Genomic DNA, 69317 nt, shown 5'->3' on the forward strand with positions numbered 1-69317 from the left:
GACTCTTCAGCAGTAGAAATTAAATATTCTAAGTGCAAAAGTTTGGTTTTAGAATCTGATAAGGAAGGACAGCCCAATCTTTAAAAAGGTACAGCTTTCTCAACTTTGAACATCTGGGGGAACTCTTCATGGAAGTCTGAGTTTTAATATCTTTAATCCAATGGCTCTAAGTTAACAAACATTTAAAAATGGATTTTGTAGAATCAAATTATTAGGGGGAGCACTTTGCAAAGCCATATACTGGGGAATATATACTGGGTCAAGCACCACGTGTTAGTTTTGGAATGTGTATTTCCCAGCGAATAGAATTTACTGCTCCAAAAAGCTTTTTTGGCATAATTCACAATACTTAACAGAAATATAACTGTAATCATTGAGAAAAACAAAGCTCACCTTCCTAATGATACATTTCACAAACAGCACATTAGGGCAATTTCTTACTTATGGGGAGGTACAAAGAAATACTCTGTCAATATAGTATAACTGCTTGTTTCAAATTGTATCTAGGAATGAATAACTACTATTATTTAAAGTACTATTGAATTTTGAGGAACTGATCAAATAATTAGTATTATTAATAAAATTGTACTCTTTGCAATATATTTGCCTTGGCACAAATGCAGAGTTAAAAGCATAAAATTATTTAAAAATTACCAAATATTAGTGATTGGTTGTTACTACTTTAAAATCCTACTAATTTCTGTTAACACTAAATCAAACAGCAGTTATCTGTTGTACACAAGTAGAATTTTGGAAGACTCGGACACAAAATGAAAGCCTTTTAAAAAATGTCTTTTTGCCATAACAGGTTATATGACCTCTTGCTAATCATTATATTTCCTTAGGGGCACTTCGAAGCTCTTTCAAAGACATCTGCAGCAATTAGGTCTAAATTTAGAGTAGAATATTTTGCCACATATTTTACTATATCACAAAATGTCATACTACTGTATTTTATAATAAAGCCAAATTCTCAAGTATTCTAGTATGTTACCTATTAATACACCAAAACATCACTTTCTATAAGTCTATTATTATGTACATAATATTTTAAAAAATAATGGGTATTTTGGTCCTAGTGAAAAAGTATAATGCAATACATGACATTAATCTTTAGTCAAAACCCACTGAGGTGTCTGACAGGGAAACTAGCAATCATAATCTATAAGGTATATATTATTCTCAAGGACAAAATGGCAAATGATAATACAGAAAGACGTTGATCACTGGAGCAAGTTAGCTGGTGTGCAGACTGAGTGAGCAAGTGTGCAGACTAAGAAGGATCAACTTGCAAATGCTCATCAGAATTTAGCTTTTGTTATTGATTGTTTCTGGAGGGGATAGTACTAGTCAGTTGATATTGCTTCCTTTTCACGTGGGAGTTTGCTCACAGCCCACTGCATGGTATAGTGAAATCTCTTTATAAGCAAGATAGAGTCAGAAGCTTAGCGATGCACCTTATGGTTTTTACAACTGCTGCTACAATGTTCTAAACACTGTGATCTTTCCAAATGTGTTTTCTGTATTCGTTTTGTACTGTAGAAAATAATTCGCTATAAACTGGACTTTATAGTGTTTAAAGCAATGTTATTTATTGGCTTATTGCCCCTCCTTACAATACATTTATGTACAGTACACTTAATGTAAAACCTGTGATAATCCTTTGCCTTAAAATAAAATCTAATGCTAAATACTCAGTGTACTGATTAATAATTCTAAGCTACCAATTTTTTCTTTAAACCTAACCATGATGTCAAGTAAAACATTACACAAATACTCTGTGGAGTGTTGCTGCTGATTCTGTATTTGTGGCAGTGTATGTATCTTGGCCCAGGACATGGTGGCCTTCTGTGTTCTATAAATAGACATTAGTAATCCTTTTAGGGAAAGGGCCTGCTACCTCTCAGCTGCTGGCTGAATCTGTCCTTTAACTCATAAATGGATTTTCTCATGCCACATAAAAAACAGAAAAACAGCCCACCACATTCTCTCCCTGTACCTTTTTTTTGTTTTGATTCCTTTTGAATCTTGACATTCTATTTGTGTTTACATTATTTTCTTAAATAGAAAAATGCCAGAGATGTCTGAAGATTGAAATCCCCCAATTTCAACAAGGGAAGAGATCTTATAATTATTTAAGTCTCATCCCTTTATGGAACCTGAGTTTTAGAGAGATTTAGTGGCTTATCGAGGTCTGAGGGACGGGGGTGGGCTGAGTACATCCTGATATCAAGAAGATAGTGGAAAGTTCAATGGGCTAAAAGGAGTTTTGTTAGTCTTGGTGCTGGCACACCAATAAGCAGAGGTCTGCCTTGGAATAAAAAAACTGCTTCCTTATTAGGCCCTGATCTTTGCCCTGAATTACTTACAGTTATAGAGGAATACACTTTGTAGTCAGTTTTTCTGGGGGGTAAAGATTGGTTCTTAGGGACGATCTTTGACGCTTTTTCACCACTGGAAGCAATGCTTCAGACCACTGTATTTGGAAGACAAAGGGACATGCTCACATGGCACAGTGAAAAGTGAAATCTTTTCCCACTTGGTGGTGGATGCATGACAATATTCTTGCACTTTGAAAAGCCTATGTGTGGTCTGGTTATTTTTAAAAGACCGGAAACGCTGGCCCTTTGAAGAATCACGCGTTTCCTCGGCCAAGAAAATAGACTGGGCTAGAAAGGCGTCGGGACTCCAATTCTGGGCCTGGGTGGTCGCAGTTTTTCAAAGGGATGTGAACAGTTTCCCAAGATAGGACCCAAGGGACTCTAGGACCCAGAGGCTGCGCGCGACGCCCGCAGGGCCAACTATATCCTTTTGAGCTCCCGCGCCACTGCCTGAGCCGTCTCACGACGCGGGTTCGCGGCCCGCCAGGGGAAGGTCACCACAGAGACGCAGCCGGCACTGGCGAGCGAGCGAGCGGGCGGCGCACGGAGCGCGTGGGCGTGTCCCGGCGAGGCTGCGCCGCTCGCCCCACCCCACCCCACCCCAGCCAGGTCGGCCGCCCCCCCCAGGTCCAGCTCCAGAGCCCAGGCCGGTCGGCCGGGCCCGCGTGCCCTCGGCGGGCTGCGCAGAGCGCGGGAGCAGTTTGGGGCTGGGCATGCTGGGAGCCCCTCGAGCAACGGCCGCCGCCGCCGCCGCCACAGCCACAGCCACACAGCCACCGCCACTGCGTCCGTCCCCGGTGAGAGCCGCTGACGCGCGGAGATGAAATTCCCGGCCTCGGTGCTGGCGTCCGTGTTCCTGTTCGTGGCCGAGACAACGGCGGCTCTCAGCCTGAGCAGCACCTACCGCTCGGGCGGGGACCGCATGTGGCAGGCGCTGACGTTGCTTTTCTCGCTACTGCCTTGCGCGCTCGTGCAGCTCACGCTTCTCTTCGTACACCGCGACCTCAGCCGCGACCGCCCGCTCGTACTGCTGCTGCACCTGCTGCAACTTGGGCCCCTTTTCAGGTGCGTGCAGACACCCAGAGCCAGCCCCAGGCCGCAGCCCCGGTCCTGTGGCCTGATCCCTGGACCTGCTCGAGTGGAGGGAGGCGGTTTTCCTGTGTAGACAGGTGGCTGGGCCCCAAGCCGGTCCGCCATGCCCCTCAGCCCCATTATTCCAGTCAGGAATGGGACGAATCATGGTATAATGGTTATAAAGCTGGGGCACACTGAATTCCTGTTACATTCCATCAAATGAAATAGCCAACATTCAACTGAAATTGACCAACAAAAATGGCAGTTTCTTGTGCTTCAACCTCATTAAAGACATTGGTTTCTCTGGGGTCAAGTAGGCTCTGACAGGATTGGCTTTTGTGGTCACAAACCCTTGGGAAGTGTGTTCTAAGCTGTGGTTATGGGGACAGCATGTACAGGTGATTTAATTTTAATTTATCAAGCATGGAGCTTACTGTGTGCCAAGCACTGTTCTAAAAGCTTTAAAAATATTTAATTCTCACAGGGAAGTCAAGAAATCCATGCACCATTCTTTTCTCTTGGTGGCGTAATGAATATTATGGGATATGGAAACATATGGGGTTCTAGAAATGTCTTCCGGCCCTGGCGAACTTATAAACGTAGCCGTTAAAGCTGGTACACATGCACCATGAAGACAAAACTTGCTATGTGTTAAGTAAAGAAAAACTGTTAGTGACATTTCTGGAAATTCATTTTTATTAACACAAAGCAAGTAGAAATATATTGTAATAAAACAGACTGGCTTATCTAAGGAGTTTAAAATGTGTTGTTTTAGTACCTTTCATCTCTATTGGAAAAGTAAAACAAAGGCCGTCCATTTGGATTAGAAATAGGTTTATAATACTGAATTTTGGACATAGGCAACAGAGGAATTTGAAGAGATGGAAAGGCCAGAGAGACACCTCAGCTGCTAGAAAATTCAGCTAGCTAAGGACCTTTCCTACCAGGAAATCTCTCTCTCTCTCTCTCTCTCTCACACACACACACACACACGCACACACGCATACACACGTCGAGGAGCAAGATAAATTTTACAAAGTTATAATTTTTTTTTTTTTTGAGAAAAGGTCTTGCTTTATCAGTCAGGCTGGAGTGCAGTAGCAAGATCATAGCTCATTGCATCCTCCACCTCCTGGGCTCAAGTGATACTCCTGCCTCAGTCTCCAGAGGAGCTAGGACTGCAGGCAAGCGCCATCATGCCTGGCTAATTTTCTTTTCTTTTTCTTTTTCTTTTCTTTTCTTTTTCTTTTTTCTTTTCTTTTTTCTTTTTTTGTATTTTTTGTAGCGAAAGAGTCTCCCTATGTTGCCCAGGCTGGTCTCGAACTCCTGAGCTCCAGTGATCCTCCCGCCTGGGCCTCCTAAAGTTTTCCCTATGTTGCCCAGGATGATCTGGAACTCCTGAGCTCAAATGATCCTCCTGCCCAGGCCTCCCAAGGTGCTGGAATTACAGGCGTGAGCTACCACACCTGGCCATAACATTTTTGCACCTCATATTAAAGAAAACTGTTCCGGCTGACACACGAACTACTGACTTGTAGTTTACACACAGTCACAGCAAACTTGGTGAACAAGTTTCTCAGCCTCCAGAAGCTGCAGAATCCTAGAAAGGAAAATAAACAGGTACACTGGCAGGAGTGGGAGGTTGCTGCTGACTTCCTGATAGCTGGGGAAGAGTGTGGGGAAAAAGAGAGGGAGGGAGGGGAGTTTTAGAAGTCCTGGAACCTGGAGCCATTTAGTGAGGAGAGAGTTAGTCCTTTCTAGCCAGGTAAACCCTGTGATCCAGACTGTATTCCCGCTCAGTAAAATAAGTGTGATCTGACTTTGGGCAGGGCACTTATCATTTCTTAACATTATCTGTGAGAAGAAAACAGATAATGTTTAAGTGGAGTAACAGGAAAAAGGGGAACTGACATTTCTCAAAAGCTTCTTGTGCTAGATGGTTTGATATATACTTACATCCCTCAATTCACTGAATCCTCACCATGACATAGATGTAATTGTCCCCATCTTGTAGGTGAGGAAAGTGAGGCCTCACACTATGTTCTCAAGGCTCCTTAAAAAGAGCTAATTATGTTCCCTGTGCTCAGTGGAAGAAAGCAGAGGACTGTGTAGTACATTCTATTAGTAGTTCCATTTTAAATTAAGAAAAAGTTTGGTCATCTTGGCAATCCAAGTAAATGATAATACCCTATCACTACTGCTATTTAAAGTGTTTCTAAACACGAAGAGTAACCCAAGACAAAGCTAATAACATAATATATATAAAAACAAGATGACAAGTATAAACCTGAACTCAAGAAAACATACCAAGATGTTAAGAATAATAATTTCTGAATAGTGGGGTTATGAGTGATTTTAATATTCTGGAAAATATATAAAACCATATAATAAAACAATTATATATTTTTCTATATTTTTCAGTTTTTACAGTAAAAATATTTTAACTTTATTAAGGAAAGAAAACTTTTAGTGCTTTGAAGAGATAACGTCTCATCTATATATAAAGTTTCAACACTATAAAAATACCTATTTCCAGAAAGTTCTGAATGGGCCATTGTCTTGAAGCAAAAACAAAATAAAAGATAAAAAAACAAAACAACAGGCAAACCCCTTCCATCAACAAGGAGTCACTGATTCTAATGCAGCTGATTTATTTCAAGGAGATATTGGACCCATGACCTTACTGAGATACACAAAATGTGGTTCCAAGTCTCTTAGCTTCCAGATTAAAAGAAAAGCAGTTTGTTCTTGTGTATTAGCCTGACTTAATATCTTACTGGAATTTCTTCCTGCTGACTGTTTGATTCCATTTTAACTCTAAGACATCAACTTTACATAAAGATAAAAATTATTTCCCTCAAACAAAGGAGTGTCATGGTGATTCTTACCCCCTTCTTTATGGATTGGATTTAGTAATATTTCTAAATTGTTTTTTTGACAGTTTAATTCTTCTTGCCTTTGGATGAATACTAGCCAAACTTGTGTTTTTGCTAGGTAGATGCTGCGTTTGAGTTCATGCAGCACGATGGCCCAGTTAAACTGCAATACATTACACTAATGATTCTGGGCTAAATACTACTAACTAGGCTTTGCTCCTTCTTTCCTTTAGGGAGGCATAGGGAGAGCACCATATTTCATTTGTGTCAGTCTTGTATTTAAAATGGGAGTTACAGTTTTTATGATTGTTTTCACATTAAGCCTAAGTTTGAATGATACAAACTTTGGGTAATGCCTTGAATTTATTTATGATTTTGAGGAAAATCTTATTGTGTATTGTAATAGATACTCTAGCAAACCACAGCAGGGAAAAGATCTCTTACCTAAAACACAGAAACATTTTAAAAATTCTGTTTATGATTTTTTTACATTTATGCTAATTTTTATAAATTAATTGGGAGGAATAAATATAAATAAGTTACAAGTTCAAGGAATTCCCCTCATCTCTTTTTTATTACTGGTATAGTGAGGAAAAAAATGGTACATGAAAAATCTGCATTTACAAAATAAAGCCTAAGAAGTTCCCAAAACCTTTCCAGAATACTGCAAAATGATGCACCATAATATATCCTTCTACATTAAACTTTTTAAAGAATTTAAAATGTTAATAGTCTACATTTGAAGAGAATTTCTTTTTTCATTTGCAAGGTGCCTTTATATACAGTGTTTAATTTCATCCATGGTAAAGCCCTGTGAGTTAACTGTCATTATCTTATTTTTACAGTCCAGGAATTGAGGTTCAGTGAGATTAAGCAAGTGGCTTTTCAAAGGTTTTGCAGCATTTTCTATTTAACCAATTTGGGTTTTGTGTAGGCTTACAGAGCATGTGTGTCATGTGAAGATAATGTGGCTTATTGGAAATTATAGTATTTCTTCGGAAAAAGTGTTTTAATTAGGGTCTCTGGTACCACAGATTATTTATGCTGACATCCGCATGCATGATTTCAGCTAAGGAATAAGCTCCTTCTGCTATGATGCTTGAAAATGGGATAAAGTAAAAAATAAGGATCAACTTGCTGATTATCTACATTGGGGTTAGCAAACTGTACCCCACAGGCCTAATACCCCCATCACCTGTTTTTGTAGGTAAAGTTTTATTGGAACACAGCCTTGCTCATTGGTTTATGTATTGGCTACAACTGCTTTCACACTGCAGAGACAGAATCGAGCAGTTGCAACAGAGACCATGGCCTGCAAATAATAAAATATTTACTTTCTTATAAATACTTCACAGAAAATTTGCTTTCCCTTGGTGTAGATGCTACTGAAAAACTACCTTGAGTATTCAATTTTGATAAAAGTATCTGATTTCTGGCTTTATTTAGCCAACCTCTCAAGCAACAAACAAATAAAAAACCAAAAAATAAAAACAGATTTTGAGTAATTAGATGAGTCTTGCAGAATTGCAAGAATAGTAGTTTGTTTCTTATCAGTTTTCCTAACCTACAGTGGCAGGAGGTCTTGGGGCCTTTTACAAATGTATTAAACACCTATGACTACATGTAAAACTCTATGCTAATACAAATGTATCACCTGGGAAAAAACAGTGGCTTACAAGAGGTCTCACCTGAGCTTTAGGACCTTCTTTCATTTCCATCAAATGACCATGGAAGTTTTACTTTGTCTACAATTCTGCAGAATGCTTCCAGTTTCATCCAGCCCCTTCCTTGGCATCAGGAAAATTGCTTTCTCATCTGAACCCTCATTTCATTCATTCAGTTCTTAGCATGTGCTGGTATTTAATTTGTTTGTTTTAGTCTTTCAAAACTCTAAGCTTGATTTTATTATGCAAGTAAAACATTTTTTAAAATGACAGAAGGGCAGGAAACAGATTTGCACAATGAGGAAAATAAAAGCTCTCATTTGACTGCTCAGAGAGAACAATTCCTAATGCTTTTGTTGTATATCCTTACTAATATTTTTATAATGGCATGCTAGTAAACTGTCTCTTGGGGGAAACAAGCCCTGATTTTCAGTGTTTGCTGATTTCTCTAATGCGTATATTCCCATCATGATTGATCAAGCTACCAGTTGTTTAACAACTGGCTCACAAAATTCCTATTTAACAGTCTGCTCTCCTGAGTCAGTATGAGCCAGCTCAAACATTTCACTGTTTATATGTATGTGTGGGTATGTGTGTGTAATCTGTATATATTTCTTATATATGTGATTTTCTTTTTATAAAAAATGTAATTTAAAATATATGATTCTATTGTAATTTGCTTCTTCCACATACCAAATATGGTAAAAATAGGTAGCCTGGTCAACATAGTGAGACTGTTTCCTCACAAAAAATAAAATTAGCTGGGCACAGTAGCATGCGTCTGGAGTCCCAGCTACTTAGGAGGCTCAGGAGTGAGGGTCCCTTGAGGCCAGCAGTTGGAGGCTGCAGTTGGAGGCTGCAGTGAGCTATGATCACACCACTGCCCTCCAGTGTGGGTGAGAGAGTGAGACTGTCTTTTGAAAAAAATTTATATATTGGTATTTGTACTTCTATACCATTGATGTTAAGGACTGTATAATGTTTCATTGAATTGATATATTAGGATTTATTTAATTATTCTTTCATTTTTGGGACCTTTAGAGTATTCCCAGAATTTTGCTATTATACATAATGCTATGATTTAAATTGTTGCAATACATTTTCTTCTAAGTGAGATCATACGTGATAAAATGTCATAACTGAAAGTGCTATATAAATATTAATTTTCATTATTTATTATTCTTATTGTGCGTATGTCCCACTATCCCATTTAGATTGTGAGTGCCCCCGAATGAGGCAGGGGTATCCAGCTGTCTGCATTCCCCACAGCACTTAGTAAACTGCATCTGCATTCATCTCATATTTGAGAATAAAGATGATTATCAGTTTATTCTGTTTTTGTTTTGTTTTTGTTTTTGTTTTGTTTTACATTTTTGAGACAGAGTCTCGCTCTGTCACCCAGGCTGGAGTGCGGTAGTGCAATCTTGGCTCACTGTAATCTCTGCCTCCTGTGTTCAAGCAATTCTCCTGCCTCAGCCTCCCAAGTAGGTGAGACTACGGGGGTGCACCACCACGCCTGGCTAATTTTTGTATTTTTAATAGAGACGTGGTTTCACCATGTTGGCCAGATTGGTCTCAAACTCCTGACATCAGGTGATCTGCCTGCCTCAGCCTCCCAAAGTGCTGGGATTACAGGCGTGAGCCACCACACCCGGACAGTTCATTCTGTTTTCTAATCTTTGTTGTGGTCAGTGGTCCAACAGTGTGAAGTTGCTAGGCCTCATATAGCCCTCAGTGATTAATTTGAGTTTTCCTTCAGAGAAAATTCAGTTGGACATGCTTGGGATTGAACTTGTGGCCTGAACTTCACTGACATTATTTCCAACTGAAGAAACTGGTCTGTGTGGTTTTACATATTTTCATGTAATACATTAAAGTGTTCTTGACCCCACGGGACAAAATGTCGTACACAAATCAACACCCCCACACACCCACACACACCATGCACTTTCTTTATCCTAGCAACAAATGAAAAATGGTATTAATCACAAAATATGTCCACTTTGTACTCACCAGAAAGGTTCCTGCATTTCCTCTCTTACGTCAAGCTTTGTTTTATTATTTCAAACTATAAATACATTCCAGTTGCCGTAGTCGCCTCAGGGTGACAGTATAAAGTTAGCATTATAACATTAACATTCAATGAAATAGATGAAGCCATTAAAATCTTCTGGCAGCATCATAAGGTTGTTATAAAAGTGCATGTTAGAGGAGGGACAAAACGTCCTTTAACAAGTTATAAACCTACGGCCATGAGTATTTTTCTTACTCCTAGGGAAAACACATTTTTCACCAGAATTTTATTATGAAAATTTTCAAACACACAGAAGAAAAGTTGAAGGAATTCTATAGTGAATGCCCAAGTACTTACCACCTAGATTCTACAATTAACATTTTGTTTCACATATCTATCCATCTATCAATTCGTGTGTGTGTGTGTGTGTGTGTGTGTGTGTGTGTGTACTTCAAAGTTAATCACAGACCTCAGTATTCTTCCAGCTTCAGCATCCATATTTTTACCTAGAGAGGAAATTCAGATGTTAAAAGCCAGGTATTCTCTCAGTCTGGAAAGGTCACTGATTAAGTCTCCATCCCTAGGTGGGACTAACTTTAGTCCTGCCCTGTAAGGACAAATGAAAACAGAGAGATAGGTAACATGTCGTGGTCTCCCAGTGAAATGCTAGATGGTAAGCTGCCTTGTGCTGGAGGATTTCCAAGCCATAGCTTCTGCTTTAACTGGGGTGGTTTGGGGCATCTTTTGGATGTGGAACACACACGTATGTGCGTGCATGCATGCAGTCACACTGTATTATCATTTTTCACAGCAATATGACAAAGTGGGCATTATATCTGCTTTATAGTGGAGGGAATATACTGGGGTGGGGATAGTAAGTGACTTGGCTATGGCTGCACAGCTAGTATGTGTCAGGAAGGAAAACTGCACATTATTTCTGTGACCCTGGAGCTGGAACCACTTTCCATTCTCTAAGATATTTCCTTGCTTCAGTGGCCTTTGGTGTTACTTCTTCATTTGGTTCTCATACATTCCCATTGGCCTCTTGGAAAGCCTCAAGAGGACTGCATATGGAGAACTGGTCCTTGGAGTGGTTGATTTAGAAGAGTGACTACAGTTCAGAGTAGTCAAGTCAAGTCTTTGAGAATCAGGCTAAAGGTAAGTAGGATGAGCATGGAAAGTCAGAATCCTGTCTGTCTCTAATTATTATGACTTGCTGATTTGTTTTCAGGTGTTTTGAAGTCTTCTGCATCTACTTTCAGTCAGGCAACAATGAAGAGCCTTATGTCAGTATCACCAAGAAGAGGCAAATGCCAAAAAATGGCCTCTCAGAGGAGATTGAGAAAGAGGTGGGCCAGGCAGAAGGCAAGCTAATCACCCACCGATCAGCGTTCAGCCGGGCATCAGTGATCCAGGCTTTCTTGGGCTCAGCCCCTCAGCTGACCCTACAGCTGTACATAAGTATCATGCAGCAGGACGTCACTGTTGGAAGAAGTACGTATATTTTTAATTTCTGCCTGCATTTGGGGATCAAAATGAGAAGCAAAACATAGTTTATTTTGTTTCAAAGGAAATTTGTTCTTAAGTGCATTTAATTCTGAATCTATGTTCTAGTTACTATGTTCAAAACTCAGTTAAAATAACAACATTTATTTTGCTTATGACTCTGCATTCTAGGCAGGGCTCAAAAGGGTTACCTAATCTGTGATCCACTAAGGATCAGCTAGGGTGGCTCAAAGGTGGGGGGCTAGAATCTATTCATGGCCTCTTCATTCACATGTCTTGTTGCTCACATGTTTTGATATTGGCTGTTGCTGGGAGTCTCAGATCTTCTCCATTTGATTTCTCTGTGTGAGTGAGTTTGGGCTTCCTTAGAGCATGGTAGCTGCTTCCAAGGGTGAGTGTTCTAAGAATGAGGGAAGGCCAGATGGAAGCCGTATCAGCTTTTGTGATCCAGGCTTGGGAGTTGGGGCACATCACTTTTGCTTCCTTCTCATTGTTGAAGTACTCAAAAGTTCTGCCCAGATTCAAGGGAAGGGAGAGGGAAGCCAACTCTGACTCTTGTTGGGGAATGGTAGAGTTCTGGAAGATCATGTGGGACCAAAAATACCACTGTGGCCATTTTTAGAAAATATAGTTTACCAGAGGCTGAAAATACAGCTACTGGAGGCTGGTCCTCTTGGGATTTCACTCTGTCTTTCAGTGCTGGTTCTCAACAAGTTGAGACAGTTGGCTTAACAACTTTGTGGTGAATAATGGAACAAGGCTACTTTCCTGTCTTCTTAGATTTGTAATAGGTATATCAGTTTATAAGTCAAGACAATGTTCTACCTTTGGGCTATTCTCACATCATCAAAATAAGAGCAGATTTTGGTTAAGTTTAAAAAACAACACTATTTGCATCAGAGTCAAGATTTTATTGAAAAGCCTACAAATGAGAAGTGGATACCCTCCCAAGTATTAATATTATGGGTAAATGAAAACTATTATGGTAAGTTTTATTATGGGTATACAAAATGATTTAAAAGCCTTAAGTTGAAAAAATACATGTTTAAGAAAACATTGAATATAAGAAAGACTTATTTGTTTTACTTCACTCAGTTTTATCCTCTTTCTACCTATATTTCAGACTGGCTGGTAATAATTCTAGTCAGAGTCACAGGATACTTACATGTTGAGCCATCTCCCTTATCCAGGTTGCCTGATTGTGTTTCTTAAAGTATGAGTCAGGATCTCAAGTAGAGATCTTGAACCTTAGTGGATCAACATTTATATGGAAATACTTTCCACAACACCTGGTAGGGAGTAAAAGCTCAATAAATATAGCAGCATCCATGTTCCCTAAGGAATTATAACTGGAATGGGTCTTGACCAAACTGCATGCCACTATACTCTTTTTCCCAGTTTATTGTTTTTCCAAGTGGCAGGGATACAGCAATAAATCAGATGTGATGATAGCCTATTTGATTTTTAGAGGTAGATCCAATTTTTTTACTCAAGTTTTTTTAGTGACGATTGTCTCACAGTTGAGGGGTTGGCAAACTACATCCCATGGGCCTAATCTGGGCACTGCCTGTTTTTGTCAGTAAAGTTCTATTGGGACACAGCCCTGCTCTTTCATTTATGTATGGTCTGTGACTGTTTTGGGACTAAAACAACAGAGTTGAGTAGTTGCAATAAACATAATGTGGCCCACAAAGTCTAAAATATTTACTAACTTTTTACAAAGAAAGTTTGCCAACCCTTGTTACAATTTTTCAGACATAATTCTGTTCCGGAAAAATCAGATCTATCTTATAAAATGTCAGTGTCACAATGGATATCTGAAATGTCCCAAAAGAATTTGGAAAACCATAAGTCCTCTGAGAGTTAAATGATAAATCAAATAGCTATGGAAAAAGGAAGTGCGCATGGTCTTGTTAAAAAGATAGATGGCTGCCATTTATGCAGGTCTTGACTAACCCCAATCACTGCCTTAACATATATAAGGAAGGATTATCTCACTCGGAAAGGGTAAGACCCTTATGAATGGAGCATGGTCTAGGGTGTGTCACAGAGGCAAATGTTGGTAGTGTCTGTCATGTGGTTAGAAATGTATTTGGTGCAAGGAACAAACACCTAACTGTAAAGTTAACCTAGAGTTTATTTTTCTTATCTAACTAGATATTGGAAGTAGACAGTTGCTGACATTATTTCAGCTGCTCAATAGTGGCAAAGTTGATGTCCCTGCCAAGCCATTGGCCTTTTGCTTGGGTTGCTACTACAGTTCCAACCATCATAGCTACCTTCAAAACAGTAAGAAGGGCTGAAGAAGGAAGGGTAGATATCTTTCTCTTTTTATTAATGAATGTAGCTTTTCCATGAATCTCCCTAATAGACTTTGCTTTGTCTTCCTCCTTTTATTAAAAACTATAGCTTTTCCAGAAATCTCTCTGACAGAAATGACTTTAGGTCTCTAACCAGAACTGATCAGTCATTTAGCTTCAAGGGATGCTAGGAAAGCCAGGTCTAGGAATGTTTGCCACCAGTGGTTTAGACCAGTATTCCTCAAACTTCCCTGATGATGATTAGAGTTACCTGGGGGCTTGTTAAATATATAGATTGCCAGGATTCATCTCTGGAAACTGTGATTTGCTGTGTCTGGGATGGGAGCCAAAATTATGTCTTTTCTTTTTATTTCCCTTTTGTTCTTTAAACAAGGGCTCCAGGTGATTTTATTATCAATAAAGTTTGAGAACATTGGGTTAGACTAGTCATGGCCTGCATGTGGTTGGGCCCATGACCACCCAAAACAAAACCATGTTCTCTTAAGATAGTGAGAGGAATGGAAAATGAATAGGCAGCTGACAGTGTCTGCCACATCATCTAAATGCAGTCCAGACCAATAGAAATGTGTCCCTCTTGACAGAAGGACATAGAGTCCATCACAACCTGACCCTATTCAGCATTCCAATTCTGTAACTCTCTCCTCTCTCACTGATTCTGTGCTCATTGAGCAAACATTGATGGATTTGGCATTAGCAGAGTTTGCCGTGAGGGAGAGAAGGGAGAGCCAGCTACATGGTCACTGGAGAGTTATTGTTTTTCTTCAATTGCAATACAATTTATATAACATAAATTTCACCATTTTAAGTGTACGATTCAGTAGGTTTCAGTATATTGACAATGTTATACAATCATCACCACTGTCTAGTTTTAGACATTTTCATTGCACCGAAAAGTTTTGGACAATTTTAGACATTTTCATTACATCAAAAAGAAGTCCCCTATTCATTAACAGTCACTCTTCATTTCCCTTGCCCCTAGCCCCTGGCAACCTACTAATCTACTTCCTGTCTCTATAGATTTGACTATTATGAATCTTTCATATCAATGGAATCTTATGCTATGGGGAAGTTTTCTTTCTCATAGTCAGTGAATAATGGACACTGTGTCTGTGAGCTTCAGTCTTGGGTGAGTTTGGACATCCTGAGATTCCCTGAGTCTAGTCAGTTCTCAGCAAGGGCTTGCTCAAGTCTGAGGATCTTGGAGGATGGGTTGGGCTGAAGCCTAAGTGAGCACACCAACGTTACTGTGCTTTGTGAAGGCCCCTGCAGCCTGCCATTTGGCTTGCCTGTCCCTCACAGTACCCTTCTCTATTCCACTCAAGGTGGTAATGTTGGTAGTAAAAATGACTGTTTCATGAACCCTTGATTTGTGGCAGGTACTGTGATAGGCATTCTTCTGTTTCATTTACACAGTGTCCCTGAGGTAGATAATGTCTCCATCTTACTAAAGAGGGAAATTGGGCCAGGCACAGTGGCTCACACCTGTAATCCTAGCACTTTAGGAAGCCAAGGTGGGCAAATAGCTTGAACCCAGGAGTTTGAGACCACCCTGGGCAACATGATGAGACCCCATCTCTACAAAAAATACAAAAATTAGCCGGGAGTGGTGGTGCATGCCTGTGATCCCAGCTACTTGGGAGGATAAGGCGGGAGGATTGCTTGAGCCTGGGAGGACCTTGGCTCCAAAAAAAAAAAAAAAAAAAAATAGGAAAATTGTACTCATAGCCTGCCAGAGGAGCCAGAATTTGAGGTTAGATTTGTGTGACTTTATTTATGGACTCAATGAGTATTTCTTGGGTGTGTTCTGTGTTTTAGACCCTATACTGGTCTCTGAGGATAAAGTGGTGAATAAGGTAGACAGGCCCCAATCATCTCCGAATAGGATATATAAACATCAGACAAATTATTAATCAAATGCATAATTTATTTAAGGTAAATCCTGCAAAGTGAAAGATAAGTAGCCTCTCTGAGGGTATGTTGGGGGGTGTCTAACCGAGTCTGGGAAATGAGACAAAGGTTTCCAAAACTTAGGTTTAAACTGAAAACTGCTAGATGAAGAAAAGAAGCCAGATGAAGAAAAATCAGGAAAGAGCATCCTAGGATTTCAAGTTTTATTCCAGAGGCAATGGGAAGGCACTGATGAGTTTTAAGTAACAAGTCTCATGATCAAATTTAGTTTTAGAAACTGATTACTCTGCAAAATGGATTGGAGGAGAGTGAAGGAGGAAACAGAGAGGCTAGGAAGTGGGCTACTATAGTTGTCAAGGTGAGAATAATGGCCTGGACTGGAATAGTCAGAGTGGATTATTGGAGCAATATTAAGAATGCGTAAATGGAACAATGTGTTGATTGATTGGATATGAAGGTGAGGCAGTGAGAGATGTCAAGAATAATTCCCAGTTCCTGATATGGACTGTTGTAGCCATGGATCTCCATTTGTCTTGGTAGTGAAGTAGCAGGTTTGCAAGGTATATTTTACTTTCAGTTTCAGGCTTAAAGAAATGAACACATTTTAAAGATTCTATTTAACTCATGAGAGAACAAGCAGATGTTCGGACCAGCTTATAAGATAACCCAAAGGACAGATGTAGGAATATTGACTAGAGATATCAAAATGAGTATGTAAATGGAAGTAAAACTGGTTTTATTACAGCATGAGAAGGGTGACATTTGAACCTCTACTGTACAAGACATTGAGCATGTCTGTTAGTGACTTACAGCTTATAGAGGAATGTAAATGAGCTCACTGGCCATACAAAGCTAGAATCACAGAACCTGGATTGGCGTAGTGAAGACAGGACAAGGTTTTGACTGAAACACGTTTTTTGTTGTTGTTGCTAGAATGTTTAAGTCAAGTATAAAGTTAGACTTTCCTCAAAAAGATGGTCCAGTTATTAGGGTGAGCAGGTTCCTGTCAGAGACATTTCGAGGCCAGGCTTGATCAGGGCTCAGTGGACACCAATAATATCACAAAGTTGAGGTTGTCATGAAGGCAGCTCCCTGACCAAGGAGGGCCTGGAGCACAATGGGCGGGAATAAGCACTGGTACCTGGAGAGGCTCAGGCTAGTGGGAAAACCGACGAGGGCTGATCAAAACAAAACTCACCAAGACCATGTGAGGGCAAAAAGGAGCCTTAGAAAGGAGATTCTTCCCTGCTCCACAAAAGCCTAGCTGTAGCTTCCTGTTAGCCACATGGACGGCTTTCTGCAAGAAGGTCAGTATTCCCAGTGCCTGAGCTCATCCACACCTGTTCTCCTGGCTGTTATTCTCTAGTATCTGATGGCCAACATCCTGGAGCAGGCAGGCAAGGAGGCCCAAAACAGCTGCAGGGTGCATATCACCCCAGAACACATGGAGAGGGCCATGCACAAGGATGAGCAGCTCAGATGCCTCTTGGAGGATGTACCCACCATCAGGTTGATGAGGTGCCCCAGCCCGAGAAGGAGGGATGCTTGGGTCTCCGAACCTGGCAGGACTTCATCAACAATTTCATCCAGCCTCAAAAATTTCCATAGATGAGAGACTCCAGGCTGCTGCCATCAGCCCATGCTATTAAAGTCTTTAATGACAATGCCCCTGACTTCTCTCAGGTTCTCCCATTTTGGGTTGTAGGTGTCTCTGAGACATCTAGGAGAAGCTATCCCATAGAGAGCTGAATAGGTGGGGTGTTTGAATCAGTGATTATAGAAGGGGCAGTTTCCAGTGGTGTTGGTGAGAGCACTGGCCCTGGTGGGAGGAGCTGACTGGGGATAAAGATATAGAGACTTCCTCATTGGCTTTGAACTGCAAGGCCTTGTGAGGCCAGGGAGTTGCTGGGGGCCTCCTAGGCTTGATAAATTCCTGACCTGATGCTGGAACCTGGGGTGGAACTGCAGACTCTGACTGAGGTGCGGGAGGCTTTATTCAGAATAGCAAAGGTCTGAAGTCAGAGGGCAGTGGCCACAGGGGTGGGTGGAGAGGGGCACACTGCATACTGGCTGGCATGAACTTCATGGGACAGGCTTTACATGGAGATTGAGGAGTGATGGGGAAAACACAAGGAAAAATGCAAAAAAAAGAGAGTTTTGGTCATGTTATTTTATTTATTTATTTGTACCCTGCCTCATTCCAAAAAAGACTTGAGACAGGGATTAGTAACTGGTACTATGACACTTTGTTTGGAATATATTCTTCTATCCTCTTATGGACACTGTTAAATTAAGTAGTAACATTATATAAAAGCTCTCTGGCCTAGGACATGCAATCCAATCGTTCTTAATGGTTACAAAATATTACAAAACTTATTTGTTAATGTATTCCATTATAAACACAATTATCAATCGCATTCCCAGAAAAAATAATGTGTGTATGATCATGTATTTCATAGAACAGCATAGAGTTATCAATGGCCAAAAACAGGTTCAAAGGTATACAAATAACCTGTGTAATTCTGTCTCGAGTGATGGCCTCTAAAGCATGTACTGTACTTTTTTTTTTTTTTTTTTTTTGGATGAAGTGGGTGATGCTACTGCCATAGCTACCACCTTTATTCAGTTTCCATAGACCCTCCAAGTTATCTTTTCCAAAGATAACTAGCTTCCAAACCATGTTCAACTAGCTTCCAAACCATGTTCAAAACAGCCTTCATGAGCATGTACTATACTTTTAAAAACTTGTGCTCTGAACTGTTTAAAAAAGGTGTCACATCAAGTGTTGTAGCAATCTGTCCCCTTGCCTGTGAATGTCCTTATTTTAGATTTTCACCCGTTCTTTGGATCCTCTATGGCCGCATTCTGCTGCCTGCTGGCCAGGAGGCTGCTCAGCCAGATTCAATAACAGATCAGACAACCTGGGTTTGAGATCCTAGTTCACCACTTTCTGACCATGTGGTCTTGGACTTTCATTTACTCCTGCTGGGCAGGCTTGCTCATGTGTAAAACAGCGGTAATAAGAGTCCCTTATCTTTAGTTTTCCCAAAGATTGGGTCCACTTGGGATATGCACAGTGTGACCCCTAATAAACAGCTGCATCTGTCTCCTTCCCTAACCCCAGACATGCAGGCAGGCTTCCCCGGGGTACATCTGGGCCTGGTTCTCAGGTTACTGTTGGGCACTTGGTCCACTGGCTATGAGAGCCACATCCTGCTGAACCCTGTGGAGAGACAGGAGAGTGCCTGGCAGAGGAAGAGCCCTTCCTCTTTGTGTCCCCTTTGCTCCTCCTGCCTTGTGACTCGCCCTCTCTCTGCCTCTTTCTAAGCAGAAGGACCCAGCTTGCCCTTTGACTAATTCACAGGAGTGTCCCGAGAATGAAGTAAATAGCGGTCTCGTGTTTAAAAACTAGGCTGTGAGAAACCCATGTCCTGGACACAAAGATATTTCACTTCGGCCAGGGGAGGGGGCGCTGTCGCCATGAAGTGATGAGCTGAAGGAGACTCCCCACCTGGAGTTGCTAGAGAGAGGCCTGCTTGCAGCTCAAATGCACAGAAGAGGAAGCAAGGAGCTGGGCTAAGGCTGGGAGTGCTCCATGGCTCTCCATAAGGAATCATGCAGTGGTGGGGTGAGCAGCTTGACAATGAGGTGCCTCGAAATATGAGGTTCAGTGGACATGATATGGCAAGAAAGACTTCTGGGATTTAGACAAGCACATCTTCCACATGGCCCTAAGGACAACCCTGACACTGCTAATCTCTAATATATTATTTCCTAAAGCACAGTCTACAAAGTGGCATCTTACAACTCAAACTGGATGGCGGATAGGTTTGCTAGTTCTAAGCAGACATCTTAAAAGAAAATTAATAAGCTGGTAGCATTTGAAAATCAATAACATTTTACCTGGAAGTCTGGATTTCTGGCTCTCTTGAGAAGTAGAAATGAGGGTATACATGATTACAGTCACATAGAGATGACTAGCTACTGCTCCATGAAGACTGGACCTCTGGTTTGCCACATTCCTTCCACACTCTTCCCTATGAGGTCCTATATTTGATCCACTTCATTAATTTATAGTAGTTGTCTGATTAATGGAGATACTTGAGTTTGTTACTTTCACTATAAATTAATTACAAGTCCACAGTATTCAGAACAATCGATCTCATTTAATGAAGTAGTATATTGTGCAGTGCTTCTCAAAATATCATTGGGGTAGGACCAAGCAAACTTCCTTGTTTTTCTTGTTCCAGTACATTGTGAACTGATATGTGGTTGTATTACTAGTATGCCACTCATATTTGACTTGTCATTCGAGTTTAACAACTGCACTGGTATACACCTTGTTCAAAAAGTGAGCCCACTAATTTAAATGTGGCTAAATCAGATGTATACAGATTCCTTAATGCCAGCTCTCAATGTCCATACTTACCGTAACTGACTGGTAACAGACAGTTCATTGTACCAGTCCTCAAACTTCTTAGATTTAGATTTTAGATTTAGATTTAGATTTTAAATCTAACGAAAAGCAGTAAACAGGACTTGCAGTTGGTATTGTTTCTCCTTCAGAGTCTTCATGAAAACAGATTTATCCCTCTTATATTTAGGACTTTAGCATAATACTGGTGAAAATGTTGCTGAACTACTTCTGTTAAACCAAAAAATATTAAGGAAAACAGTTAGCATCAGTGGAGCATGTTAGATGTAAGATTGTTGAGTTCTGAAATGTAGGATAAAAAGAATTCACCAAGGCAACTGTGAAAGGGAGTCTTCGTGACAAGAAGGGACAACATACTGAAAGAAGAGGCAGAACTGGGTTCTGGTCTCCTACAGTGTAGTTTACTTGGGGGCCCATCACTTTCCAGTGAGGAAAATGGAAAAATTGTTTCAAAGATCAGCTAGAAATGTATAATTATGACTGTGCTCTTTTCCTAGCAAAATATTTCTATGGAAAATGGGTACATAGGGTTCAGAGGACATGATTCTTTTAGGGTCTCCATTATACAGCTGAGGCCACTGAGGCCCAGTGATGGTAATCAGTTCTTGTAAAGTCACATGGTGAGTGGGCAGCACAGTAGAATGATGGCCTGGGGCTCCTTCCTCTACTGTATCCTGAAAAAGGGGTCTCAAAAGAGAAAGTGTTTAATGTTCTCCTCTGAGAAAAATAAGCTAAAGTCTTCAATACCAAGGTGTTAGGATCTCTTGGATTTCTTGGGAAGCACTCAATAACTCAGTCCCAAGAATATTCATTTGTGCTTTATTTGGGGAAGGCCAGACAAATTAGGAGAAAAGTGCTGATTTTATAGTATAAGTCTTTGGACTTTGCAAACCTAGGTCTTGTTCCACTGGACATTGTGTTAAACTGTGTTATGAACACAAATATGTCTCAGTTAAGGTGTTCCAGTAATTCTGATCTGTCCACTAACCATTGTCTTAAATGTGGCAATGTGATGGCATGAGAAGCCTGTGTTCAAGAGCCTAGTCTTTGAAGTACTTGAGGTACTGACCTTTTTCATGGTGCTCTAAGACAATCCTTCTTTGCTGAAGACAAAAATCTCCCTCCTGTAGCTGATTGTAGGGCCTTTAGGGAAGCATCAGTGTAAATCAAAAACTATCTGAGAGCCAGGCATACTGGCTCATGCCTGTAATCCCAGCAACTTGGAAGGCTGAGGCAAGAGGAACCTTTGAGGCCAGGAGTTCAAGATCAGCCTGGGCAACATAGTGAGACCTCCGTCTCTACAAAAATATTTTAAAAATTAGCTGGATATGGTGGTATGTAACTGTAGTCCCAGCTACGTGGGAAGCTGAGTTGGGAGACTCTCTTGAACAAAGGAGTTCTGAGCTGCAGTGAGCTACAATTGCACCACTACACTGTAGCCTGGGCCACAAAGTGAGACTACAATTCTTAAAAAAAAAAAAGTATCGTCCGGGCATGGTGGCTCACTCCTGTAATCCCAGCACTTTGGGAGACCGAGGTGGGTGGATAGCCTGAGGTCAGGAGTTCGAGACCAGCCTGACCAACATGATGAAACCCTGTCTCTACTAAAAACACAAAATTAGCGGGGCGTGGTAGTACATGCCTGTAATCTCAGCTATTTGGGAGGCTGAGGCAGGAGAATTGCTTGAACCCGGGAGGTGGAGGTTGCAGTAGGCTGCAGTCGCACCATTGCACTCCAGCCTGGGCAACAAGAATTAAAAAAAAAAAAAAAAAAAAAGCATCTGGAGATGATAGAGACTTAAAGTGCCTATGGTTCACTTACGACTTGTGATAAAGTGAAAAGTCCAGTAGAAGTACATAACAAAAATAATACAACTGAAGAAGAAATTGTGACATACAAAATAAGATAATAAAGCCAATGTAAAAAAGTTTTGAACAAAATGTATGTCAGCATAATGATTAATCATATTTTGAAGTAAGTCTATGGTAGATTCTAGACATCTGTATTTTACTAAACCTCCATAAAAAGGTTTGATGTGCATCCTCAACTTAAAAAGCCGTGAGGGAAGATGCTTCATAAAACTTAAAAGGAAAGTTGTGACTAAATAGTTTTAGAAATCTACTGAAATGATGACTGTTAATACCATAATTTTGTTGCCTAATATCATGAAGGAAAGCACTAGCAGGACTCTGATAATTAGAAACATACTATGGACAGTGGGGGCACTGACAAATCTCTAGGAACTTCTCATACAATCTAGAACTTCTGAAATGTTTATACTAATAATATATTTCATATTCAGATTTTATCTAGGGAAGGCTGAGTACCTCTTTTCTTTTTTTTCTTTTTTCTTTTTTCTTTTTTTTTATACAGGGTCTCACTCTGTCACCCAGGATGGAGTGCAGTGGTACAATCATGGCTCACCATAGCCTCAAACTCCTGGGCTCAACCATCCTCCCCACTGAGCCTCCCAAGTAGGTGGGAATACAGGTACACACTACCATGCCTGGCTAATTTTTTTTTTTTTTTAAGAGACAGGATCTAACCTATGTTGCCCAGGCTGGAGACCACCTCTTTTGATTTTACTTTTTTCCATGCAACTCATCAATACTAACAGCAGCAAAACTAATTTTATCTAATATCTATCTTTTTATAAAGTGAAAGAACAAATCTTTCCTATTTTCTAGGTACTCTGTTGGACATCTCAAAGATAAGTCTAAGTGTAAAAGATTTATAGAGTTTCATTTTATTTCATTTAAACTTTTGAATTTTATTTTGAAAGGCAAAATTGCTAGGAGATTTGAGAATTAAGTTAGGATCATGGGTGGCTGAGTACATGAATGGTTGTAGCTTGGCTATCTGTTAATTAAAGTGACAGTACAATATTTGGATAAACATACAAAAGACCTTAATACATTCTTAATGGAGAACTTTTTTTTTTTTTTTTGAAGAGAATAATCAAGGGCAAGATAAAGTTATGGAAAAAAAGTGTTATTGTGGTAAGATGCAGAATCCCTACTTTTAGGGCAGGATTACATAGGTAATATTTTAGGCTAAATTATGACCCCAAAGATATTCACTTTCTACTCTCTGAAAGCTATATATGTCACTTTATATGGCAAACGGAACTTTGCAGATAAAGAGATTGAGGTTGGGAGATTATTGTATTGTAGGTCATGTAGGTGGGCCCGGGACAAATGTTCGTATAAGGGAGAGGCAGCAGCAGGTTTGATCACAGAGGAAGAAGACAATGTGAGGAGTGAAACAAGATGCTGCACTGCTGGCTTTGAAGATGGAGGAAAGAGGCAGGAACCAAGGAATGCAGTTGTAGAAGCTGGAAAAGGCAAGGAAATGGATTCTCTCCTTGATCCTCTGGAGGGAGCATGCCCCTGTTGACACCTTGACTTCAGCCCAGCCAAACTGATTTCAGACTTCTGATCTCTAGAACTTTAAGACAACAAACATTTGTTGTTTTAAGCCACTGTGTTTGTGGTAATGTGTTATGGCAGTTATAGGAAACAAATACACGCCAAAAGTAATCTTTTACAACCTTTTATTAAGAACAGACCAATACTCCAAGAAAACTCATTTTCACAGAAAAACTAATTATAGATTTGTTTCAATGAAATATTTGCTTTTAAATAACCCACTATTTACTTTGACAGTCTCACAAATAAACCCATCAAAACTGAGCCAGATTTGGCAAAATGTTAACACAAAACTGTGTTCCTTTTCAGACTCTTTCTGCAAACCTCCTACAACTTTCTTTATTCACTCAGGTTTTATCCTTCACCATTCTTCCTCATTCCCATCCTGGAACAAGTCATTTTTCTTTAGAACAGAAATATACATTTTTGCCCATAATAAAAATTTCATTATCTTGAGATTCCTAGTAATCTCATTCACTTGTATTAATAATAACTTTTAAGCAGCTACTTGTATTTCACAAAGAAAACCAGGGAGTAGATAATTGTGAATTTCTGTCATTTTAGCAGCCTAACCAATCTCATGAATATACTTCACTGAGCTTTATCCAGCCACATACTTCCCTTATTTAATTCCACAGTGTGGCAGAAATGAAAATGTTCATTTACAGACCCAAAGATAAAGCCTCTTTGTGGCATGTACGAATAACAAGCAATGGTGTATAAATGAAAACTGTGCTTACTGATCAATTTTTCAGAATTCTGTCTTACTTAGAAATGATCTGGAAAGCCAATGAATAGCCAAGATCTTCAGTTATCTAAAAATTTTGGAAATGCTCTTCAAGGTAACATACTATACAACCTCATTACTATGGAACTACAAATTTATCAGAACAGTGATTCAAGTTGCTTAAAAATAGATTTAAGTTTTTAAGTCATTTTAAATATTTGACAGGAATAATTCTAGCTCATTTGATCAAAAAGCTGTATAAGTTTAGGAAAAACATACCCAAGAGTATAAAAATATATGCTTGTATTAAATATGACACTGATAAATCAGAGATGTTTACATTAAACTCAAAGTCTTAAACTAGTCTTATTTGCCAAAGAGTTACATAAATTATATAAATCTGAATTCTTAAAATGGTTTTGAGTTGGTTTCTAGGATAATATATTTTTTAGACTAGCACATTTAAAAATCAATAGTACAATTTGCGTATTTTAGGAAATTCTAGTTATATTCAATTTATGTAAGCAGTTATTTGTCTAGATATGCCAATCAGAATAGAACTCCTTTAATTTGGGAGACTTTATAATCTAACGTATTAATACTGTGCATAGGTAGGAAAACATTATACACTCGTACAATCAGAGTGAGGATATTACAGACATATAGACCTACAGCTAGAAATAGAGTTTGTAGCTTCAATTCTTCAATTTCAGGCATGGATCAAGATTGAACACAAAATCAGAAAATCTCCCCAGTCCAGATTTTAATAGCTCTTTTCCTGTCAAAGGGCATGAAATTCTTAAATGATTTGAGCTTAGAAAAATAAACTAACAAAAAGGGTGACAAACCAGACTTTCTGTTGCCCGTCACCCAATAGGGACTAGATTTCTCTAAACCATGGATGTACTTAGATCTCCAGATTGTTAGACCTTAAAATCGGATTTCAAACCATTTCTCTCAATGGTAAAGGGGAATAACTTAACTGGTTGTAAGTGAACCAGAACAAAATAGAAACACAAAATTTGTAGAGAGGATTTCAAATGAGAAAACGAGGGTGTCAACAAAGCTCTATTGGTGCTCTGGATTCACCTATGAGAGCGAAGAAAGGACATGCCTAGGCTTTAACTGCTCACGAGGTGCACTTCCTTGTCAGCAATGTTTACCTGACTCTTACAGGTGAATCAGTTGGACATCTTGTTATGACTTCCAAAGTGGTTAAAATATATTTTTCAAAGGGTAAAATTATGTTGCTCATACAGATGTGAACCTGTTGTTTACGCATAAGGAAATGAACAGATGTTATGGCCAGGCGTGGTGGCTCACACCTGTAATCTCAACACTCTGGGAGGCTGAGGTGGGTGGATTACCTGAGGTCAGGAGTTTGAGACCAGCCTGGCCAACATGGTGAAACCCCTGTCTCTACTAAAAATACAAAATAAATAAATAAAATAAAAGAGAACCAACTAAAGATTATTTAGAGTTATCAAAATAAGTATGTAATTGGAAACAAAACTTCTTGTATGACATTTTGAGAGGGAAGACAGTTGAACCTGTGTTGAACAATGCATTTTGCAGTATGTGTCAGTGACCTGTCAGATAGCCTGTATCCTAGAGTTGAAAAGCAACAAGACCAACAACAACAACAGGAGTTACATCGCCCCACAGAATGCGGAAATGCCGGTGCACAGGCCTGAGTGCCACCAATTCTTTAGGGGTGGGACAGTCAGTCTAATTGACATGTCCCAATTCAAGAAGAATTGCTGATGCCTGGGTTCCAGAGCCTGGCAGGGCTCCTCACAGCCTCATCCATTGGCAAAATCACTCATTTGAGGAAGCCCCATGCTGTTGCCATCAGCAAATTCTCTCAGAAAGTTTAAATCCATGATGTGTTTCTGACTCCTCTCAGTTTCTGTCATTTTTAGTTGGAGGTGTCTGTGGGACATCTAAAAGAAGACATGCCATAAGAGATTTTTAAGATTTAGTATGGAGGCAGGAATGGCTGTGTAGCCTGGAGAGATACATAGGCTGATAGCAGGCTTTGGATGCTCTGAGACGTATGTCCATGCATCTGTGGTGAAAGATTCTGTGCACGTTGCCAACATCCTATCTTGAGCATGTGTCGCAGCACATACTGCAGCGTTTCTCTTCCTTTCTGCCACAGGCCTTTCTCCTCTGGCAGGGAATGCAACTCAGGTACTGATGAGAAGTGTGGGTAAGGTAATGCCCATGGGGCCACCCCAAACTAAGGGAGATGGTAGTTGATGGATAAGACCTCAGCCTGTCTGTCCTTTAGATGGATAATTTGGGGTACAATTTACACAGTCCTCTGTGGATCTCCAGTGGGAATGAGCCTCATTTGCCACAGTGGTAACCAGTTTAAAAATGTAGTCTTTAGTAGCCTTGCTTCCTCCCCTCTCCCACTTCCCACCCAACTCCTTCATTCTGCTTTCTAGGCTTACCTCCCAAATGAACCACCTGCACCCAGATGCGTGCCTCAAGCTCTTCAGTTTGAGAGTAGTCATCTAAATAGAGATGATAATTTGAATCACAGTGGGCCAGGCATATGCAGCTGTGAAAAAGAAAGCTAGGTTCATCCAGGGACAATTTCAGTCACAGATGATGTGATAGAATTGAAGGGTAAGCATGTTTGAGGTTTGTGCTAGAGAATGAATGAAGTTTTGCACCAAGTATTCTTAGCTGGATGTGGGAAAATAGAGGATTTGTTTCATTGGAGGACTTGGTAAAAATTTAAAAAAAACAATCGTAGTAGCTCTTAAGCAAGCAAGTCAGATGGGTAGAAGGTGGTGGTCAGGATAGGGTGTTTGAATTAGTGATTTCAGAGGTGTTTATTGACTCTTGGATTACTAGGAAAGCGCTCTTAATAACTCACTCCTGCAATTTCACTTCTGCTGTATTTGGGGGAAGGCTAAATAGGCTAGGATTCTTAGGTCTAATTTTATACCACACTTCTCTGAACTTTGATAACCTGATGCAATCATCTTCTGTTTGATCAGATCGCTGCCCAGAGATCTACCTTGGCCGGACACATTGGCTAGATTCTGAAAAAACCTCACTTAATTTTTTTGTCTGTTTTCTGGACCAACTGTATTTTATGAACTAATCTAATGATAATAGCTTTAATTCATATATTCATAGAGGAATATTGTGAGGAGGGAGTTGAAGGCATAGCTTTTTATGTTTGTATGTGGTGCTTTACGTGATGTAAGCTTCTAAACTTTTGGCATAACATCATCTTTTTTTGCATGTGTATACTCACACACAAAAACACAAAACACAAAACTTCAGGAAGTATGAAGGGAAATACACTGGAATATCAATTAGTTGTTGTCCTGAGATAGCGAGAATATGGGGTACTTTTTTTCTTTCCATTTATCTGTGTTTTTCATGCTTTCACAATGAGTATAAGTTTTTGTTGCAAAAGAGAGAGTGATTGATCATGGGCTACTCTGGATGGCTGTGGGTTTTTGTCTTACTCATTTGTGCATGCCCAGTTCTGACACATATGACTGCTCAATGTAAGGTTAGTGAATGTTGAAAAAAACCTAACTGCTATCACGGAAGGTATTTTTTGTGAGTTAGGCAGGGAAGTTAAATTAATCTCAATTACTTTCTTTCTTTTCTTTTCTTTTCTTTTTTTTTATTTTTTTTTGAGACAGAGTCTCGCTCTGTCACCCAGGCCGGAGTGGAGTGGCGCAATCTCGGCTCACTGCAAGCTCTGCCTCCCGGGTTCACGCCATTCTCCCGCCTCAACCTCCTGAGTAGCTGGGACTACAGGTGCCCGCCACCACGCCCGGCTAGTTTTTTGTGTTTTTTAGTAGAGACGGGGTTTCATTGTGTTAGCCAGCATGCTCTTGATCTCCTGACCTCATGATCCACCCACCTGGGTCTCCCAAAGTGCTGGGACTATAGTCGGGAGCCACCGCGCCCGGCCAATTAATCTCAATTTCATAGATGAAAAAAGTGAGGGTATCATTTGATATGTTTTCATTGCAAGTGATAGAATATGCAACTAAAAGCAATTTAAAATTGTAAAAATGTATTATCTCATATAATAAGTTCAGAGGCAGAGTGATCCTACGGTTGACTAACTTATTAGCACAACAGTGTCGAGGATCCAGGCACTTTCCATCTTTTTATCTGTCTTCTTTGGTTTCTTATTGGTGTCTCCCCTGATGATTGCAAGAGGACCATGTATCTATTATGTATTTCTGCATAACAAACCACCATAAAACTTAGTGACTTAAAGTAATAGCAGTCGTTTCTTTTGCTTATGATTTTGTAATTTGTGTAGGTATCCACAGGGCTTGCCTTGCTCCATATGGCATCAGCTGAGGCAGCTTGACTAGGGGCTGGCAATTTGGTACTGTTTAATACTGGTTGCTTAGCTGGGGCTGAGGGCTAGAGGCCTTGGTTCTTTTCCATGTGGACCTCTCTTGGCTTTTTTACAACATGGAAGCTAGATCTTAAGAGTGAGGATTCCAAGAGACATGAAGTAGAAGTTTTCTGTGTCTTAATATGTTGGCCTGGAAACCAGAATCATTTTTGCTTGATCCTATTTAGGAGTCACATGATCTTAGATTCAAGAAGAGAAAACGTAGACCCCACTTGTTGACGGGTGGTATTCCACAGGACTTCAGGAGCCATGTTTTAAAACATCTACAGGTAGTTTTAGGTCTAGACATTACATGCAGACATGATGAAGAGGGAGGTTTCTTCCTGTGTACTTCTTTTTATTAGGGAGGAATGCCTCTTTTTTTCAACATAATTCTATTCCGTTTCCGTTGGCCAAGATTGGGTCACATGTCCATGCCAAACCAATCTCTAGGTACAGGAATAGAAAACGAAGTTACAGATTTCTCTGAGGTGTAGATATCCTTGACCCTACAGAACAGCTGGGCAAGGCCTGGAGTGGATAGACCAGCTTCATCCTCTTAACCCAATGAATACAAGTTACAAATAGTATAATTTTTGTATTTGTCTGTGACACAGAATAAGTTAGGAGACTGGTCTATATTAATCTTTATTTACTCCAGTGGTCAAACCTGGGATCATCTTCCTTGAACACGTGGAAGGATGAACAGCACCTAATCAGAATTAGAGTTCTGCCTTTAAGGAAGAAGAGAGGAAGGATACCAATTAAATTGGAGACCCACAGTATCTGCAACACTGAGGTTTAGGAAGTTTAAGGGCCCAAAGCCAAGACCAAGACCCAGTTTTTGGACACTTGGCCCAATGTTAGTTGTTTTAACCAATACTGCTTCTCGTGGAGTTGGAGAATGTTAGACATGGAAGGGACCTAAGAGATCATCATGTTTGATTTTGCACACTCTGTAGAAACCACTTATTCGGTGTCCCTGAAAGGTATTCCACCAGCCTCTGCTTGATTATATTCAGCAGTGGAGCTGTCAGTATTCAAAAGACACTTCTATTGGTGAAGTACTCATTGTTAGAAATTATTTCTTATATAATAAGAAATTAAATGGGACTTTTCATTTTCCTCCAGAAATGACATCTGGCCCATGTGCTGAATATATTACCTTCAGAAAAAAAGCCACTAAGGACTGTCCAGTTTTCTTCTCTCAGGATTTTCTGAGAGTAACAAACTAACACTACCACAGTCAACCTCACATACCCATACCTTCCAATTCTAAAAGGACTTACATGGGGAGAAGGGGCCGAAGAGAAGAGGATCTTCTGTAACTTATTTATGGTGATAGGTTACTTCCTCCCCTCCAGAAGCCACTTAAAGTAGAATTTCAAGATGAACGGTGCTAGCAACAAGGGTAGTCAAGTCACTCCCTGACTTATGAAGCTGGGAACCCATAGGCCTATCTCAGTTGCTTACCTCCCTTAGAGATGGCTTGTTGTGTGTACCCTGGAGTTTAGGAGTATTTATGAGCATAGTGACTGAGGCCTGTTTTTCATTTGTATATTCCTGAAGGAGGGAGACTTGAGGGAATAGCCTGGAGTGAATAAAGACTGTGGTGCCATATGCCTGGAAAGGGGGTGAGAGGTCTCTGCTGTATCAGCTAGCTATTGCTGAAAAACAAACCACCAAAGACTTAATGGTTTAAATAAAACATTTATTGTTGCTCAATAGTCTACAGCTCTGTTGGTATGTTAGGATTCCCTAGAAAAGCATTATATAGGTGTATAGTATATATGTATATATTTCCAAATATATACATATATATGCGTGTATATATATTTCCAAATATATACATATGTGTGTATGTGTATATATATGTATGTGTATATATATGTGTATGTATATATATATGTGTGTGTATATGTATATTTTCCTCTTTGCTTTATCAGATCTTTACATGACATGTTTGCTTTAGATATGTATTTGTTTCCTTTTTAAGCAATAAAATTTATAGTATAGTTGGGGCACCCTGTGAGTCTTCCTTGTCATGATTTCAGAGTTTATCATTCTTGTGCATGATTTATAACTTTGCTGCATAGGCACTGTATCCATAAATAGGATATATTGATTTTGTAGGTCTTTAAACTTTATCACACTGCAAATAACTTTCTGAAACTTGCATTTTTTTTTCAGTCAACATTATATTTTTGAGAACTATACACATTGACGAATGTAAACTTAGTTTATTCATTTTTGTGGCAGAAAAGTGTTCTATTGCAGGGTGGCCAACCTTTTTCTGTAAAGGGATAGAAGAAAAATATTTTAGATTTTGCAGACCATCTATGGTCTGTGTCACATATTGCAAATACAAGAAAGAAATAGCTTGTATATATCTGATAGTAGATTGGATGCTCTGGTACTTGTCTTACTTTATTGGCTTACATTTCTAACAATTCCATTTAATGGTGTTTTGCACCAGAGGTCATTTTCAGCTATAGTCAGTATAGTATACATAGCTGCTGTAGCAGCCTAAACAATGGTCCATATGATTGCATAATGGTATATGCCTATTATAAGATTATATTAAGTCTGCAAGACTTGAAGGTGGGTTCATATTCATTCCTCCTAAATTAAACCCACCTCCAAATGTGCCAGGGGGGAGAATGTTTCCATCCACCCACCAAGAGTTTTTGCTTAGGTTTGGCTTTGGCATGATGTTGGCTCTGAGTTTTTCCTGGAGTTTGTGGCCACAAGTCAATGGAAGTTACTTAGTGGTACTTAGTGGGAAGACATATGCCTCCTACCCACCCCCAGACAAGGGTGTCTTGTCAAGGCTGTGCTTGAGTTTAGTGAAACATGTAACTGCTGCTTATATAACAATTTGAATAATCCAGTATCCAGTATAGGCCTTCTGATTCCTCACCCACATCTCCGTAAAGTAAGTAGGTCTTGGTAGTGCTGCATAGAATTAGAGGCACTGAGTAGGTATAATCACACATCGAAGAAGTGATATCCTTGCAAGGTCCAAACCACTTGTTTTTCATTCTTTTTATCCTACCTATTTCTAAAAGGCTTTCATGTTGTTTACAACCATGGACATGTATCAAACATGACCATAAAATAAGGAGAACAAAAAATAAAGTATTTGGAAAAGAGGGAAGGGAAGATAGATTTGGGAAGAAAAATGCACTGAGGATTATTGTGGTAGTTGAAAAGATTAGTGGAGGTAAGAATGTGCATGCAAATATTTGTGAGTGTTTATGGTTCAAGTGTTGGCAAAAGAAAAAATACGAGAGATTGCTTCAGTCATGGAGGGTCTAATGGCCATGCTTTATTATTTACAAGGTTCACTGTACATGAGTAGCTACATTTTAAGAGGGTTTGTGATGCCTTGCCCTACCTGAAAATCTGCAGTAGAATAGAGAAATTCTGTCTTGGGATTCTGAGTGGTCTTGCTACCATTTTGCTGTTAGATACCATTTTGCTGCTTCCATTTTGCTGATAGAGGGCCCCATATATGAGTCTAGGATCTTACTTCCTTGATCTGCTATTGAAGGGAAGGTTTTTTTTTTTTTTTTGTTTTTTTTTTTTTTTTTTGCGTAGTTCAACTACTGATGCCCCTTTTCTCTGCCTGAGGCAGGATGATAAGGAAGGAGGAGGACAAGTTGAAGTTGCTAGGGCAGATAGAGGGATCTGCTTCTGCCCCCACTTCTCTCTGATCATTGGTTATTCCTTGAGAGGCAATTCTCAGAAACCAGCTTAGCACAGTGAGGCTTACCCATTCTCGGGTGCCTAACCAGCATGATTTCAGAAGGTCTTTACATATGAAATACTCGCATAATAGAAGACAGACATGAAATTTGGGCTCAGTGGAAGCAAGGAAGAATTGAACAAATCCTCAAAGTACCCTTGGTGGATTCTCCAGACTCCTTGAGGTCCTGAGCAGTTTTAAGGGTAGCGGACTCCTTCCTGCCTTCAAGTAACAAAAGAGATAAAATGTGGAGCTGAGACCACTGCTAGGGAAATAGATGTAATTATATTTATTTAGGCAGAAGAGCCTACTGGTTAAGGCTATGATCTGGGGCAAGACTACTTAGATTGGAATTCCAGCTCTGTTAACCTGAGTGATCTCTGGGAAGTTATTTAACATCTCTATGTCTCCACTTTCTCATCTCTATTATGAGGATAATAACAGTATCTACTTTATAGGATTGTTAGAAGTTAAGTGATTTATAGCTGTAAAATTCTTACAATAGTCCCTTGGCATGAAATAAGAGTGCAATAATTTTTTGCATAAGAAAGATGCACTGGAAGAGATCTTATCATCCAGGTCCTTAGGCAAGAAATCGAAATACGTCTGGGAGAAAAGAACAAAATCACTCAGGATCTCTAAGGATTATAGAGTATACAGTTATAATCATGTCATGTGGGTTGTGAGTGATGGGCCATAGTATTTGTTCTCACAATTCTGAGGACAAGATATAAATATGTGTTGAAGGAAAAGTCCTCAATTTTTGGCTAAACAGCTGGTAAACTAACAGATGTTCAAGAGAGATTTTGGTAACAGTGAGATCTTAGTCACTAAGACTTTAAGAATTTTCTTTTAACAGTACTAGGGCATCATACTGGTTATATTGCAGAATGAGTTTTGCTGTAGTAATCTAAGTAGGGGTTTATGTCATGTCTATTTTCTACTTGGCATTTTGCCAGGGTAGGGAAAAATATATCTGAAACAACTCCATTATAACAATGAAACGATAGTCCTTTTTGCCTTTAAAAATTCTAATCTAATAAACATTTATTGAGTGCCTACTAAGTATAGTAACAGTGTACCTAGTTTTTTCAAATACATATTATTATTGAAGTATAAAGGACACACAGAAAGCTATACTCATCATAAGGGCAAATATTGATTTGTCACAAAGTAAACTTACTCATGTAGTTCTCTATCCAAGGTGAGAAACAGAAGAGTATCAGAATCCCCAAAAGACTCCTTATGTTTCTTTTCAGTTACTTTCCTCACCCACGTCCCCGAAAGGTAACCACTAAGCAGAAAGCAGACTTCTCACACCACAGATTATTTTTTCCTGGGTTTTAAAATTTTATGTAAATGGAATTAGAGTTCTGATTTCTTTCACTCACACTGTATTCACGAAAGTTATCCATGTTGTAGTTTGTAACAGAAGTTTGTTCCTTAGCATTGCTGTATAATATTCCATTGTATGAATATACCACAATGTATTGATACAGTCTGCTTTCGATTAATGTTTAGGTTATTTCCAGATTGTGACTATGACAATTAATGCTTCTATAAATATCCTTGTGCTGGCCTTTTAGTACACATATATATACAGTTCTGTTGCATGTATGTGCAGGAGTAGAACTGCTGGACCAAAAGCAATGTCAATGTTTAGCTTAAGTAGAGACTGCACAGGCAGTTTTACCATTTTACACTCCCATAAGCAGTGTATGAGAGTTCCAGTTGCTCCATATCCTTGCCAGCACTTGGTTTTACTTTTTGTGATGGAGTAGGTGTGTAATATCTCATCGTAGTTTGAATTTGCATTTATTGATGAATAATGGACTAATTTTCTTTTCATGTCTTTAGTGGCCATTTTGGGGATGTGTTTGTGTACGTGTTTGTGTGTGCATGCGTTTGTGTGTGCATGCATACACATGTGTGAAAAGACTATTCAAGTATTTTCACTCATTACAAAACTGAGTTGTATTTACCCTTTTGGTCCTTGTTCATGCCTTCTTGTATCTCCATGCTTCCACATAGGATCATTTCTTATGGGCCTGAAATACTACTTTTAGCATCTCTCCTTTAGTGCAGATCTGCTGGTGACAAATTCCCTCTCCTCATTTTTGTTTTGACAGAAAATGTATTTATTTTACCTTCATCTTTGGGACTGTGTTACTTCCTACTTTTAGGTTATCATTCATCTTCCGGCTTCCATTATTTCTGTTGAAATGCTACTGTCCTCTGTCATTATTGTTACTCCTTTGAAGTTCATCTGTTTACTTATACTTTCTGACTGCTTTTAAAGACTTTGACTTTGGTGTTCAGCAATTTTAACATGATATGCTTAGTTGTGGTTTTCTTCATATTTATCCTACTTGAGTTTTGTAGCATTTCCTCAATCTCTGGTTTGATATTTTAGCAGTTTGAGAAAATTCTCAGCCTTTATTGCTTCACATATTGCGTCAGAGCCATTCTTTTCTCTCTCTTTCTCTCTCTCTTTTTCTCTATCTGGGACATTTTCACTCTACCATAAGTTTTTCATGCTTTTTGTTTCTCCATTTGAGTGTTTTCTTCTGACCTACCTTCTAGTGAGTACTAATTATCTTTATAGCTGTATCTAATCTGCTATTAAACCCATCTGTTGATTTCTTAATTGTAATTATGGTTTTTTTTTAGTTCTAGAATTGTCATTTGAATTTTTAAAATAGTTTCCAGTCTCTGATAATTTCCCAATTTTGTCACACAATTTTAAAAACATATAAATTATAGTTATTTTAAGTCCATGTCAGATTGTTACAAAATCTGTATCTCCTATAGGTCTATTTTTATTATCTATGATTATTTTTGGATTTTGGTCATTTTTTGTTGTTGGCATACCATGTTATTTTTAATTTAATGCCAGGTATTTGTAAGAAAAAATTGGAGAAATTTTGAGGTTCTGCATGAACTATCTTTCTCCAGGAAGATTTTGCTTTTGTTTATGGCAGCCAGATGGACTAGATGCAGATCAACTTGACTCAGTAATGACTTGAGATGGTTGAAACCTATATCAGTCTTTGAGAGGGCTTAATCTCTTTCTAGTCACCCTAACTCCTGATGTCCTTTGAGTTTCTACCAGAAAGCTTTGGGTGTACACTAGGATCATTATGGGGCCTGAATGTCAATATTTGTTCCCATACCCACCAGCTTTGAGAGATTGCTATAAGTTGTATTCATATTATTTGTCTCTTAGTACTCACTTTCATTTGGGAAAATGTCTTGAGGGAAAAAGAGCTTCAGAATTTTCTCTAGAGATTTTTTTTTTTCTTTCAAATGTCTTAGCTCCAGGAGTACTCACTGCTTTAGAAGATCTCTGATGTCTTTGAACAGATGTTTACCTAGTTGTTCTTGACAGAAATAATGGATTAAACAAGCTAATCTGCCATGCTAACGTGGAAATCTCTTGCTTTTTGATGCCTTTTTTAGGGAATTCAAAAAGCATGAGAAAATGAAATTGTACTTTTTTTGTCGTTTTAAATGTTTGTTGATGGCCAAACACTTTATCCGTTTTTTCTTTTGCTTTTTTCTATTTGTATGAATTTCAGAGGTACAAGTAGTTTTGTTACGTGAATTTATTGCATAGTGGTGAAGTCTGAGCTTCTAGTGTATCCATCACCCAAATAATGTACATTGTACTTAATGTACTTAATGTACATTAAGTAATTTCTTATCCTTTACCATCCTCCCAAATCTGTAGTGTCTATCATTTCACACTGTGTCTCCATGTGTACACATTATTTAGCTCCCACTAAGTGAGAATATATGGTATTTGACTCTTGTTCTGAGTTAGTTCACCTAGGACAATGGCCTCTGGTTCCATCCATGTTACTGCAAAAGACATTTCATTCTCTTGTTATGACTGAGTAGTATTCCATTACATATCTCATTTTCTTTACACAGTCATCCATTGACGGACATATAGGTTGATTCTATATCTTTACTATTGTGAATAGTGCTACAATAAACATATGAGTGCAGGTATCGTTTTAATATGATTTATTTTTCTTTGGGTAGATGCCCAGTAGTAGGATTTCTGGATTAAATGGTAGTTCTCTATTTAGTTCTTTGAGAAATCTTCACACTGTTTTCCATAGATGTTGTATTCATTTACACTCCCAACAACAGTGTATAAGCATTCCCTTTTCTCCCATCCTTGCCAACATCTGTTATTTTTATTACTTTTTTATAATAGCCATTCTGACTGGTATAAAGTGATATCTCATTATGGCATTAATTTGCGTTTTTCTGATGATTAGTGATGTTGAGCATTTTTAACATTTTATTCTATAATATATATTTAGTCTGTGCAGATCTGGGCTTTGAATTCTGGCACACTTTTTGGGATACCTTTAGAGCAACGTGAAATCTGTTATGAGGTTGATTCATAGTTAAGAACGAAAAGAAACCAAAAAAGATATACAAATGGCCAATATGCGCATGAAAATATGCTGGAAATTATTAGTCATCAGGGAATTGCAAATCAAAATCACAAGATACAATTTCACACCCATTAGAATGGCTAGAATAAAAAAGTTAGATAATAAGAAATGTTGATGAAGATGTGGAAAAATTGGAATCCTTATAGAATAATGGTTGAAATGTAAAATGGTGCAACCCACTTTGGAAAACACTATGGCAGTTCCTTTGACAATTAAACATTACGTTACCATATGACCTAGCAACTCCACTTCTATAAACTCAAGAGAAAAGAAAATATATGTTCACACAAAAATTTGCGCATGAATGTTCATAACAGCACTATTCACAATAGCCAAAAGGTAGAAACTATCCAAATGTTTAACAACTGATGGATGGACAATGTCTTGTATATCCATACAATGGAATATTATTTGGCCATTAAAAGGAATGAAGTACTGATACGTTCTACAACATGGATGAACCTTAGAAACATTATGGTGAGTGAAAGAAACCAGTCACCCAATACCACATGTTCTATTATATTATTCATATGAAAGTCCAGAATAGGGAAATTTTTAAAGATAGAAAGTGTATTAGTGGTTGCTTAGGACCAGTGGGGGCAAAATTGATAGCTAAAGTGTATGGGGTTTCTTTTTGAGGTGATGAAAACTTTTAAAAATTGACTGGTGATGGTTGCACTTATATGTGAATATTTAAAAAATCATTAAATTGTTCACTTTAAATGTATGTGAATTATAGCTTCATTATTATAGAAATTTTTCAACATACAAAAAGATTGAGAGGATATTATAATGAACCCCCATGCATCTATCACGTCTTCGACAATTACGTGTTTTTACCAATGAAGGATTTTTTTTAAGATGCAGCTTACATAGGCAGATTCATACACTAGGGGAAAAGAGTCAGGATTAAGGGAGTAGTTGAGAATTTAGAAGGGAAAGATGATAATTGATAAGCAAAGTTTTTGAGGAGGCAAGTGATAGAGTGTAGTGCAGGTGGGGAGATCCTGGCTCCAGATCGTAAGAAAGACTCTTTGTTCACTGAGTTGAAAGAAAACAGGTAAAAATTACTGTCTTTCAGAAATCTGTTGAAAATTCTAATTTTTAGAAGCTTGCTGTGCTAACTTCCTCCAGTTTCCCTCTGCCACTGCACTCCATATCCCCTTTGGCTTCCCCAGTTTCCTCTTTGAAGTCATTCATTAATTTTTTTGAAAAGTCTATTCTACAAAAGCATTTCATGAGTTCAGTCATTTTACTGAAGATTCAGTGTCTACAGAGAGTAACCATAATACAGAAAGCAACCATCTACCATCCTCCATCTTATAGGCAGCTTGTGTTATCTCTCTAAAGCAACAGTCAAACTGTTCCCTTGTCCTATAAATAAAATTCCTTTCCTAAAAGGAATTCTGGGAAAGAAAATATTCTCCATAACTTTACATAGAGATTAAGTTTTTGGTGTTAAGTCAGGAAATGAACAAATCCATGCCTAGTGACAGTTAATTTCTCTGTGAATTAGGAAGGTTCATTTGGAAAGAGTTCATTTGGCTGGAATTGGGTAGGAGGAAGTTTAGGAGTGTGCCAAGGGTTTGAAATATTACCAAAGCCTTCCTTTTAGCTTTACCTAAAGTAATGTCTTCCCTTCTAATAATGATGAAAACAGCAAAATGCCTCCATCCATACACACACCTAGGAAATGAGATTAGGATTACTAGGGGATGTTAGACTTCTGTGAAATGCCACTTAAATAGGCAATACTGCCAATTTATCCCCTTTTGTATTGGCTCTGTGAAGATAAGGTTGGGAAATATTGTCAGGTAACTTTTCTCCATTTAAGTCTGAATCAGTAGGTATTTGCATGAGCATCATCCTCATCATTCATTAGATGACAGCTTAAGTCTAGAGCTGGAAATGTACATTGGAATCATTTTGTACAAGCTTCTTGTCTCCCAAATGTGTCTCCCTCCCTGACCCCATTTCTATCTGTGACATTTTGTAGTGAGTGCCCAACAGTATGAATGATGATTAAAGCCAGTGATTTCAAAATATGTTTTATGCATTCTCAGAAGGTTTCTGTGGTTGATTACTACTAAGCACCAACTGAGTAATAATTGCCTAATTCTCTTGATAGAGAAAAAGATGTAATTTGGAAATAATTGACTGAACAAGAGAAAAATGGATAGATACTAGAAAAAATTATGTGGTCCATAGTATTGCTTAAAGCAATAAATATTTTGGAGTCAAAATACCATAAATATAACAATATAAATACCGTATATGTGTGACTACTTAACTTAGATTGTAATAATTTGTGTTTAGCTCATCTTCTGCACTTATTTTTCTTACAGTGGAGAAAACATAAGGACTATGAAAAAATGATTTAATACTGGATCCTTAGAGTTTGGAAATTTGTAACCACACTTACATGTATAAGTAATACACAAAGTATATCACTAATATGTTCTGCTTTACAATGCTCCATTGAATTAGCCTCTCAGGAAAAATAACAGTCCAGTTACTCCCCGGTCAACTCAGGTAATGGTGTTTCTACCTTTTAAATTTGATTAGTAGATTCCAGTCTTTCCAGTGAATGGCATCATTAATTAAAGTCAGTGCCAAAAAACTATGAGAAAAACTGACGCTTTGAGTAAGAATGAGCTTCTCTTCCAGGCAAATAAATGCCAAAGCTTCAGAGTTTTTATGTCTACCAAATATAGATGTTTTTCCATTTGTTCATAACTTAAATAAGAAAAATATTTATTCCTATGCATTTTAAATTGTACATTTAGATAGAGACAATTCTGTTACATGGACAGAATTACATGGAATTGAATTTTAAGAATCAGGCATGGATAAAGCTATAACAATCAAGACAGTGTAGTAGCGGCAAAAGAATAGACAAATAGATCAATGGAACAGAATAGAGAGCCTAGAAATAGACCCACATAAAAACAGTCAACTGATCTTTGACAAAAGAACAAAAACAATACAATGGAGAAATGATAATTTTTAAAACTCTAGACACAGACCTTACACCCTTCACAAAAAATTAACCCAAAATGGATCACAGACCTAAATACAGAATACAAAACTATAAAATTCCTAGAAGATAACATAGGAGAAAATCTAGGTGACTTTGGATTTGATGATTGCTTTGTAGATATAACACCAAAGGCATGATCCATGAAAGAAAGAACTAATAAACTTAACTCATTAAAATAAAAAATTACTGCTCTGCAGAAGACACTGTCAAGAGAATAAAAAGACAAACCACAGACTGAAAAAATATATTTTCAAAAGACTTATCTGATAAAGAACTGTTATTTAAAATGTACAAAGAACCCTTAAAACTCAACTATAAGAAAACAATCAGGTTAAAAAAAATGGGCCAAAGACCTTAACAGACACCTTGCCAAAGATGGACAAGATGGCAAATAAGCATATGAAAAGATACTCCACATTATATGTTATCAGGGAAATAAAAATTAAAACAATAATGAGGTACTACTATATACCTATTGGAATGGAATATCACTAAGCTTGAAAAATAAGGAAATTTTGCCATTTCTCAACAACATGAATGAACCTGGAAGATGTTATGCTAAGTGAGATAAGCTAGGCACAGAAAGAAACTTACTGCATGATCTCATTTATATGTGTAATCTAAAAAAGTCAAATTGATAGAACCAGAGAATAGAATAGTAGTTACTAGGGGCAGGGATGGGTTTGGGAAATAGGGAGATGATGGTCAAAGGATACAAAGTTTCACTTATGTCAGATAAGTAAGTTCTAGAGATCTAATATACAGCATGGTGACTATAGTTAATAATACCTGAAATTTGCTAAGTGTTCTCCCACAGAAAAGGTAACTATATGAGGTAATAGATATATTAGCTTGACTATAGTCATCATTTTATAGTATATATGTATATCAGAATATTATGTTATCCACCTTAAATATATTGGCAAAATTCCAGAACACTGACTAAAGAAAATACAGGTGGGGATGTGGAGCAACAGGAGCTCTCATTCATAGCTGTTGAGAACGCAAAATGGTACAATCATTTTGGAATACAGTTGAGAGGTTTCTTAAAAAATACACATGCTCTTACCCTACGATCCAGCAAACAAATCACACCCATTGGTATTTACCCAAAGGAGTTGAAAACTTATGCCCCTCCAAAAATCTACATATGGATGTTTATAACAAATTTATTCGTAACTGTAAAAACCTAGAAGCAACCAAGATGTCCTTTAACAAGTGATTGGATAAATAAATTATGGCACATCCAGATAATGAACTATTATTCAGCACTAAAAAGAAATTGGCTGTCAAGTGATGAAAAGATATGGTGAAAAAAACTTAAATGTACGTTATTAAGTGAAAAAAGTCAATCTAAGAAGGCCACACATACTGTATGATTCCAATTATATAACATTCTGGAAAACGTAAAACTATGGAGACAATAAAAAGATCAGTGATTTCCAGGAGTTGGAGACTAGGGAGGGATGAATAGGTGGAGAACAGAGGAGTTTTACGCAGTGAAACTACTCTGTATGATACTGTAATGGTGGCTACATGTCATTATACATTTGTCCAATGTATAATGTCCAATGTACCCATAGGATGTACAATGCCAAGAGTAAGCCCTAATGTAAACTGTAAACTATGGATGATAATGATCTGTCAGTGTAGGTTCAACAGTTGTAAAAAAATGTATCACTTTGGTGGGGGATGTTGATCCTGGGGGTTGTTGATATGCTTGTGTCGGGTGAGGGAATATATGGGAAATCTCTGTACCTTCTGCTCAACTTTACTGTGAGCCTAAAACTACTCTAAAAATAAAGTTTATTAAAATGAATAAATAAACATTTCAAGATATTTTTTAAAAATGAAGCAGCAGGCATGGAAAGGTATTATCTCAATTTTATGGGTGAGAAAACAGAACCTAGAGAGGTTGCCATTTTTTCAGCATAAACTGGTGAGACGAGAATAAAATGAGAGCCAGGCTGTCATTTCCTAACTCATAGCCCTGCTTCCCATCCTTCCTTGTGCCAGTATTTAGAGATGTTGGCAGCCTGTAGTAAGTGATTATATTTCAGTTTTGACCACAGTCTACTTATGGGTTGGCATCATATATCTTAGATAGTACAACTCAAGGCCAACAGTGCTGTGCTCTGGAATGTAATACCACTTTCCATTTAAATGAGCTATATCTTGTCTCCCCAAACTTCTGCTTCTATTATAAACTGGATAAACCCATTACCCATAAGTCATTTTAAGAAATAAACAGGTGGAGTTGAGACTTCTTGAAATGCTAAGGACTTTCATCCCAAGACAGATTGACTCTCAGTAACAGTGAAGTTCTCGTTTCTTCAGTTCCCCACAGAATTTAAGAATGCATAAAAAAGGATGAGTTTGTGTCCTTTGTAGGGACATGGATGCAGCTGGAAGCCATCATTCTTAGCAAACTATCACAAGAACAGAAAACCAAACACCACATGTTCTCACTCATAGGTGGGAACTGAACAATGAGATCACTTGGACTCGGGAGGGGGAACATCACACACCGGGGCCTATCATGGGGAGGGGGGAGGGGGGAGGGATTGCATTGGGAGTTATACCTGATGTAAATGACGAGTTGATGGGTGCTGACGAGTTGATGGGTGCAGCACAGCAACATGGCACAAGTATACATATGTAACAAACCTGCACGTTATGCACATGTACCCTAGAACTTAAAGTATAATAACAAAAAATAAATTCAAAAAAAAAGAGAATGCAACCACAGTGAGTATTCTATAGTCAGTGTATCAGTTTAAAAGAACCTGCAGATATAGAGGAACATACTGAGCAACTTATTACTGTTTGTATATCTACTGCTGGTATGTGCTGAGGGACATCAAGAGGAAATATCAGATTTGGTTGGTCGGTCTTGATTCCCCAGAAGCTTAGAAGCCAATTGAGAAAACAAAACACACCATATAAAGGACTCTACATATTCAGACGGGCCCAGATGAGGTCAGGAATGTATTTTAGTGTGACTTACCCTGAAGCAGACCCTATGAGAAGAATTTGAGTGCATATATTTTGGGAGGAAGATGTAAGGAGTGCGGGAGAAGAGAAATGAGGTGGGGAAGGGAAGGCAGCCAATAAAGGGAGACAACTATTAGACGACTATCACCATGGGTGACTAGAAGTTAATCCAATGAGAAAGTACTAGGAAATGGCATAGAACACATGTCTCAGAGATATTCTATCTAATGGATGGGGAAGCCATAGTACTTGTATTCCAGCTCTTAATCTGGGCTAGAATTGGGGCATTGAGGGTGCTCCTGGGAGTATTAATTCATGGCACTTCAGCCTGACAGGCATCTGGATGCAGCAGCTTTCTGCAGTCTGGAAAACATACTCAAGCACAGTGGGCAGATGCTGACAACTGGAAGTCAGGCTGTGCACATAAAACAGAAGAGTTCAAGGAATGTGGGTGGGGTGCTGACAGAGTGTCTGCTGCAGTAGGATTCCTAGTGGAGGTGAGACTTGATGATACTCTCTCTTTTCTCCCCAGGTCTCCTCATGACCATATCCCTGTTGTCCATTGTGTATGGAGCCTTGCGCTGCAACATCCTAGCCATCAAAATCAAGTACGATGAGTATGAAGTCAAAGTGAAGCCTCTGGCCTATGTCTGTATCTTCCTGTGGAGGAGCTTTGAGATTGCCACTCGAGTTGTAGTCCTGGTCCTCTTTACCTCCGTCCTGAAGACCTGGGTGGTGGTTATAATACTCATCAACTTCTTCAGTTTCTTCTTGTACCCCTGGATCCTCTTCTGGTGCAGTGGTTCCCCATTCCCTGAGAACATAGAGAAGGCCCTCAGTCGGGTGGGCACCACCATTGTACTATGCTTTCTAACTTTACTCTATACTGGTATCAACATGTTCTGCTGGTCTGCTGTACAGCTGAAAATCGACAGCCCTGACCTCATCAGCAAGTCCCATAATTGGTACCAGCTACTGGTGTATTACATGATGAGATTCATTGAGAATGCCATCCTCCTCCTCCTGTGGTATCTTTTCAAGACTGACATCTATATGTATGTGTGCGCACCTCTGTTGGTCCTGCAGCTGCTCGTTGGGTACTGCACAGCCATTCTCTTCATGCTTGTATTCTATCAGTTCTTCCACCCTTGCAAAAAGCTCTTTTCCTCCAGTGTTTCTGAAGGCTTTCAGAGGTGGCTCAGATGTTTTTGCTGGGCCTGCAGGCGGCAAAAACCCTGTGAGCCAATAGAAAAGTCAGATCTACAGTCATCCAGAGATAGAGATGAGACACCTTCTAGCAGTAAAACAAGTCCTGAGCCTAGTCAGTTCTTGAATGCTGAAAATCTTTGCTCTGCTTAATGAGACCCAAGGTCTCAGGGCACAGGCATATTATTTTCTGGGTTTGATACCCGTTATTCATACAAATAATGAGCCCTACGCAGGGAACAAGGCAGGAAGTTAGCTGTTAATTCCTTGTGAGCTGCTCCTCTTTATAGAGCTCTTGGGTATGTAGAACTATATGGGAAGAAGCCAGGAAAACCTCTGAGTGTTGAAGGGGCAACCCAAGGCTTCACAGTTCACAGGTAACCATGTTATGTTCTTCTAGGCATTACTGGCCTTTTCACTGACAAGTTACCCCTCAAATCTGAATTGTACTGGTTAGATTCATTAGATAGAATGAGGAGAGGGGCTTACCTGTTCTCTAGTTTTCCAGAGTGCTGGTTTGGGTAACCTGAAGTTTTATGATCCCTGAACATAGTTTTCACCCAAGAGCTGTCCTGGTGACCAAAAAAGATTACTAGGGTTTTGCCATCAGCAACATCATTCCCGTCAGAGCTTTCAGGGAGGGCTGTTCAAGTTTGGTTTTTGAATAGATAGAGGTTTCATTTTCATCTTATTAGGGCTTTTTGTACATAGCCAACCGTAACCACCCTGGCATGCTGTCTCTAATTGATTCAAGAGCCTAGATTTGGAAACCTTGTCCCTTAGCATCCATAAATGCAGAAATGAGTGATAAATTTGGCTATGGAAGCCCTGGAATTTTAGGAAAGTTGTGATTCTTTGATATGTTGATGAAATTCTGGATCAGGAGGGGTGTTAAAACATCAAAATGATGGAGGCTTATGTAAGTAGAATTCTTACCATCTTACTCCTGCCTCCCCATTCCTTGCCTGTCAGGACCATTTTAGAAGAGTTACCTTGGTTAACTTAAGGGTTTTTTAGAAAGCCCCACAGAAATCTCTCACCCAGTTCCAGTGTATAGGGAATTTTCATTTTCATTATTTGAAGGAAGAGGGTTTTCCTTACCACCACCTGTAATTAGAGATTGATTCAGAAACTTTTTCTAAATTATAAAGACGGAATGACCAGAAAAGTTTTGTCTTTCATGGAATGCAATTTGACTTGTCATAATTGTGAGTTAATTTGATAAAGATCTCCAGTTTTATCCTCTGACACCCTTTAATGTTCTATTTATTTTTTCCTTTAATCTGAGACCCTATTTGTTTCATAAAAGATGATTGAGTAGCATATCCTCAATTATCTTGGAAAAATGCCTAGATCTAGTGCCATTATTTCTACCATTAAAATCTTGAAAGTGAAATACTTGAAAACAGGTGAACATAAAGATCACACCAATTTAGAATGAATATTAAAGCCTGAGAAATTTACAAAAGGGACTCTATTTATGGACTCGATTTTACCATATGGAATAGGGGTTCATTTCTCTGTGTTAACCTACAAAACGTATTTATCTGGCCATTGCACTTCGGATAATTGTCATTTTAAATTCTTCTTGGTGTCAAATTTTTAAGTAATTTCATGCACACAGGAGAAAATGCAATTTGGTAATCAGTTTCCACTACATTCAGAGGTCAAGAAAGCAGTATATATTCTTTCACAAGACATCCATATTGTTTAATATTTATAGAGTTCATAGAAATACATCAATAAGCTCCTAAACTATAGAGCCTCAATTTTAGTTTTTCTCATTTGAAATGTTTTTGATTTACCAATATTTGTGTCCAGACAGTAGATCATTTTTTGTCTATTTTTAACCAAATAAGAATAACACTCAAGACTGTGTTCTCCATCCCAACACATCACTTACCACTTGCACTATTCTTAATAGGCCTAAAATATTGAGCATATATAATCAAAATACTTCATACAACATATACTTCCATGCATTCTTCATGTAATCACATATGTGCATAGATACACAATTGTAATACATAAAACACCCTTGAAAATATATAATGACTTTGAATAAAATAAAGTTACCATGTTAATACATCATTTTTTGTTTTTTCCTGATTAACAAAAGGGCTCTATAATGATTAGGAGAGCAGTAAGGCCATTCTTTAGTCATTCCAAGTGTATATTTGTATCACACCAGTTACTTGTGTTCATTGACACCAAATATTTTCAAGCTTTTTGTGAGAAAGAAATTCTTGCCTTGAGTCTCTGCAGTGGCAAATGGTAGGGGTGATAGTGCTCCCTTTTCACCTGAAATGCCTCCACCTCAGGCCTTGGGAGTGAGGTGTGGGAGTAGCCACCAGCCTGCCACTGACTAGGCATGTTACGAATTAGACAGGGATGGAGAGACTGGTTTTTTCCAGCTTTGGTTTGGAAGCTTGTCTCAAAAACCATTACAAAATCTTAACCTTCAAATACATTTTAAATCACTTTAATTTAAAACATAGGGGAGCAACTTGAGTGATCCCAAACCAAACTAACAGTGCTGGTTTGTCAGACACCCAAAGCCCACTGCACACATTTATAAGGACAGAGGTTTGATAACTCATTTGGGTATTTTGTCAGTTTTAACCCTTGATACACAGGTATCCCAGCTTTGGGCACATGTATGTCCATTCACTTTGGGGAAGGGATGTCACTACTTTCTTTCTGTGTGGTGAAAACATAAGCCATGGCGAACTGATAATTTTTGTTTTTTAATTATTTATATTACTGAATTGGCAAAATTATAGTTCACACTGGAGAGCTAGGTTGTCCTATAGGCATAAAACAAACCAGCAAATTTTCTCATGTGTTTGGAGTTAAAATGTGTTTTTCAGTTATAATTTCAATTTTTAAATTTCTCGGTACTTTATCTAATTAATTACATCCCATAACTTGTCAGGATAGCTGCTCCAACTGAATTGCTATCATTTGGCTGGATGGGGGTGAAGTATGTCTTCAAAATATATTGAAGTAAGTCCATCAAACATGTTTAGACTTCTCCTCATTACTGGAGACAGCCCAGTGTAGAGATTGGCACTTCCCTGTCCAGCCCTACAACTTAAATGCTCTATGCCTCAGTTTCCCCATAATACCCTTGTCCAACCTACCTCACAAGGTTATCAGAAAGATCAAATTGAATAATAGATGTGAAAATGCTTTGAAAATGTTTTTAAGTGCTATGCATATTTATAGAGTTGTTATTATAGTTATTCAAATCCATTAGCAGGTTATTTTTATTTTTTTACTGTTTGAAAAGAAATAAGTAGTGTCGTTCATATGAGTTCCTGAGTGGATATGTGAATCTTTGGTCTTCTCGGCAGGTGCCCTCTCTCTTACCACCAGTTGCTTACAAAAATTAGCACTCAAACACGTGGCACTTGGAAGAAAAAGATCCACTGAATCTGAGAAAGTGCTTTCTGGTGGCAAATGAATGTATCATTTTAGTATAGTTTTCTATAAAGGATATAGCAACATCTTTTGATAATTGTGCTTTACAACTTGAATGCTGATTCAAGGCATTATTTGGATGTGAGTTTAATCTTTTCAGCCTTGTAAATGGGAAAATATATATTAAAATTGATTGTCAAATACAACATTTCTTTGGAAACCACCTTAAAACATTAGTGCTGTGGTTATGAGTGAATGTGCCAGTACTTAACCAGTCAATGCATTGTGGATATGAGCTTTTGTTGACTGCTTCTCTGCAGTCGTTGATGCTAATAAATATTGTTATGTTTCTTCATATAATAAATTAATTTTTCAGTTTCTCCTTGTATTGCATTCTTTATACAATTCTTACATGACCTTTTTACTTGAGGGACTATTTTTAAAACAGAAATTTTAAAATAGTTTCATTGTAACTGATTATAGTTGTATGAACTCACCTGGAAATTACTTCTGTAGGCTGAGAAATTTGAGAGTGCTAAGATTCAGCCTTGCAGAACAGCAACAGTCCATGGTTGCTGAAAACTCCTCTGATTGTTTTATAAACATTTACTCCATTTGTTAAAATTACACTGCTGGATACTAAGATTCTGTTCAGTTGTCCATCAGTTGCCATGCACAATACAAAAAAGAGAGGCAATATACATCTCTTCTAGAGAAACATAAATATATACTGATTCAGAAATATAAAACACCAAAGAAATGGCTTGGTATTAACACATATAATCAAATGTAAATGGTTGGGAAAAACATCAGTCATTAAAGGGATCATTTCAGAGCATGAGAGAGACATGGACTGTTTCAATAATTCCTTTGCTTCTGAAGGTGGCCTTGGAATTTGCAGAGACTTAGCTATAGGATAAACCTCTCTTTTAAAAACAGCTTTATTGAGGCATAATTGACATACAAAAAACTGCACATATTTAATGTATACAATTTGATGAGTGTGTACATATGCAAACACTCATGAAACCATCACTACAATCAAGGAAAAGGCATATTCATCACCTCTAAAAGTTTCCTTGTACCTCATTGTTTTTGTTTTGTTTTGCCTTTATAAGACACTTAACATGAGATCTATGCTCTTAATATTTTAAATTCACAATACACTATCATTAACTATAGGTACTATGTTGTACAACAGATCTCTATAACTTATTCATCTAACATAACTGAAACTTTACATCCATTGAACAACAACTTCCCATTTCCCCTACCCCCCAGGCCCTGGCAACTGCCATTCTATCCTCTGCTTCTGTGAGTTTCACTGTTTTAGACACCCTATCTAGGTGGAATCATGTAATATTTGTCCTTCTGTGTCTAGCTTATTTCACTTAGCATAATATCCTCCAGATTCTTCCATGTTGTCACAAATGGCAAGGTGTCCTTCTTTTTTTAAGGCTGAATAGTATTTAGGAATATGCCATATTTTCTTTATCCATTTATCTATCAATGGACATTTAGGTTATTTTCATATCTTAGCTATTGTGAATAATGGTTCAATGAACACTGGAGTGCAGATATCTCTTCAATATCCTGGTTTCAATTATTTTGGATACATACCCAGAAGTGGGGCTGTTGAATCATACAGAAGTTTTATTTTTTTATTTTTTTGAGGAGCCTTCATACTGTTGTCCATATTGGCTGTACTATTTTACATTCCTATCAACAGTATACAAGTGTTCTAATTTCCCCAAATGCTTACTTGCATTTAATTTTTTTTTTTTGATAGTAGACATCCTAACAGGTGTGAGAGGATATCTCACTGTGTTTTTAATTTGTATTTTCCTGATGATTGGGAATGTTGAGCACCTTTTCATATACCAATTTTCCATTTGTATGTTTTCTTTGGAAAAAGATCTATTCCAGTCCTTTGCCCAACTTTTAATTGGGTTATTAAACACTTTCTTCTATTGAGTTGTAGGAGTTTCTTACATATTTTGGAGATTGTCAAGTACATAGTTTGCAAATATTTTCTCCAATCTGTAGATTATTTTCCTTTGCTGTGCAGAAGTCTTTTAAAATAAATATTTTCATGTTAAGAAAACGGAATATTAACAATTATAGCATTCAAGTAAGTCAATATAAAAATTATTTAATTTGGTGTTTGTTAATGTTTTATTTTGAAATAATTTTAAACTAATAGAAAAGCCTGAAGAATAGTGGAAGGAATTTCTTTATACCCTTTACCCAGATTAACCTATTATTAATATTTTTCCATGTCCATTATCATTGTCACTTTCTCTTGTAAATCATTTGAGATTACACTGCCAACGTTACACCCCTTTATTCCTAAATACTTTGATGTGTTTTTCCTATGAATAAAGGTATCCTCTTACAGAGCCACACTATAGTTATCAAATTCAGGAAATTTAATGTTGACACAATACTAATATCTAATTTACTATCCATACCCCAGTTAACAATTGTGCCAGTCATTTCATTTGTTTTCACAAAGCTTCCTCAACCATGTGAATCAACTCAGTTCTCTTCTGTGGGGTTGTCTTTATTTAAAACTATGAGTAAGTTTTAACTTTTCTATGAATAATGGAAGATCTACAGCAGACATTGAAAAATTATTTGAAGAAAATATGTAGATGTTATCAGTACTGAGTAATAGCTTAAAACTGGAAATTTGAGATGTTTATTGGCAAGCTGGGTAATTTTTTTTCATGGACATCCATTTTAGGCTTCAAGTGTTTGCTGTTTAATATTTGAACCTATAGTTCACTCCCATCTCTGCCCTGCTTTTATAACTCTATTTTACAGTGTTTGGACCCAAATTTTAAAAGATTAGGAATGAGGTGAGGGAAGTAGGTATTATTCTGCTATGACCATATTTCTCTGAATGTCCCTCTTCCAGGAAACTATATTTTCTATGAACATCTCTCCAACTGGTAAAGAGCTCAGAAATCTCAACTATACATTTTAATTAAATGAATAACATTTTGAGCATTTCCTCTTTTTCAGGAAAAGGCACTTTATAGCAGCAGAGATTTGTACAGAGCTGGAAATTCAGAAACATCCCAATCCTTCCTTTACCAATACACACACACACACACACACGCACACACACACACAACCCCTGTCAGAGTAGACCCCTAATATGCTAAGAAGTTGAGTCTGCCACAAAAGCCTGCTCTAGGGAATGACCTAACATCTTATCACCCTCTCTTCATGGTTGTTTCTCTGGAAATTATTAAGCCAAGGAGATCTAGAACACTTGGTTTAAGCAAGTTTTAGAATCCGGAGCATCTTTAAAGAGTGTTACAGCAGCATGCAGCCACGTCTCTCTGCTGCAGGTTATCAGAAAACTTAACACTCAGACTCTGCTGTAGCATGCACCTTCGTGTGAGGGAGTCGGAGGGTTTGCCTCCTCCCAAGGATAGATTTAGCTAAATTGATTTTGAGGTTCTGCCTGTGCTTTTGCTCCCTCCCTGCCTCCTATCCTGAATTAATTTGCTCTCTCTGAATGATGAGTTCCTGATTGAAACCTGATTAGCCTGCTTCCTAGAGCTGTGGAAATACCATCCTCCTTAGACATATACATTATGCATACTGGTTTAATTTCTTATCAGTTTGTTCCTATCTTAATTACCTAAACTCTACAGTTAATGAGTTAGGTTTTCAGGGGTGATAGCACTCAAGAAATAAAACAGGATTTTGAAGTTCTATTTTGGAGTGGTGCTGCAACACCACACCCACTGCCACCCCAGCAGGGAGGAGAATGATTCCCTTTTGTCATCTTCCCCTAACAAGGTGACCTTCTTAATTGGATTGGCAGAATTTTCTGGAAAAATGGTGCCCGGTTGTAGAGCTGCAGCCTCCAAGATTCAGAGGTATTGTGATCCTCTCCACTACTACAGATATCTGGCACACACTTGTGCAATTCTTTTTCAAACCAATGGGAATGCTGTTGTGAGTGATAGGACAGGACTGATTAGAAGTGTTACTGTAGTCAAAGTAATTTTGTCATTATTCTCCCAGCTCCCACCATGAACAAATATTAAAAATTCAACCACTGTCATGTGGAGGGTGACCTTAAAGGATGTCTTTTGTAATTGAGGTTATTGGGATCTATTACCCTGGGAAGTTTTTTTCTGCTGAAATATTTTCTCCTGTGGACTTATGGTATAGCCTTTTCCTTTTAAAATGAGAATGGTTCACCCACAGATCTTGTGGCTTCTCTCATTTGCAGCTTGATTCAAGAGATCAGGAAATATTTTTGTTTTAAAAGTGTACTGTAAATGTTCTACCTTAAAAAAGTACATTATCTACCTTCACAGGAAGTGTGTCATCAAGGTGAAATGCTTCTATAATTTCAAAGCATTAATACATGTATATTACTATCATAGTATCCATCAAAATAATATGATTTCTACACACTCTTCAATTCACCTCCCAGTTTACTTCCTTAGCCTTCTTATAAATAATATCAGGGTGCTTTCAACTACAATTTGTAGAATACCTGGTTAAAAGTGTTTAAAATACCTTAAACAATAGGATTTTGTTATCTATATTAACAAGCAGTTTGGAAAGAGGTGATTCTAGATTCTAGCAGGCAAACTATCCTTGGGCCCCAGAGGCTTTCCATCTTTCCTGTCACCTTCAACCTCTTCCTCCATCTTCATGCTTGTTTTCATATTATTGAAGCATAGTAACCTGACCTCCAGGTATCACATATACAAAACTGAATCTGAGCTTCTCCTTCTTGAAAGATGGAGAAGGTCCCAAGAGTTTTGGAAGGAGGCAAAGTGGTCTTCTTCAACTGCCAGGGTCGCGCATTTCTTCCAGTACCGTGAGTTACAGAAAAAAACAATCCTAATTCTTCTGCCTGAATGTTGACCTTATTTTCTAGGTCTTAGAACTCCTTGGCATTGCTTTACATTTCATTTCCCACCCCTCAGACTGAATTGATTGTGTACTTTCTCTGGAGAACTGGTTCCAAAGGAAAAAGCAAAGCAAGGTTTCTATTAAGCCCTAAAGAACTACCACGGTACAGCAGGACAACTTATATCCAGACACAGCGTTGGGGTAATAGGAGAAAACAAATATTATGTTCTTGGGGCCCTGGTATCATCTGCATATTTCCGAAGGAAAATAAGTTTGATGCTAGAATGCCATCTCTTTAAAAGCACTCAGTTCAACATCTAATACTAATGCCACAATATTAACACCAGCGATGTCCAGTATGGCAACAACCAGCCACATGTGACTACTGAGCACGTGAGATGTGGTTATTCCAAATTGAAATGAGCTCTAAGTGTAAAACCCACATGAGATTTTGAAGATTTAGTATAAAAATTCAAAATATATTAATAATTTCTACATTTGATACCATGTTGAAAAGATAATATTTTGGATATATGAGGCTAAATAAAAGATACTATTAAAATTAATTTCACTTCTTTCTACATTTTTTTACTGTGGTTACTAAGAAATTTTAAATTTCCTCTGTAGCTCCCATATCAGGTTTGTGTTACGGTGGAGAAGACATTTTGCAGATATGTACACTAAGTGAACACCAGAAAGATGTCAGATTAGCCAAGATCTGTTCCTTGGATGGTATTTCCCTTCGCTCATGTCAGGAAAGGTGTGTTTACAATAAAAACAAGGATGTCTCGCTCTAATGTATTACTTCTGTGCTCAGAGAGTGTCCTGAACAATGAGGAGATCCTTTCTTTCCTCTCCTCTCCTCTCTCCTCTCTCCTCTCCTCTCCTCTCCTCTCCTCTCCTCTCCTCTCCTCTCCTCTCCTCTCCTCTCCTCTCCTCTCCTCCCCTCCCCTCCCCTCCCCTCCCCTCCCCTCTTTTCTTTTCTTTTTTTTTTTTTTGACAGAGTCATGCTCTGTTGCCCAGGCTGGAGTGCAGTGGCTTGATTTCAGCTCACTGCAACCTCCACCTCCCGGGTTCAAGCGATTCTTCTGCCTCAACCCCCTAAGAAGCTGGGACTACAGGTGCCTGCCACCACAGCCTGTTAATTTGTTTTGTAATTTTAGTAGACACAGGAGTTTCACCATGTCGGCCAGGCTGGTCTTGATCTCATTACCTCAAATGATCCACCCACCTCAGCCTCCCAAAGTGCAGGGATTACAGGCGTGAGCCACCATGCCCGGCCTAGATGGTTTCTATTAAGTGATTTCCAAACATGGCTTCCCATTGGAATCACCTGGAGAGGATGGTGTCATTGAAAATGCTGCTACCAGGCCACACCTCAGGCCAATTAAATCAGTATCTCTGGGCATGGGACCCAAGCATCAGGGTTTGCATCTGGGCTCTCCAGTATTCCAGAAATCTTTCTTTATAAGCAAAAGTAGGTATCTGGGGCTTACAACAGTGAATCAGTCATCAGGTATAAGTATCTAAAAGTAACAGAATCACTGATTTCCTCACACTGTGTTCAGATGTTCGAGTAAATGTAGCTTCTTTATATCCTAGATGGATTTGAGCTTCCTTGTGATTTCCTGCCCGAATTGGGTACCAAAAAATGTAGAGGCGGGGAACCAGCCTTGCTAAGCTTAGTGTACCCATCTCTGCTCACCTGGCAGGTCTGTCTCTTTGGAGTGACTGCACGTCTGTGAATTAAACACTCTATATTTCGGGATGCCTCCCCTGTCCTCCTTCCCTGAGATGTCAGCACCCAGGTGTATGGGAGAGACACTGCGTGCCACCTCCTGGCAGAGGGATACCAGGACCTACCGGCCTGAGGCTGGGCCCGGGGTTGAATCAGGACTGAGTTTGCTCACATGGGTTCCTCTGAGTTCTGCTGGACTCTGCTGCTGAGATCTTCAACTGTCAGGGCCTGTCCTCTGCTTGCTTCCAGGCCTTGGCTTGGCTTGGTCTACTGTGAGCTGCGGCCCAGGATTCCACACCATGGCCTCTTCCAAGGGCCTAGACTGGGCAGTTCTACACAGCAGTGCCGTGGAAGGCTCTCACCCCTCAGCTCCATATCCCACCCTCCCATGGATGAGGCTCCGTTCCTGGGTTCCACATTGCCTCACCAAAGGGCCACTTTCTGCCCTCTCTTAGCATGACCATACTTCTCCTGTTTGGGAATGTGGGATCAGACAGCACCCCAGACAAGGGACCCTCAGACAGTGCCCAATGTGAAGAGGCGGAGAAACCCTTGAGCCTCTGGTATTGCCTCAACCAATTTACTGTGTCCTTCCCAGGCTTAGTTGTGGAGGAGGCCCTCAGGATACAGGGGCCTCAGTGCCAGCCTTCCTCTTCCCACAGTCTATGGATGCCCACCGCCTCTTGCCCTCCTTCATAGCCTCCTTGCTCTGGGCCAGCAAGCCTCTGGTGCCAAGCATGCCGGGTTGAAGCAGAGTCCTCTCTGCACTGTGGGGGCACTGTGGCCTCAGCCCTCTAAGACTTGCTTTTGATCTGCTAAGTGAGAGATACACAAAAAATAAAAAAGCAAGAAATTAAATCATATTGCAGGAGAAAATCATCTTCACTAAAAGGAAGACAGGAAGGAAGGAAAGAAGGAAGAGAAGACCACAAAATAACTAGAAAATTAATAACAAAATAGCAGGAGTGAGTCCTTACCTATCAATAATAACATTGAGTGTAAATGGACTAAACTCTCCAATCAAAAGACATAGACTGGCTGAATGGATTTAAAAAAAGATCCAGTGATCTTTTGCCTACAAGAAGCAAACTTCATGTATAAAGAAACACATACACTGAAAATAAAAGAATGGAAAAAGACATTTCATGCCAATAGAAACCAAAAAAAGAGTAGGAGTAGCTATACTTATATCAGACAAAATAGATTTCAAAACCAAAAGTATAAGAAGAGACAAAGAAGGTTACTATATAATGATAAAGTGGTCAATTCAGCAAGAGGATATAACAATTATAAATACATATACACCTGACACTGGAGCACCCAGATACATAAAGCAAATATTATTAGAGCTAAGGAGAGAGAGAAACCCCAATACAATAATACCTGGAGACTTCAACACCCCAGTTTCAGCATTGTAGAGACCTCTAAGACAAAAAAAAAAAAATCAACAACAAAGAAACATCAGGCTTAATCTGCACTATAGATTAAATTGACTTGATAGATATTTACAGAACATTTCATCCAATGGCTGCAGAATACAAATTCCTTTCCTCAGCACATGGATCTTTCTCAAGGCTAGACCATATGTTAGGTCACAAACAAGTCTTTAAGCATTTCAAAAAATTAAAATAATATCAAGCATCTTCTCTGACCACCGTGGAATAAAACTAAAAATCAATAACAAGAGAAATTTTGGAAACTACACAAACACCTGTAAATTAAACAATATGGTCCTGAATGAGTAATGGGTAACTGAATAAATTAAGAAGGAAATTGAAAAGTTTCTTGAAACAAATAATAATGGAAACACAATATACCAAAACCTACGGGACACAGTAAAAGCAGTACTATGAGGAAAGATAATAATAGCTTTAACCACGTACATTAAAAAATAAGGATTCATTTAAATAAACAACCTAATGATGCATCTAAATAACTAGAAAAGCAAGAGCAAACCAAACCCAAAATTAGTAGAAGGAAAAAATTATAAAGATCAGAGCAGAAATAAATGAATTTGAAATGAGGAAAACAATACCAAATATCAATGAAACAAAAAGTTTGTTTTTTGCAACGATAAAATTGACAAAACTTTAGTCAGATTAACTAAGAAAAAAAGAGAGAAGACCCAAATAAATAAGAGCCGAGATGACAAAGGAGACATTAGAACTGATACTGCCAAAATCTAAAGGATTATTAGTGGCTAGTATGAGCAACTACATGCCAATGAATTGGAAAACCTAGAAGAAATGGATAAATTCCTAGATACGTACAACCTACCAAGATTGAACCATGAAGAGCTGCAAAATCTGAACAGATGGATAGCAAGTGACAAGACTGAAGCCATAATAAAAAGTCTCCCAGCATAGAAAAGCACAGAACCCAATGGCTTCACTGCTGAATCCTACCAAACATTTTAACAACTAATACCAATTCTACACAAACTATTTTTAAAAATAGAGGAGGAGGGAATACTTCTGAACTCATTTTATGAGGCCAGTATTACCCTGATGCCAAAACCAGACAAAGACACATAAAAACAAACAAACAAACAAACAAACAAACAAACAAACAAAACCTCCAGGCCAGTATCACTGATGAATATCGATGCAAAAATCCTCAATAAAATAGCAGCAAGCTGATTTCAACAGCACATTAAAGAGATTATTCATCACAACCAAGTGAGATTTATCCCAGGGATGCAAGGATGGTTCTACGTATGGAAATAGATGAATGTGATACATTATAGCAACGGAATGGAGGACAAAAACCGCATGATCATTAAAATTGATGCTGAAAAATCATTTGACAAAACTGAACATCTCGTCATGATAAAAACCCTGAAAAATCTGGGTGTAGAAGGAACATACCTCAACATAATAAAAGCCATATACGACAGACCTATAGTTGGTATCATACTAAATGGAGAAAAACCGAAAGCCTTTCCTCAAAGATCTATAACACGATAAGGATGCCCACTTTCACCACTGTTCTGTAAATCCTAGCTAGAGCAAATAGACAAGAGAAAGAAATAAAGGGCACCCAAACTGGAAAGGAAGAAGTCAAATTATCCTTGTATGTAGATAATATGATTTTATATTTGGAAAAACTTAAAGACTCCACAAAAACACTATTAAAACTGATAAACAAATTCTGTAAAGTTGCAGAGCACAAAATCAACATACAAAACCCAGTAGTATTTCTCTATGCCAACAGTGAATAATCTGAAAAAGAAATAATCTCATTTACAATAGCTGCAAATAAAATACATAGGAGTATAGCAAAAAAGTGAAAGATCTCTATAAAGAAAACTATAAAACATTGATGCAAGAAATTGAAGAAGACACAAAAAATGGAAAGACATTCTATGTTTATGGATTGGAAGAATCAATATTGTTAAAATGTCCACACTACCCAAAGAAATCTACAGATTTAATGTAATCCCTATCACAATACCAATGACATTCTTCAAAGAAATAGAAAAAACAGTCCAAAATTTATATGGAACACAAAATGACCCAGAATAGTCAAAGCTATCCTAAGGAAAAATAAAACTGGAGGAATCTCATCACCTAACTTTGAATTACACTACAGAGACATAGTAACCCAAATGGCACAGTACCGGCATAAAAACAGACACATGGATCAGTGGAACAGAATAGAGAATCCAGAAACAAATCCACACACCCACAGTGAACTTATTTTTGACAAAGCTGCCAAGAACATACACGGGAAAAGACAGCCTCTTCAATAAATGATGCTGGGATGATTCCACATCCATGTGCAGAAAATTAAACTAGACTCCCATCTCTCACCATGTATAAAAATCAAATCAAAATGGATAAAAGTCTTAAATCTAAGACCTCAAACTATGAAGCTACTAAAAGAAAACTTTGAGGAAACTCTTCAGGACACTAGAGTGGGCAAAGATTTCTTGAACAACACCCGACAAGCACAGGCAACCAAAGCAAATATGGACAAATGGGATCGCATCAAATTAAAAAGCTTCTGCACAGCAAAGGAAACGATCAACAAAAGAAAGAGACAACCCACAAAATGGAAGAAAATATTTACTATCTACCCCTCTGACAAGAGATTAGTAACCAGAATACATAGGAGCTCAAACAACTCTTTAGGAAAAAATTGTATAATCTGATTTTTAAAAGGGCAAAGGATCTTAATAGACATTTCGCAAAAGATAAGACATACAAAGTGCAAGCAGACATATGAAAAGGTGCTCCACATCATTGATCATCAGAGAAATGCAAATTAAAACTACAATTAGATATTATCTCACCCCAGTTAAAATAGCTTTTTTTCTTCTTCTTCTTTTTTTTTTTTGAGACAGAGTCTTGCTCCATTGCCCAGGCTGGAGTGCAGTGGTGTGATCTAGGCTCACTGCAAGCTCCACCTCCCAGGTTCACGCCATCCTCCTGCCTCAGCCTCCCAAGTAGCTGGGATTACAGGTGCCCGCCACCACGCCTGGCTAATGTTTTGTATTTTTAGTAGAGACGGGGTTTCATTCTGTTAGCCAGGATGGTCTCCATCTCCTGACCTCGTGATCCTCCCGCCTTGGCGGATCCCAAAGTGCTGGGATTACAGGCATGAGCCACCACGCCCGGCCTAAAATAGCTTTTATCCAAAAGACAGGCAATAACAAATGCTGGCAAGAATGTGGAGAAAAGGGAAGTCTCATATGCAGTTGATGGGAATGTGAATTGGTACAACCAATATGGAGAACCTAGTTTTCTCTACAGTAGGTTTAAGTGGGCTTAAAATATTCAGTAGGCCATGCTGTAAGCAGATGTGCTGTCATCTAGGCTTTGTTGTTTCATTTCTAGAGCACAGGCAGAGTAGATTTGACATAATTCTTATGGGCCCTGGGAGTTTGGAATGGTAAATGATCATTGCTTTCAGCTTAAAGCAAAGAAAGAAAATGTGGTACACATACACACTGGAGTACTATCCAGCCGTAAAAAGGGATGAGATCCTGTCATTTGCAACAACATGTATGGAACTGGAGATCATTATATTAAGTGAAACAAGCCAACCACAGAAAGACAAACTTTGCGTGTTCTTCCTTATTTGTGAGAGCTAAAAATTAAAACAATTAAACACATGGATATGGAGAATAGAATGATGTTTACCAGAAGATGAGAAGGGTATTGGTTGGAGGCAGAGGGGGTGTGGTCAGGAAGAAGTGGGAATTATTAAGTGGTACAAAAACATAGTTAGATAGAATGAATAAGACCTAGTATTTGCCAGCACCACAGAGTGACTATAGTCAAAAATAATTTAGTTGTACATTTTAAAATAATGAAGAGTGTAATTTGTAACACAAAGGATAAATGCTTGAGGTGATGAATACCCCATTTACCCGGAAGTGATTATTATGCATTGCATGCCTGTGTCAGAATATCTTATGTGACCCATAAATGTATACACCTATTATATACTCACAAAAATTAAAAACAAAAAATGAAATTGCAGCAGTTCAGTCACTTCTTTATACTCCACTTCTAATTCTAGCTCTCTTGCTATTTCTACCACATCTGCAGTTGCTTCCTCCGTTGAACTTTTGTATCCTTCAAAGCTATCTATAAGGGTTAGAATAAACTTATTCCAAACTTCTGTTGATGTCGATATTTCTGACTTTCTCCCATGAATCATGAATGTTCTTAATGTCATCTTAAATGGTAACTTTTTCAGAAGGTTTTCAATTTCTTTTGCCTAAACCCATCAGAGTAATCACTTTGTATGGCAACTATAGCCTTATAAAATGTATTTCTTACATAGTAACACTTGAAAGTTTAAATAACTCTTTGATCCATGGGCTGCAGAAAGGATGCTATGTTAGCAGACATGAAAACGACATTCGTCTCCATGCACATTTCCATCAGAGCTCTTGGTTGACCAGGTGCAACGTCAATGAGCAGTAATATTTTGAAAGGATTTTTTTTTTCTCTACGGTAGTTTTTTGTGGGCTTATTCTGTAAACCATATTGTACACAGATGTGCTGTCATCTAGAAATGTGCTTCATTTCAAGAGCACAGGCAGAGTAGATTTGGCATAATTCTTATTGGCCCTAGGAGTTTTGGAATGGTAAATGAGCACTGTCTTCAGCTTAAAGTTACCAGCAGCATTAGCCCCTAACAAGAGAGTCAGTGTCTTTTGAAGTTTCGAAGCCAGGCATTGTCTTCTCCTCTTTGGCTATGAAAGTCTTAGACGCATCTTCTTCCAATATACAGCTGTTTGTCTACATTGAAAATCTGTTGTTTAGTGTAGCCACCTTCTTCAGTGATCTTAGCTGGATCTTCTGGGTGACTTTTTGCAGCTACTCCACCAGCACTTGCTGCTTCACCTTGCATTTTCATGTTATGGAAACAGCTTCTTTTGTTGAACCTCATGAACCAACCTCTGCTAGCTTCCAACTTTGCTTCTGCAGCTTCCTCTCCTCTCTCAGCCTTCACAGAATTGAAAAGGTAGGGCCTTGCTCTGGATTAGGCTTTGGTTTAAGGGAATGCTGTGGCTGGTTTGATCTTCTATCTCGGCCATTAAAACTTTCTCCATGTCAGCAATAAAACTGTTTTCCTTTTCGTCATTCCTACGTTGACTGGAATGGCACTTTTAATTTCCTTCAAGAACTTTTCCTTTGCATTCAAAACTTGGCTGTTTGGCACAAGAGGCCTGATTTTTTGCCTCTTTCAGCTTTCAACATGCCTTCTTCACTAAACTTAATCATTTCTAGCTTTTGGTTGAAAGTGTACATGTGTAACTCTTCCTTTCACTTGAAAACTTAGAGGCAACTATAGGGTTATTAATTGGCCTAATTTAATATTGCTGTGTCTCAGGGAATAGGAAGGCCCGAGGAGTGGGAGGCAGATGGGGGAACTGTCAGTTTGTGGAACAGTCAGAATGCGCACACATTAAATTTGCTGTCTCATATGGGTGTGGTTTGTGTGGAAGAATTCCGATGGTAACATCAAAGATCACTGATCACAGATCATCATAACAGATACAATAATAGTGAAAATGTTTGAAATTTTTCATTTCTTTAAAACATTTCAGAGAATTACCAAAATGTAGCAGAGACGCAAAGTGAGCAGGTGCTGTTGGAAAAATGATGCCATTAGACTTGATTGAGGTAGGGCTGCCACAAACCTTCAATTCGTTAAAAAAAAAATGCAATTATGTTCAAAGCACAATAAAATGATGTATGCATGTATGCCATTTCCAAAGAGATCCCTTGGCAGTCACATTCCCCATGGCCAGCAGGTGGCAGTGCTTGCTCATCGAGGTACGGAATATTGACCCTGCCTTAGCACCAGGGCCCAGCAGGAGTTTTAGCTTGCTGTTTTACGCTGCATGTGTTCTAATTTTCTCCCTTTTATATTTCTTATTCTGTGACTTGTTGTTTCTTTCCCGCCACTTCTGTTCCCCTCCAATGCTAGACCCATCTCTATTACACACTTAACAACCTCTTTAAATATGTGCCTTGTAGAATGTGGCCTTTCAGGAATATAGGTGAGGCTTACGTATCACCCCCGGAAAGTCCCAGTGAGAAATAATGCCTTTAAAAAGAGCCATCTTGGAAAGCCTGAAAAATTATGACTAAATCACAAAATATTAAGTCCTAAAGGGGAAGGGAAGGCAGCTACTCAGCTGGCCTGCCCATGTTCACCACTCCAAACCCACGAAAGGCCAAGATGCTCAGTGTGAGGCTGTTGCCACACTGGGACTTGCCATGGCTTCGCTTCAGATTCCTTCTGAGCACAGCTATTCCAGAAGCTTCTCCTCCTACCAGGCAAGCATGACACACTCTGCCAAACCAGGAAGGGCAAGTTTCTGTAATAGGGTACACTATATGTGCAGTTACCAGGCATGACATCCTGCATTTAGCTGCATTCCAGGGACCACTGGCTAAGTCTTTCCACCTTTTCCTCTTCCCCAGTATGATAACAACAACAATGCATTAATAATAGCAGCTACCATTAATGAGCCCATGCTGTATGTGAGGCAATTCATGATTCATATGCATTATCACATGTATTCTTCAAAACAGGATGAAAAGTAGAAGTTACACAAGTGGAGACCACAGACTAGTTTAAAAAATTGGTCAACGGCAAAGTCACACAGACAATAAGGGGAAGAACCAAGATTAAGTTGAAACCATCTGACTTTCAAAACCTTACTCTTAACCTCCCACTCTTTTGAGGTACTCTAAGCCACCACATGTTCTCCCTTCAGCTGCTAAAAGTGGAGCAACGCCATCACTCCCATGCCCACCCACACCCACAATTTCCCTTTACCACCCCCCACTCATAGCTCTGCAGATCAGACTTGGCAACCTGATCTGCTGCTCTGGAAAGGCTGTGGTCCTTTCGTTCAGGGTTCCATCTCCAGCATTATGGTAAAGAGGCCCTATAGTACCCAGATAGGCCATCAGCCCAGTGACAAAGGGTAGCTGTAGCTGGGCTTAAGACGAGGCACCCCACACCACCAGGAGGGCTGCAGGAGCCTGCTGGACTTGTAGCATGTGGGGAAACCCGAAGGGAGGCTTAGAGGTGGCACATCCCCTGATTCAGAGCTGGGGTTTGGCTTCTCTGAGTCATCAGTAATTCTCCACACCCTGGGGGAGGGCAACTCCTCAAAGGACCCGTAAAGAAATAAATTCTCATCTGAACGGCTGTTGAGGTGAGGGAAGAGGTCAGTCAGCTCTTCTGCAGCGTGGGTGAGGTATATGAACAAACCACTCCTTGCAAAAACTGGCCTGGTTTCTCTGTGAGAGCACTGTCAAGAGATGTCACATTCCTGCTGCTTTCATTATGAGGTGCATTCCCAGGTCTGATGAAGAAGAAAGAGAGGAGCAGATTGCCATGATAGTTTTGGTTCACTGCATCACTAATTGTATTGACCTGAGAAATGGGTAGCCATGGAAACTGTGGAAGGCTTGTTCTGGAAGGGCCCTCCTAGCCTAGTGTTGCTATATCTTCTGTAACTTATGTTCCAGAAGTCTTCCACCTGTGGGTTACAAACTATTAATGGATCTTCATATAAATTTAGTGAATCTCAACCAAACATTTTAAAAAAGGAAATATATAAGAATTAAATACAAATGAGATATCAGACAGCACTCTTCATGTTGAGTCAAGTATCTTTTGGGAGAATTTTTGTTTCCATTCTATACAGTTATGAGTACAGTGAGTCACAATATAAAATGTGTTCTTACTGTGGCTGTGGTCAAAAATATTTGTAAACTGGCCAGATGTGGTGGCTCATGCCTGTAATCCCAGCACTTAGGGAGGCTGAGGCAGGTGGATCACTTGAGCTCAGGAGTTCAAGACCAGCCTGGGCAACATGGTGAAACCCTGTCTCTACAAAAAAAAAAAAAAAAAAAAGCACAAAAATTAGCTGGGCATGGTGATATACGCCTGTAGTCCCAGCTATGGGGGAGGCTGAGGCACAAGAATTGCTTGAACCCTGAAGACAGAGGTTGCAGTGAACCAAAATCACACCACTGCACTCCAGCCTGGGCAACAGAGCGAGACCCTGTCTCAAAAAAAAAAAAATGTAAACTGCCGCGAACCCAAATCTCAACTTTACCAAAAGGAAAATTCTCCTTTTTTATTTTTCCAGAATTTATAGCACTAAATGCCCACAGGATAAAGCAGGAGAGATCTAAAATCAACACCCTAACATCACAATTAAAAGAACTAGAGAGGCTGGGCATGGTGACTCACACCTGTAATCCCGGCACTTTGGGAGGCCGAGGCGGGTGGATCACCTGAGGTCAGGAGTTTGAGACCAGCCTGACCAACATGGAGAAACCCCATCTCTACTAAAAATACAAAATTAGCTGGGCGTGGTGGTGCATGCCTGTAATCCCAGCTACTCAGGAGGCTGAGGCAGAAGAATCACTTGAACCCGTAGGCAGAGGTTGTGGTGAGCCGAGATTGCGCCATTGCACTCCAGCCTGGGCAATAAGAGTGAAACTTGAAACTCGGTAAAAAAAAAAAAAAAAAAAAAGAACTAGAGAAACAAGACCAAACAAATTCAAAAGCTAGCAGAAGGCAAGAAATAACTAAGATCAGAGCAGAACTGAAGGAGATAGAGTGAAAAACCCTTCAAAAAAATCAATGAATCCAGAAGCTGGTTTTTGCAAAGATTAACAAAATAGACTGCTAGCCAGACTAATAAAGATGAAAAGAAAGAAGAATCAAAGAGACACAATAAAAAATGTTAAAGGAGATATCACCACTGACCCCACAGAAATACAAACTACCATCATAGAATAGTATAAACACCTCTACACAAATAAGCTAGAGAATCTAGAAGAAATGGATGAATTCCTGGACACATACACCCTCCTAAGACTAAACCAGGAAGAAGTCGAATCCTTGAATAGACCAATAACAAGTTCTGGAATTGAGGCAGTAATTAATAGCCTACCAACCAAAAAAAGCCCGGGACCAGATGGATTCACAACCAAATTCTACCAGAGGTACAAAGAGGAGCTGGTACCATTTAATTTTTTGATAGACAAGTGGTACATCATGAATTAGGCTGAAAGAAATCAAACTTAGACATATGTGAGGAAGGGGACAATGCTCAGGAAGATTCCTATTTACCCTGAAGAATTCCAGAGAAACTGGAGGCATGGAAATACCAGATACAAAGAAGGGGAAGAGTGAAACACGGGAATGAAAACAGTCAAGTCTGTCATCCAACTGATGGAAGTTTCAGAAAGAGAGTACAGAAATAGCGCGTGAGAGAAAAGTGCCAGAAATTATAAGATACTTTATCTGAGCTAAATAATACAAGTCATCATATGGACAGAGTCCACAGAGTAGCCGGCACACTGAAAATAATTTCTTATGTCTAAACATATTATTACAAAATTTCAGAACATCAAGGTTCAAGTAAATTTGCGACAGCCTCCAGAAGGGAAATATTAAAGCAAAACAAAACAAATCAAAACACAGGTAACCCATAAAGTAGCAAGAATCAAACTTGTTTCAGCAACACTGGAAACTAGAAGACCATGGACCAAGATCCATGGACCAGGGACCACACCTGAGAGAGAAAAAGGATATGCCATCTGTTTATGTATATATGTCCATTAGAAATTTCATAAAAATTCAAAGTTCTGCTGGAAATTATATTCAACCTAGAATTCTTTTTTTTTTTTTTTTTAGATGGAGTTTCGCCCTTTTGTCCAGGCTGTAGTGCAATGGTGCAATCTCAGCTCACTGCAACCTCTGCCTCCCGGGATCACACAATTCTCCCACCTCAGCCTCCCTGAGTATTGTGTGTATGAGATTCCTATGTTCAATGAGACTTGTTTAACTTTGCCTTAGGCCTGAGCAACATGTCTCCCAAACAGAAACAATGTACTCCGCCTACAGTTGGGCAAGCCCTTTGAAAACATAAACATAATGATTTGAGGTAAATGCTGCCATTTTCCACATGTAAATAATACCGATTGCATTGAAAGAGCTTTGATTTATATTTATTATACATTCTGTCTTCTAGAAACACCCTAGTTAAATAACAATAAATTCAAGCAACATGAAAAAAGAAAAGATTTTTTAAATCCCATGAATATATTTCTTTTGTACTATTTTAAGAAAATTCATTAATTCCATTAGAAATAGTAATACCAACAATAAAAATACGGTGGTTGAGGAAGGAGTTCCATTTTCAGTTTTGGTAGAGTAGCTTGTATCACAGCAACCCTCCCACTGCAAACATCTATAAAAGCTAGATAAAATGCAAAGAACATCAAAAGGCAATAAAAGAAGTCAGGACTTTTGAGGCCCAGGTCCTAAAAGTAATAATATACATTGAGATGGGTGTGGCCTTTTTTGTTTTTCCCTGCTTAGAGTCAGATTTTTATGGATAAATAAACAAACTTTGCTGGGGTTTTGAATGGGATTAAAGAACACCATTAATGAACTTGACCTAATTGACATATGTAGGACAATGTACCATGTAATTACAATATATAGTCTTCTCAAGTGTACTTGGAAAGTTACCAATGTTAACCATATTATGAACAATGAAACAAGTTTCAAAATATTTTAAAGGAGATTATGGTCTTTGCAGAGAGTAGAATTAAATTAACAATCAGTATCAAAATGATAAATGGAAAAATAATTTAATAAATAAAAATTAGAATTGTTCTTTATGTTATAAAGAAATTGAGGCTGTAACTCAAAACCTACTCTCATACCAAACTCCAAGTGCATTTGGCTTTACCAGCAAATTTGTTCAAATATTTAAGGAATACATGAAATTACACCAATATTATATATGCTCTTCCCTAAAATAAGTAAGTTTTGCTACAGCTGGTCAGAATGTAAACTGGTACCGTAACTACTTCATAAACTATTTGGCGTTCTATACTAAAGGTAAATCAATGTAATCTTATGATCTAGTAGCTTTACCTCTATGTACTCATAAGAAATGTGCATATATATTTACCAAAATGCATTTGCAAGAACATTCATAACAGTATTTTTAATAAATGTCCCAACAAAAGAAACCCAAATGCCATTAATAGAAAAATAATTGCATGTGTATATTCATACAAATGAAATACTATAGTATTATGAAGATAAATTAATCACTGCTTCTCACCACAACATGGACGGATGAATAAAGTCAGCTGCAAAATAGCACATGCAGAATGGCTCAATTTAAATGAATTTTACTTTATATAAAAGTCATACATAACTAATACATGGTGAGAGAAGCCATAACAGTGTTCACAGAGGATAATAACTGTGCAGAGGTCCATATAACTCAGTTTTCTGGTAACATTTTTCTTGTATTAACTCTGCAAATTGAATGTTGTATTAATAGTTTCCATTAGTCAAAATAGCGAGGCTCTCTTATTTTTATAAAATATTTCCAGTTTCATCCACGTTGTTTCAATGACAGGATTTCATTCTTTTTATGGCTGAATAGTATTCCATTGTGTATATATACATTTTCATTTTCTATTCATCCATTGATGGACCTTAAGTTAATTCTTATCTTGGCTATTGGCTATTGTGAATAGTGCTGCAGTAAACACAGTAGTGCAGCTGTCTCTTCAATACTGACTTGCTTTATTTTGGATATATACCCAGTGATGGGATTCCTGGATCATATGGTACTTCTATTTTCAGTTTTTTTGATTAATCTCCATACTGTTCTCTATAGTGGTTGTACTACTTTACATTCCCACCAACAGTGCACAATCATTCCCCTTTCTCTACATCCTTACCATTATCTACTATTTTTTGTCTTTTTGATTAAAGCCATTTTAACTGAGGTGAGGTGATAGCTCATTGTGGTTTTGAATTGCATTTTTCTAATGATTAGTAATGGTGAGCATTTTTCATATATCTGTTTACCACTTGTATGTCTTCTTTTGAGAAATGTCTATTCAGAACTGTATTAGTCCATTCCAGCATTGCTATAAAGAAATACCTGAGGCTGGGTAATTTATAAAGAAAAGAGGTTTAATTGGCTCGTGGTTCTGCAGGCTGTACAGGAAGCATGATGCTGACATCTGCTTGACTTCTGGGCATGCTTCAGGAAATTTACAATCATGGCAGAAGGTGAAGGGGGAGCAGACACATCACATGGCCAGAGCAGGAGCAAAAGAGGGATGGGGGAGGTTCCATACATTTTTAAATGCCCAGATCTCACGAGAACTCACTCATGATCACCAGGACAGTGCAAAGGGGATGGTAATACACCATTCATGAGAAATCCACCCCCATGATCCAATCATCTCCCACCAGTCCCCACCTCCAACATTGGAGATTCCATTTTGACATGAGATTTGGGCTGGGATAACATCCAAACTCTATCAAGATCTTTGGCCCATTTTAAAATCAGATTATTTGGGCATTTTTCTTGATGTGAATACTTTATTAAATTAATGAATGCAAACTACCTATCACAGAAACTACTAGTAGGTGATGTTCGAGGAATATTGGTTCCTCTTTCCATACCTATGTGGTCATCTTGAAATTGTGTGACCTCCTTCACGTAAGAACTGGGCAAGAGAATTTGGATGATTTAGTGCAGTCTACCCAACAATTCTTAACAGGAACTCCAAGCACGTATCTGCAGGGTAGCAGCAGCAACAGACTAGCCATTCTTTCCAGGGCTTCTTCCATAGCTAAAACTCTAGAGAAACATTTATGCCCATGTTTCCAAGGAGGAACACATGGCCAGACATCAGCCATGTCCTGAAAATATAGAAAAAGATAAACTTCCCATACGATTTTTTTTTTCATTTTCCCTTGTTTTGTTCCTTAGACTTGACAGTTGTACATTTTATCTGTGGTAAAGGGGATGCATTATTTACTTCTTCACTCAGTGAATACTTTTTCAGAGATTTTTCTCTTTCATATGAAGAGCACCCATCCCTTATTATATGTTAAACAAACTTAATTTACATTCTCTCTCAGCATTTTTTGTGTGTCTCTAATATATATTAAAATTTGACAAGAAGACCTGACAAATTTTTGGTGTTTGAAAATAAAATTCTCATTCACTACTGTTATGGGCTGAATTGTGTCCCCTTCAAAATTTATATATTGAAGTCTTAAACCCTAGGACCTCTAAATGTGACTTAATTTGGTGATAGAATCTTTAAAGAGGCATTTAAATTAAAATGAAGTCAAAGGGTGAGCTCTAAACGAATATGACCTTATAAAAGGAGGAAGTTGGGGCACAGGCACGTACACACAGAGGAAAGACCACACAGAGGAAAGACCATATTAAGATAAAGGAAGAGGATGACCATCTACAAGCCAAGTAAAAGGGCCCCAGAAGGAAACCAAACATGCTGAAACCTTGATCTTGGATTTGTAGCTTCTAAAACTGTGAGAAAATGAATTTCGGTTGTTTAAAACATCCAGGCTGAGGTACTTTGTTATGGAAGCCCTGTCAAACTAATACAACAACACTTCCTCCCATTAGATTTCTTAATTCATGTATAGTTGGCCTGATATGTCTTATCAGCTACCCCAACTCAATTGCTACAAATACATTTTTAAAAGTTCTGGTGGTTGTAGTTG

At 38.6% G+C, this 69317-nt stretch overlaps 1 protein-coding gene across 1 annotated transcript; it reads left to right on the plus strand.

The window, feature by feature from the left end:
- The first annotated feature begins 2807 nt into the window (after nt 1-2807).
- Nucleotides 2808-47991, plus strand: XK (X-linked Kx blood group antigen, Kell and VPS13A binding protein). The gene is made up of 3 exons (XM_001083067.5): nt 2808-3446; nt 11241-11503; nt 43515-47991. The coding sequence occupies exons 1-3, from the start codon at nt 3202-3204 to the stop codon at nt 44339-44341; spliced, it is 1335 nt and encodes a 444-aa protein (XP_001083067.1). The 5' UTR covers nt 2808-3201; the 3' UTR covers nt 44342-47991.
- The last annotated feature ends 21326 nt before the right edge of the window (nt 47992-69317 follow it).

This window comes from Macaca mulatta, chromosome X (genome assembly GCF_049350105.2).
Source record: "Macaca mulatta isolate MMU2019108-1 chromosome X, T2T-MMU8v2.0, whole genome shotgun sequence".
Lineage (NCBI taxonomy): Eukaryota > Metazoa > Chordata > Mammalia > Primates > Cercopithecidae > Macaca > Macaca mulatta.

Excerpts from the sequence above, each read along its gene's own strand:
- XK (XM_001083067.5), top strand. The coding sequence starts at position 3,202 with ATGAAATTCCCGGCCTCGGTGCTGGCGTCCGTGTTCCTGTTCGTGGCC. Across the intron at positions 3,447-11,240 it reads CAACTTGGGCCCCTTTTCAG|GTGTTTTGAAGTCTTCTGCA; the intron begins GTGCGTGCAGAC and ends ATTTGTTTTCAG. Across the intron at positions 11,504-43,514 it reads GGACGTCACTGTTGGAAGAA|GTCTCCTCATGACCATATCC; the intron begins GTACGTATATTT and ends TTTTCTCCCCAG.